The sequence below is a fragment of the Ambystoma mexicanum genome, chromosome 4p, assembly GCF_040938575.1.
Source record: "Ambystoma mexicanum isolate Mex_15411 chromosome 4p, UKY_AmexF1_1, whole genome shotgun sequence".
Lineage (NCBI taxonomy): Eukaryota > Metazoa > Chordata > Amphibia > Caudata > Ambystomatidae > Ambystoma > Ambystoma mexicanum.
The window spans coordinates 147078677-147150765 of NC_090927.1; positions in this window are offsets into that span (position 1 = coordinate 147078677).

Genomic DNA, 72089 nt, shown 5'->3' on the forward strand with positions numbered 1-72089 from the left:
ACACAAGTCCAAACTGACATGGTTAAACCCTTACAAGTTGATGCTTGCATACAGACGGCCCCTATTGATGTAACACATCCAATTTTCCGATACAGACTAAATCTGAGGTGGTCAATGCTTCAGGAGTCGATGCTTGCATGCAGATGGCTGCCATATCTGAATGCAATCCTGCTTTCTTAACGGATATTTGTCATTTGGAAAATAAGTGCTCACAAGGTTCAGGTAGAGTGCCCTTAGCCGTGTTCCCTACAAAGACTATTCAAACACTGGTGCCAGATGAGACGAATGATGTGCCTCCTCTAAAAATCACAACTCTTAATTTGACGTCACCAAATGGATGAGACACACTGAAAAACCAATATTCAGGTCCCTGTCCTGTCAGTTCTGCGAGAATTGTTGCTGAACAGTGAAAACACACACATGTGGGTGTGTTCTGGATAAACCTTATATCCAACAGAAAGAGCATCCTCTGCCATCTCTTTCTCTGCTAAAACCCCAAAGGGCGTTCTGTATTCCCCAATAAACCTCATGCCCTGCCAAACTTGTGCCTGTTCAAAGGCTGCTGCAGTGAATTCAAAGAATGGGGCCCATGGTGATTGTGACTTGCGTAATGAGATGATTAAACCATCCTACAGTAGGACTGAGTATCATAATTCCAAATCAATGTTACAGCCACTCTTAGCTGAGTCCGCCGGAGTAATATGTAATTTCAACTGTTCACCACATGAGTCCCAAAATGTCTTACTAATGTCAAGTCTTTTAGGGGACGTCATGCCAATTTGTCTGAATCGCATGACATTGCTATACTGACATTGATCGAGCTGCGTTTCCAGACAAAAGCAATGTGTCACAAGTGTTTCTTAACCTATGTTCTGAATTGGTACTTGAGGTGATCTTAGCAGAGAGCTCAATGTTACATGACCTGGGGTTTTCTATTGAGAAACAGGAGGAAGTGCCCTGGGGTTACCATATCCTCAATCTCAGAGGATTCTTATGTCAGCTATCTCAAAAGATACAATGGGGATAAAAGTCAGTGCCGTCACAAGGAAAATAGACCACATAAAATACTAGGCCTGAGTACCTCTGGGTTTGCTTAGCATCGATGATGAAGATGAGTTTACAAGTGGATCTGCGATTAATGGGGAATTGAAATTGTTATCTTGGCACTCCAGAGGGAACAGCCATTTAAAAACCAACAAGGCAGTTTTTAGATGAATTAAGACAGTCTAACTGCCTAATGATGCAAGAAACTCGGCTTAATGCCATCCCGGTTTTGACGGTTATTCTGTGTTTTTTCAAAGCGGCTAAATCTCACCGAATTGGCCGTCCCTGCGGTGGTTTAGTCATTGCTTTACGCTCTGAATTGCGGGATGTTTCCAGACATATTCCTAATCTTCTGTATGGTCTTTTAGCTGTTGGACTTCCTCTCCTATTCGCTGCATGTGCTCTTAAGTAACATCTATTGGCACAGTGGTGTTGGAGAATTGGATGAATTTCACAGTCCATCGTTGATTTGGTGTGAAAGTGGAAAGCAAGTCATGGTGTTCGACATGTTCTTTTAGCTGGTGATCTAAATGTCACAGGAAGATCTTTTGGTTGATTGTAAATTTTTCGAATGAAAGAAAATTCAAAAATGGTTTGCAATGGAGCGCCACACTTGCTTCTCTAAAGCTGTATCCCCTACGAGTCCAACTTGGGAATGGTGGCGATAACCATTACAAATGGTCTTGAGGAACTAGCAAAACCATGATTTATTATATTTTTGTTGATCTTCATTTGCTCAAATTGTGTCATAAACTTTCTAGTCAGCGTATCACATGGAGCAACCATTTCATTTTGAGAGTTACTATAAACTTCCCATTTTCATTCTTTGGTGACACCGACATTGGCCCTGTTGTGCTACAGGTCTCTGCTCGGGGTAATGTCATTAGTAGAACTACTCTGAATGTGGATAGGTTGGCTTGTGAGTTTAGAGAAAGTAGGAGTCGGTCTACTCTTGAATGGAAGCTTCATGTCTTTAACGTAGGGAACTTTGTGGGCACCATTGATGCTTTGGTCTCTCAGGCTACACATAAATCAAATCCAGCTAGGAATTTGGATCGCAAGAAACATTAACATCCGTATGTTGAGCAACTTGCTCAGAAAAGAAACTAAATGGGGTCCATGATCATGGGACCGAAATTGCACTATTAGACCTCGAAAACCAATTTGATGATTTCAGGGACGCAGGCAAACATGCCCTCCTTTTGCTCCTCGACTTATCCGCAGCTTTTGACTTGATGGACCATAATACCCTCTGCCACCACCTCTGCTCCGCTGCCAATTTCTCACCCAACGCTACAGCTTGGATCACATACTTTCTCCAAGAAAGAGTTGTGAATGTTTTCTCTGACCAAGCTTGCGCCAGCCCTAATCTGATCAAATGGGGAGTCCCACAAGGATCCTGCATTTCTCTCACCATCTACAACTTGTTCATGAGGCCACTAATCAACTTCCTGGACACACTAGGCATCACATATACGAACTATGCTGATGACACGCAGGTCCCCATTCCCCTCAACGGCGTCTATGAGTCCGACAGGGAAACTCTAAACTCCATTTACTCCACGATTCAAACCTGGATGGCAGAAAATTGGTTGTGCCTTAGCAGTTAAAAACCAAACTTCTACTTATTGGATCACCGGGAACCCTAAAGAAACTGGACGAAAAGTACAGATCTTTCACAATCGACAACACTCCAATCCCTGTCTCCCAGGCGGTCAAAACCCTGGGGGGGGGTCTACCTAGACTCTAACCTATCAATGGTCAGACAGGTTAATGACATAGCGTCTACTGCGGCCTACCACTCTAAATTGCTCACTGCCGTAAGACCTTTTTTGTCTACGCAATATCTAGAGCAATAATCGTGTCTCAGCTTGATTTCTCATAGCAGGCAATTCCGCTAAAAACATAAGAAAACTTCAGACTATCCAAAAAAATGCACTCAGGGCGGCCACTGGCATATCCAAAAGGGACCACATCTCAGCAACCAGGAACCTAGTCCACTGGCTCCCGAGGAATGCATCATTTTCAAAACTCTTGCCCTCACACACAAATGTCTCCATAACACTGCCGCCTTTACCTATCACAGAGAATTGCCAAACCTACTACAGACAGACCCACAAGAACCGCATACACAAACCGAATCACCATTCCTAAAACCCTGAGGTCTCACGCAGGAGGATATAGCTTCCCTGTCATTGCCGTGACCTACTGGAACTCCCTACCACCGCACCTGAGAAGCATTTACTCGCACAAAGCCTTCCGGAAAGCTATCAAACCTCTGTATGATCTGGGCCCGACTGGCCTTGTTGTCTTTTAGTGCTGTATGCTACCTCTACCCATGCTCTGTAACCCTCTCTGCTAATGTATGATTTATCTAACATCACAACTACCTATGTACTTGCTTCACTTCACTCTGTTAGGCTTTCACTCTGTAACTCTGAGCAAAGCCTTCTTACCTGTAACTAAGACACTTTCTTGGGCATTAGTGTGCTTTACAAATCCAAAAAATAGAAAATAAATATAGTAAAATTAATAATAAAGAGTTACAATATTCCCTTTTAGAGAAGCAGATCAAATGTAAATCATTAAAGAAAATGTATAACATCTATTGTAAAACTCGATGTGCAGTCTTATTGCAACAAGACTCTGAATGAATGCTAAAAACTTTAGATAAAAAAGATCTGGGCATGTTCTGGACGTTAATTAATTGCCAAGAGTTGTCATCCTGTACTGTCCAGCTCAAAGCTGTAGATGAGCTATCATTGGTAAAAGTTTTTTTCGAATCTATACGATCTTGGCAACGTCAAACCCATGACTCCCACTGTTAAACCTAATAATGTGACGGTTAAGGATATGCCCATTAAAATTGACTCAAACATGGTGTTTGACTTGATAACATATTGTACACCCTTGCATGCTGCTGAGCCCAATGGGTTGTCTAATGCTATATTAAAAAAACGACCCTAGAAACTGGGCTAATGCTTTAGTGATTTTATTTTAGAGTGTTATCTCTACCAAATCTTGTCCTGCTTCCTAGCATACAGCTTTTATTGTTCCAATCTTTAAAAAAGGCTGAAGGTCCAACCACATGAACTATAGACGTATATACTTTCTGGACGGTAATAGCAAGATTTTCACTTCCATTCTTCTCCAGCACTTGGAAAAATGGGCTGCTGATACGTCAAGACTTTCCAAATTCCAAACTGGTTTTTGTAGGGCACATTCTACCTCCTTAAATGGCCTTGTGCTTAGGCACATCCAAAAATCTTGGTCTACTGCCGACGACTGTACTTATATTGCCTCGAATGACCTATCCTCAGTCTTTGATCATGTTGATTGTGCTAGACTATGGAGCAAGTTAAAAAACTGTCTCCACGAAAATTATTCAATTAGGGTTAGGTGAAATAGCGAAGGGGGCATGTCTCAACTTATTCAAACATTGTCTGGACTCAGAGAGGGGTGCATCTTGGCTGCATGTCTGTTTAACCTTTATGTTTCAGATGCAGATGAATATTTGAGTCGGGCCGCTCTAATAGCACCTATGGTGGGGACTCAGATCTCTTGGCTTGCATGCGCAGATGATTTTCGTCTTTTTGATAAATCCTGTGTGGGGGTAATCAGACTTCTAAAATCCTTTTCAGCGTATGCAAGTGATAATGGCCTTAAGATCAATCTAAATAAAACTAAATGACATCTTACTGCAGGAGAAAGAGGTGTAAATTATGGTCTTAGCAAAACACGGATTACCTCAGCTCCCCGTTATATGATTTCTGCCACTCCTGGCTTCAGCAATGGGAGTCATATGCTAAACCAAAAGGTAACCATGCTGATGTTGCAGGCCTTGGTGGTAAACCGAAAATATGGATTGTTTTCTGTTATGCCAGTTCTGAAATTTTACATTGACAAAGCGGTCCCCAAATTAATCTATGGGCAAGAATGATTCTTTGACGAAGCTTTTAAGTCTTTGAATCTGTGGGAAGCAACGTTTTGGAGAAGAATTGTGGGAGTTCCAAATTGTAAACCATCAGCCACAATAAGGTTTGAACTGGGTCTCACCTCTATTTCTGCGCGGTTGCAATGGAGTCTTCTGAGACTGTTCAGGAAATCATTTTCGCCCATTCGTGAATCATTATATGTGAACCTTCAGGAGTCCATAAATTCGACTTCCAGTGGGAGCGCCATAATCTTTGCTAGTCTCATTGTGAGCGCCTTCTACACAAAATAAATATGTATACTGACACCTTAATATTAAATCCAATTAAGGTCAAAAACCAACAATTCGACCATAATTGGATTGAGACCTATGAAAAATGACTGGGCTATTCTTCCAGGTCACATCTTCATCACGAACATAAAGTGAGGGGTCAAACTGCATCATATCTTATTAAAGTTCCTGATCTTCACCACAGAAAAATATTTTTTAAGTTTGGATTGAATTTACTGCTGACTAAAGATATCCTCCTACATCATGGATTTTTTCCTCCTGAGGATACAGGGTGCAGATTCTGCGATATTAAGGGTACCGTCAAATCTATGATACATATGTTGACCTTTTGCAATGGGCTAAATGAGAAAAGGTCTCGTTACTTGAGTAAACTGTTCCCTGATAATCAATGGGTAAGAGAAATGCAGTTTTGGCGCAGATGTTTAAGTGGCAGTACTATTTCTTATACTATAGCAGTTGCTGCCTTTTTCAATCCCTAAAACTATGTGAACGATAGCCTTAGGCTGACAGGTATTGCATTGTCTGTGGCAACTATGCCCCTCTTTGAATTATGGTTCTGTTATTTTGCTTATAAATCAGTCTCCTTTTCTTTAATGAATTTTCCCTGTTTCAATAGCTAATGTTTTAATTGATTGTTTGATTGCATGATTTTGTTTTGTTGTTTGTACTTATCCGGTATTTGTATAAATTAGTGTATGAACTTTTCTGTCCGATTTTATGAATCTGTTCTTTGTAAGATATTTACTTGCTTATTTACGATTTTGTAATGATTATTCAAATCAGATACAACAATTTTTTTTAAAAACTCCCTGCTGTCCCTCTTGCACCCTCCATCATCCCTGACTGCCTATCTGCCATCCAGTCCTGATGCACCTCCAACGATCTCTGCCTCAACACCTGTAAAACTGACATCCTTCCCATTGACTCTGCTCCCTCCCTTTTTCCTTCACTCTGGCCTTCCTCCTTGGGCTCTCCCTAACTGTATGCAATGTTAATAATTATAAATTGTCCACATATGCGTTGCAAATACAATTACGTCAATTGATAAATGATACACCCTGTCACGATTCATATCAACATGCATGCATAATTCCATTCACCACACAACCCACTTGGAACTTCACCAGTGCCATATACCACACCCTTGACAAAGACCTTTTGGGTCAAAACACGTGTTGGCTTTGCTTATGGAACAATAGCCTATCCATACCAACAATACTAATAAAATTCCACTGCACAACCTCCATCAGTGGTATGACTCATCATTCTCATGCGCTTCACGCACAAAACACATGAGTATCACCTCTACCAATGCAGCGCCAGGACCGACAGGGTTCCCAAGAACCCCTCCTCATAAGAAATGTACAACATATGGTACCAAAGAGCATCGCCCTTTGGGAACCATCAATCAGGCAGCAGGAATAACGTCTAAAAAGAGACGACTAGATCAGCGCAGTTATCCAGCATCTCCTTTTGCTCTAGCCACTCCATACCCTACACAGTATCTATCCGCCTCTATCAAACTCTACAAGCCTTGTCGTACTCTGCCTTCTTGACTACCCTTGTGGCTTCTTGCCTTCCTTGTGCTTCCTCTCGCTTCCACCCCCTTCTCTGTTCTTCCTCCACTGGTATGGAATTCTCTTCCCCCGGACATCCGCGAAACAGTTCACATGGATATGTTCAAAACCCAACTAAAACCCTACCTCCTCGCCTCTGTGTTATCGTCTTAAAATACCTCTCATCTGCCTGCCAGCTAACATTTTTTCTCTAGCCTACCTCCGTCTCTCAATTCCTCTGCCTCTACACTCTAGCACTTCACCCATCATTGTCATATCCTGGACACAGCTGGCCATACCGCCTACTTGCACTGAAACATGTCCAATGTTTGATGCCCTTAATCTATGTATGTCCACTTATGTATTGTCCCTGATGACTGTTCCATTTACCCCTCTCCACAACCTGGTCCGAATGTCCCTCAAACTCACCCCATTGGAAGAAGCTCACAGCTTCCGATCAAATCTGATTTCTTGTAGTGTATGGTTCTTTTGTGATCAAATGAGCATTTTTCCTTTTGCATGTAAATACATTTAAAAAAGAAATTACATGAATTAACAAAGGCGACAGCTGTGGCACACCAGTTGAATTTGTAGTTGTGAACTATGGCTATCAGGGTTCTAATGATGTTCCTGCTCTTGAGCTGTGTGTTTTCAGGTGCTGCAAAGATGGCTACTCTCGCAGAGCCCTATATACTATAACTGTCCCCCACCCCAGTTTGCGGGCAGTGAAGTTTAGCCTGTTCATGAGCGGTAACACAGGATAGAGGATGATGGGTGGCATCAGAGATATCGGACTGGTATTTTAACTATTGGAACTGCTCCCAAAAACGGTGATGTTTGAATGCCTGCGTTTGCGTTATGCAAGTTGTTTGAGTAGCGAGTATGGTGGTTGTTTTCTGTTTAAATACAATTTCCGGAGACGTGCTTCCCTTTGGGGTTTTCCATTCCTTTGCTATTCCTCCATATCTACGCAAATTTGCGTTGCCATCTAAGATAAGTTTGTTTGAACTTTCAGTTTTATAGTACATTTTCTAGCAAGGTATTGTTCCATATTCAGAGGCTGTATCAAATCTACGGTACTGGCACTGCCGGATGACAATAACATGTTTAATTTTTACTTTCATTCCATTTCTTGCTTTTTGTTCTTCTATCTCAGTGGTCCTCCAGTGGACGGGCCTTTGTTTTCACGAAAGAGGTACACAATCTACCCTCTTTGCTGGCAGACACTCTACTGACCCATTTCCATATTGGCTGATATGGAATAAAAAAATAAAAAACTGCTTGCTAACACTCATTAAGACAACACATAAGCAGGAGGTGTCTGTTAGTAAGCTCTATGTAAAAAAAAAACCTGTTCATTCTATGCATTCTTTTCTCCTCTAAAGTGCGAGATAGCTCAAATGCATCGCTGTATTGACATTTTTCTGATTTTATCTGTGCATAAGTAAAGTAATCAGTGTCAGTTAAGCCATCTGCATTCAAATTCTTTCTTAATATGTGCAGGTATGCATGTTACACCTGTACGCAGCCCTCTTGGATTTGTTTAATCCCCTAGATCTTCCTTCATAAGTTAGCCTAGTAGGTTCAGCGCCTGCCACAGGGTCCATGTAGACATTGGCATTATGTCTGTTAGAAACTTTTGTTAGACACCAATTTGTGAGTGTACTGCACCATATAAAGACAGCAAACATGTGAACCCAACCCTTATACATTTATAAAAGGATTCCATATATGTCATTCTCTCTGGTAGACAGGGAGATCTCTGGCTGGAAAATACATTCATTTTAAGCCTACATGTCACCTTATTTTACACTTCTTACAGGGACAGAGCCACAAAACACCTCCACATCTCTTTCATTCAAGTGCCCACTTGCCCTTTGGCTCTGCATCGTAAGTGCTTACAGGGGTGAAAAGAGGAAGGGGGGAAATGTCATGCGATTAGCCAGCCTTACGTTGCTCGACAGCTGTCCGACACATGCACCGCACACCACTTCTTACCCACCAAGAGTCAATTATCACCAACGCCAACTTATTTTATTGCACAACTTCCTTTAGTGTCTCTCTTAAATGGTGAAAGTACAGGGGTGTTAAATATAGGATTTTTAGGGTGGCATTATTTAGCGTTCCAGACATTATTCCATTTGGCAGGTGGGAAATAAAGCCACAGTGAAGTTCTTTTAGGTTAACATGTGTCTAAGGATTTCCATGCCAGGTCGCTGCAAATGGTTTTGAAAGAATGCCGTATAAGTGAGAATTATTATTGGCCTTGTATTTCAAAATTTGAATAGTTGTGCCAAGTAAAGTTTGAACAACAGCTTCCACTGTGGCATCGGAGGACCTACACTGTATTTGGGGGTAGTTTATACTTATTTGCTTGCCTTCCTTAGCTGTTTCACTTCCTTGTTTCAACTGAAATAGACAGATGTAAACACCAGCCAGTGAGGCCACAGAGGAGAAAACTAACATGTGGAGTTTTTGAAGCACCACCCCGAGATGAATCAATACAGAAGGCAATATCGACAGTTCTCGGTTGTTGTATTAAAGTTGAATGGTAACCTGTGGAGCACAGCTTTTTCTAACTCCCTTTCATCATCCCGCTGAGCTTATCTCAATGTCTTGCTGGAATACTCCATCTAGGCTTCTCTCATAAGACATAGGACAAAAGATTGGGAGGTGAAGGAGATTCTTCAGATTAAAACGTTGCGTACTTCCATTTATCACACCTAAACTGATGGTTTTGTTGAACGGTTTAATAAGACTTTGAAACACATTCTAAAGAAATTAGTAGAAGTGGATGGAAAGAATTGGGATGTTATGACACCATGGGGCTTTTTGCCATTAGAAAAACACCACAATCTTCCACAGGGTTCTCTCTGTTTGAATTGTTATATGGGAGAGAACCAAGAGATGTTTTGGACATGTTGAGAGAAATATGGGAAGAGTGAGAAAAAGCTGTTCTACCATTATCCCAAACTGCTCAGTGGTTGAAATAACATAACACCTGTTTGGGCCATAGTACATACTAATATGACTAGAACCCAGGAAAAGTAGGAGTATCATGATAAAAAAAAGATCTTTTTCTGTTGGCCATAAGGTCTTAATTCTACTTCCATCCTCAGAATATAAAATGCTTTCTAGATGGTATGGACCCTATGAGATTATAGAGCAAACAGGACCCTCTAATTATCGAGTCACACAACCAGACAGGTACATTAAAACCCACATCTATCAAATCTTCTTAAAGAATGGAGAAAAGATCCCATCGAAGACACTTCTGTGATGCTAACAAGTCGGTTATCTGATGAAAATGACACCAATATGTTATAGCTCTCCAGATTTGGCCCGCAATCAAAAACAAGTTTTAATGGATCTCTTAGAACAGTTCCCTGACGTTTATAGAACAGAACCAGGAAGAGTGAAAGGGGTATATCATTAAATACATATCCCTCCATGGAAAGTTATTCATTTAAAACCCTATTGAATACCTGAGAGTAGAAAGAGAAGTTGCAAACCATGTTAAAGGCCGACATAATAGAACCTTCTCAAAGCCCACGGTCTTCCCTATACTGTTCGTCGCTAAACCACATCAATCATGGAGAATTTGCATTGATTTTTAGAAAAGTCAATTAAGTGTCCCAATTTGAAAGTTATCCCATGCCTAGGAGTGATGATCTTATTGACAGGTTGGGAGATGCAGTATACCTCTCAAAAATGGGTCTGCCAAGGGGATACTGGCAAGTCCCAGTTAAACCTGCAGATAAAACAGCTTTCTCTATTCCTACAGTTTTGTCTATAACTTCTCCTCCAACAGAAACACTCAGACATGCTGAACCTCAGAAAATCAAATGGCCTCCAGAAGGTCAAGAATGTTTCAATAATTGAAACCCATCTTGTGTATTGAAACTATATTGAAGGTGGAATATTTCAATAAGGAATTAATCCTACAAAATTATGCCTCACACAAAGGTTTAGGTGCAGTTCTTTCCCAGAGTCATGATGGTGTAAACAATCATATTCTATGTATATGTAGGAAGTTATTTCCATGAGAGAAAAAAGATGCAACTCGAACTTGAAGCCCTGGCTATTAAGTGGGCTATAACCTACCTTGAACATTATCTGACTGGTAGAAAGTTCTGACTTGTCACAGATCATGCCCCATTAAAATGGTTAAGCCTTCGCAAAGTAACTAACACAAGGGTCATGCGCTGGTTTCTTGAGTTACAGCCCTATTGTTTCACCATAGAACATCGAAAAGGAAAAGAACACAGTAATGTGAATTTTGTTTCCCGCTTTCCTATAGAGGCTGTAAAACCAGCGACATTAGTGCAAGGGTATATGATGAATCCTGTGGAGTCATCACTGAACCTCACCCTAAAGTATCCTCCTATGTGGCCAGGAAACTGGAGCCGCTACCTGATCCCAGGGGTGGTATTATGAGGGAGGATCACATGGGAGGAGATGGTTGTGGGGGTGGAGGGGTGTGATGACCCCATCTGGAGAGACGTAGTATTCTTTATTCATTTTGAAGATGACTGTATAATAACTAAATTCCTGACGCCATGTCATTTTACCAATCCTTCCAGTGGTAAAAATCCAAAAACCCTTCTGACTATACACACTTGGCAGGATAGCATTCACACTTCATACTTAGATAATAATCACTTAACATCTCTTGTTAATGTTGGTTTTGATGTTAACAAAAACAAAGCAAAATCGTTTTATATCATGGGTGCACAACATACAGCCCATGGGCTAAGTGTTGTCCGGCATGTTATTTTTTGCAGCCCGCTGCAATTAAGGACTCTTCTAATGGAGAGCAGCCAGCAATCAGCAACAGCCGCCCTCCGTTAGGAGAGTCTTTGTTTGACTTTCCTTGCTCATTTGAACTTAGCAGGGCTTCAAGAATGCAGGTTCTGCTCCCTGGAGCGAGGCGTTCCAGTTTGCTATAGGTTGCATTCCTTTGTGTGCCGAGAAAGACGCATGCAGAATGGGCGTTCCATGCACGCCTGCTACACACTGCTACAGTGTCTACATGTGGTGTGCCCATCACTCGTCATCAAGTATACATAGTTTCAGTGGGACGGCTCCAGTATTGAATAAATATTCCCCTGCAATAGACATGTACCCCCAGCTCTGGTGTATTACACACAATCCACGCACACACGCATAGTGCTTTCATTTTAAATGTCATGCACATATATATATATAACTGTGATATCTACCCAATAGAGGTAGCATTATCAAAGCATATTTTCTGCATAACAGACAAACCTGCTGAACAATAGACAGTGAATGGCACTGACAGCGGATATATGTACAAAAAGTAAACAATGTTTGAGGTCGAAGTGGGTGGGAACGGTGATCCCAAATTTTTCATTTTTTAACTTTCACTATTCCTATACTTTTATTTTAAAAAGAAACCTTTCTGGAATGGTTTAGTTTTAAAATAAAAAAGTGTAGGAAGAAGTTGAAGCTTGCACACCACTGCACATTCCCATAAATAGCAGGTGTGTTTGTTTGAGGGTTTGGATTGTGTGTGGGAGGGAGTGCAGGGATGGGGTTTGTGCAGTGCAGACCAGCAGAGAACATAGCTCCACTACTTCTTTTCATACACTCCGACCACTGAACATGCGTAGGTTGCACAGTGCAGAGATATTTTGATGCCAATGCCATTAGCTGACTCCCAAAGGAACAGCCATCTCTGCTTTTCCGATCTGCGTCCTTGAATTGTTTTTGCCCTAGTCCCCTCACCTCTCTTGTGTGCGCACAAATGGAAGAGTTCACGATATGCATGACCTGTTTCATAGCAGACCTCTCATAATCCACACGTGTGTTGAGGGCTGCCACCATTGCATTCTAAGCATCCTCCTCAGTAAGAGCACTAACTATCAAAGTCATGGCGATGATGTTTTTTGTGGGGGAGAGGAGGCATGGGGATGGTGTTTTGTTTGTGTGTGCATAGTGTTTATTTGGGGATGGTGGCCATGGGGCATAGCGTGGGGGTGGGGCCATGGTGAATAATATTTGGTTGTGCAGGGTCGTGGCCATTGGGGTGGTGGCCATGGGAGTTGTGGGGCATAGTGTTTTGTTTTGCTGGTTCGTGGCCATTGGGGTGGTGGCCATGGGGCATAGTGTTTGGTGGCCATGGGGCATAGTGTTTGGTTGGGGGTGGTGGCCATGGGGCATAGTGTTTGGTTGGGGGTGGAAGCCATGGGGCATAGTGTTTGGTTGGGGGTGGTGGCCATGGGGCATAGTGTTTGGTTGGGGCCATGGGGCATAGTATTTGGTTGGGGATGGTGGCCATGGGGCATAGAGTGGGGGTGGGGCCATGGGGCATAGCGTTTGGTTGGGGGTGGTGGGCATGGGGCATAGTGTTTGGCTGGGGCTGGGGGAAATGGGGCATAGTGTTTGTTTCAGGGGTGTTTATTTATGTTTATTAGGTTAATATAGCTAAGAAGTGTACCTCCTTTGCTTTCTTGGGAATCTGACTCAACGAAGGCCATACTCCCAAGAGTATGGCCAACTCAAATAGCAAAGTATAGCAGTAAAAAATAATGGACTGTCCAGCCAAGGGTCAATAAAATAAATATACTTTAAACAGACCATATGCAATAGCTAAACAGATAAAATGACAGAAACCCACTCCTATTGAAAGAACACCTAATATGCAAATCAGTAAGATGAAACACTCTCTGTGTTGAGACAAGGGGTGAAAAGGGCCAAAAATGTTTACTGCAAAATTTAAGTTTGAAATACAAATAAAGACCGGTACACCTCAATGTATTCCTTTTCCATGTGTTTAATAAAAATTGGGGGTTGAAAAACCCTCCTGTCACGCCCCCATCCTGCCTCCCGGCCCGCCCACATTACTCTTCGGCCCACTGTAGGCAGCATGTAAGGCACATTCGGCCCTTTGGCAAAATCAGTTGTGCACCCCTGCTTTAATTGGTCCAAAACTCCTTTGGACTCCAACACCCATAAAACCTTCAGTACTGGGAGGAAGAAGAGGAGAAAGGAGTTAATGTGGAACAGAAGGAACACCAATGTGCAGGCTAGCTGCTGTAATGTCCATCAGCTGTGGGGGATATTTAAAATTGGTGTGCCTTTTCATGCAAGCAGTGAAGGAGGAGAAGAGATGCCGAGCGGACACAGCGGGAAGCAGAACCGAAGGCAGGCGCACAGGAGAGAACTCTGTGGAGGAAAGCAGGCACTTCCCTCCGTGAAGGCAATAGACTGGGAGAAGCAGAGCAGGAGCCACAGAAGAACCGTTGACAAGTTGGCAGCAGTGGAGAGGCTGTGGAGGACGCAGTCACAGTGAAAAGCAGAAGTTCCACTGGCAGAGGATGAAAAGCCAACAGGAGAACCGTGAAATGGTCTGCAAAGCAGGGAACGCCTCCCTGAGGCACAAACATCGCTGCAACCATACGCCATGGGTTGGGCATGCCAGCAAACACAGGTGAGTCTTCCCAAGAGCAGTGGGAGCCCCAGGGCGTGCCAACAGGCTTAAAAACAATTGGGAACCCACTTTAAATATCAAGCAAGTGACACAGAAAGACTGAATTTACATATGTCTCCATATTTCAAATGTCCATATGGAGAAAACTGGAGTAAATGTTATGAGCAAATGAACTATAATGAAGCAATTGAAAGGCAAGATCTGTATAAATCTTCATATATGAGAAGTCAACATAGGGAAGTATTGCCACACACCAATGAGTGCTAACAATGAAAGCTAACAATCCAAACTTGAGCAAGTCTCCATATAAGGATTGCCAATATGGGGGAAGTTGGAACAAGTAATATCTAAGCCAATCTTCTTTATATATAAAGCTGAATGTATGTATGTGTGTATGTTTGTCCAGCTATACAAATCCACACCGTCAACCCACTGCTACCAAATTTTCCATGGATTCCTCTTGTGTCTTGGGGGAGGATCGTAGTCTATGTTTGGATGCAAAAATCTTACATGCAAAAACAAGTGTGTGTGTGTGTGTGTGTGTGTGTATATGTATGTTTGTCAGGCTACACAAATCCACACCGTCAACCCACTGCTACCAGATTTTCCATGGATTCCTCTTGTGTCTGGAGCAAGACTGTAGTCAATTTTTGGATGCAAAAAAAATAACTCTGGTGACACCGTCCTTTACTGATGCTCACCCCGATTCACAACAGTAGGTACTAGAAGGAGGCACCATTTGGAAAAGTGTCTGACGCAAAATGGACGATGTGTTGGTTATTTCTTTGAAATTTGTTACTAGTGTATACAGTTAGAAAGTGTTCATTAAAGCATTATTAAAAAGGGATTTTTGTTTTATTGTGTTTTAGAACTTTTCACAAATTTATTTCATAGACAATTACATTCATAAAATTACAGAATTACATAGGATTACAATTACATAAAATTATAGAATTACAATTAAAATCATCAGAATAGGCATACCGTCATATACTAGAATAAAACAAGATAGCAATTAATTATAAATTAGAGCTAAACACAGATTAAACCATAAGACATATCATGCATAGACACTGCATGCTTACATAGCAGCATATAGATGAGTATTCAGTGCATATATAAGGAAAATATCAAGGCAAATAATGGTCTTATTAACAGATGGTATACATAATGATGAGGACATGCTAGCAAAAGGCCTGGATCCAATAGCCCATAGCATCAATATCAGATTGCCTGCACCTCTTCCAGCATCAGAGCAGGGCGACTTATCCAGTCTAGGTCCATTAACAGTTAGAGCTCATCCTCAAATTTTCCTAAGTGATCAATAAACACCTTCCAAATCTGTGTGATGGCAATGATCAAATGTTTATTAAACCCAGCAAGGCATCACAGCCAAAAGCATTCCCTTTTAATATTCTCCTGCTCAAACTCAAATTTAATAAAGTTTTTATCATAAGTCGCTCTCATCATCAGACAGCAGGTTAGTACATGTTTAGCAGTTTCAGCCATTGTATCAGCAAGGCAAAGTCTACAGGTCCTTCCTTCGGCAAGGATACCCATCCAGGCTCCTCTGACCCCTAAGACATTTAGGCGATTAAGTCTAATATCTAGGAAAATTCTACGAGTCGCCTTAGAAGGTATCAGTTTCAGATAATTTTGTAACTTTTTATATGAGAAAGGCATTTTAGCAAACATGCTTAAAGAATTCATAGTTGATACCTGGTCATGGCTGGCCGACCAGTCCCATTTTTCTATTGAGTCTTTCAGTGATTTTAGCACAGCTTCTCACCATATTCCCATTTTGGACATCATCCAATTTTATCAAACAATTGATTGTTTTTAATCCTGGAATTTAATCAGGGCATCCATTTTACCTCCTTCCAGCCCTTCCCGAAGGATAAACAGAGTTTCAGGGCATGTACATTTTATTTTCACAAAGAGTTTAGCTCTATTATGTTCAATTCAAACGGATAGGGAAATAAGCCGTTAAACCATTGTCCACAGCATATTTACAAATTAATGTTTTTATCACACCACTCCAAATATGGAAAAAGGCAAGGTTACAGTTTACTTAAGTTCATTCCAAAGAAGAGAGCACAATCAATCAATATTTCTTGGACATTTCCTCAAATGTGCTGAAGCCATTGAGTGACTGAAACAATCCTCACACAAAACAAACATCACTTGGAAAAGCTCCATCTGATTGTTACGCTCACCTGGTCTCTGCGGAGACGTTGGGGCATGGTTGCAGCCCTCCCTGAACTTGACTCATCCCCTTTCAGGCCTCTCCCTCAATAGGAAAGCGGTGAGCGGTAGTACGTGGTGATACTGCTCCTGCGTGGAGATAAGAGTGTGTGAGTGTGCCAATCTGTAATTGTTGTACCTCTCGAACCCTTCTCCGCAACGTACAGTTTCTGTGAGCATACGCCGGCCCATAAAGCTCACCTGTGATTTATGGAAGTTAAGCTCTCCGTCCTGCTACTTCTGGCAGGGGCACATTGAATGGGATCTAGTTGCTTCATTGATCCCTGATATGGATTCGTCCAGTCCAGCTGCAACTATGTTTCTCCTTATGATTGGTAAGTGTCTCTTGAGCTCTTGTGATTCTGTTCATTCTGCTTAATATCTTTATATGTTGCTCCTTATGCCAGCAATAATGTCTCTCTTCTGTTTTCTTCCGTTGGATGGAATTGCGGTCTTAATGTAGCTCTGAGACGCGGCCAGATGGAAGATTGATGCTACCGCAACGTTCAACAGCAGATAAGTAATGGTTTAAAGAAAAACGCGAAGTATGGTGAAGCGCGTCCTTAAACTGACTTTTTTCTGATGTCTAACCTTGTCTACTGTTTTTCCTTGCAGGCGCTGCTGTCGACGATGGAGCATGTCATGCTGCGGTGCCAAGATGAAGATTTCAGTGTTCCGGAAAGTGTAAAGATGAATGCTCGGTTCGCCGAAGAGATGTACAGGTAAGAACAGCTTCCCTCAATTGGTAAGTATGCTGGCAGGAAGCAGGATGTCCAGGAAGCAGAGTCTTCAAAGGTTAGCAGGTCTGACCTCAGGCGACAGTGAGCGTTAAGCTGCTGGTAAGTGCAGAATAACGTCTGTTTGAGGATCAGGGCAGCTTATATAGCTGTGAATCCATTAGCAGCCACACCCACGAATACACTTGGGGCTGCTTAATGGATGGAATTTTCAAGGTTAATGCATCTGAAGTGATTAATGGATGAAATGTTGAAGGTTAATGCATCTGAAGTGCTATGTCCATAAATTAAAGCTTTTTGGTGTTAAATGTATGTTCTTCTTTACATTTGTTCATGAGCCTGGCGCCAAAGGCTTCCTGTGCATGCGACCCCTGCATGCCTGTGCCCCTGACTTCATGACCATGACACTGATGCAAAGCGAAAATCAATATCAAGAGCTTCTGAAACACAACAAGAAACAGCAGCACGACTTGCCAACTAGAGGACAACAGCAACATCCTCCAAGGCACATAAGATACCAGCGCAAACTGAAGCAAGCCTTGCTGACAAGAGGACAAGAGCAACATCCAGGGCACATGAAACACCACTTTATCAGGACACGGGCAACGCCGGGTACCCCAGCCGGTTGTTTATAAAGCTGAATTTATGTATGTGTGTGTGCATGTTTTTACGGCTATACAAATCCACACGGTTGAACCCACACCACCAAATTTTCCATGGATTCCTCTCTTGTCTGGGGGAATATTGTAATCTATGTTTGGATGCAAAAATCTTACATGCAAAAATAAATTTGTATGTGTGTGTGTATGTTTGTCCGGCTATACAAATCCACACTGTTGAGCCCGCTGCTACCAGATTTTGCATGGATTTCTCATTTGTCTGGGGCAAGATTGTAGTCTAGGTTTGGATGCAAAAAATGTACTTCGTAGATAACCTCATTTACTGATGCTCACCCCGATTCACTACAGTAGGTACTACAAGTATGGTAGAAAATATAGGGCGCCTGGCGGAGTCCTGATTTACCCAGGTGGGTATATGTACAAAAAAAGGAATAATCAGGATGAAGAAGATCCTACAAGTAAGCCAGTTGTGCCGTGCATGTATGTTTATTTTACATTGACACAGTCCTTTTTTAGTTCATTCAACAATTTATTTTACAGGTCTTTCGATAAGCACGAAAGTTTTTTGGCATCAAACGGACAAAAGTGATTGTGAACGGTGGTAACACGGGTTAAGTGTCAGCCTCTGATGTATTGAGGTTAAAACTCCACACTGAAGTACATTCCCTGTATAGATATGATAGAGAAAGAGCTATCAAGCAGGGAAAGTATACCTGAGGCTTGAAAATGGCCCCAGGGTTAGTTCACACAAGGTGTACACAACAGATATTTACGATCTTCAAAAAGGGGTGATTTAATTAATTTAGGATAGTATTTAATACTATCCTAAATTAATTAAATCACCCCTTTTTGAAGATCCTCACTGCCTCTCTTAAACCCACAGAATCAACGGACAGCACCACCAATGGTGCCTTTCCTGACGAAGGCCAGCATATAGACCGGCTTCAATCAAGCCATGTTTTGGCCGAAACACACCTGTGTCGATCCCCGTGACACAACTGTATCTTCCCCCCCTTGTGTATGTTGTGTAAATATCTGTTGTGTACACCTTGTGTGAACTAACCCTGGGGCCATTTTCAAGCCTCAGGTATACTTTCCCTGCTTGATAGCTCTTTCTCCATCACATCTATACAGGGAATGTACTTCAGTGTGGAGTTTTAACCTCAATACATCAGAGGCTGGTACTACAAGTAGACAACATTTTGAAAAGTGACTGAAGCAAAATTTTCAATGTGTTGGTTTAAATGTATTACTACTTTATACAATTTGAAACTGTTTATTAAAGAAGTTTTAAAGTGAATAAAACAAAATAACACTTTTCTTATCACGCCACTCCAAATATGGGAATTGGCAAGGTTACAGTTTACTTAAGTTCATTCACGAGAAGAGAGCACCATCAATCTTTCTTGGACATTTGTTCAAATGTGCTGAAGCCAATAAGTGACTGAAACATGCTGCACAAAAAAAACAACACTTGGAACAGCTCCATCTGATGCAAAGCGAAAATCAATATCAAGAGCTTCTGAAACACAACAACAAACAGCAGCACGACTTGCCGACCATAGGACAAGAGCAACTTTCTCCAGGATAAATGAGACACCACTCAATCAGGACAAGGGCAATGCCGGGTACCCCAGGTAGCAGAGTATAAACAGTGAAGGAATACAACTGTGTTATACTTAGAGAACTGAAAGATTGTTAGAAGACCTGGTGGAAGTGGTGCATCAGGCAGTCAACCTTGGGGGAAAGATTCCTGGCATAACAGAGGATCTACCAAGCCCAGAGGGGGATTCCAGGCAGGGAAGTACATTGGGTAATCCATCTAGAGTTTGTGAATAGAAATGCATTGTGAAGAGGGTTCCTGGCAGGAGAGTACACCAGGAAGCCTTCCTTAATACACTGTTGAGTAAAATAGACACGCGTGTCATTCTTAAAAGTACCATTGTTTGGAAAAGGCACTTTTCATCATCTTAAGGGAGTGTTATGTGAAAATAGACATTTCTATCACACTTAAGGAACTATTGTTTGAACTGAACACTGTCAATATTCTACCTGGAATAGTTCAGTGGAAGAGGATCATAACCTGGATACAAGGCTGGTTTTGTAGGATTTACATATTTGGTTGCTACTGAATTCAAAGCAGAGACATGTACCTTGCACATTGTGTTGTTCATTTTTAGTGTGAGGATCAGATAGGTTTTAAACACAAGGACAGTTTGACTACTTTTGATGACGAGACACAATCATCTTCAGTTTTGTTAATACTCCTCAGTGGATGGGAGTTGAGGAGACAGAGGCCTACGACTTTCAATTTCATCCTGCTCACCCCTACAATAATAATATATAATAAGTGCAACCTCTATTGAAAGCATGGGTGCAATACCTGTGCATGTACTTGTACTGCATCAACTTCAGAAGGACTTTTGGGGGTTGGGATGCAGTGCTGCATTGACTTCAGAAGGACTTTTGGGGGTTGGGGTGCAGTGTGTAATAACCTCAAATTGGTCTTGTGAAATTCTGGCATCACTAGTGCACTCAGCAAGCATGACAGCTTGTATAAAGAGACCACAAGCAGTATGCCTCACCCGACCTCCCAGAATGTCTGTATATTTCTGCCATCGCAAGTGTTATGTCACTGTCTAAACACACATTAGTGCAAGCTGCCCTTAGGGAATCCATGCTCCTCCCTGCACCAGCACACCACCCCCAGAAATGTTAGCTTGTGTCATTGTGACTCCCTGAATTGAATTACCTGAGTGCCGACGTAGTGTATGTTTGCTGTGGTTTTGTTTGCCTCTATACTCTGTATGTCTTACCTCCCTGAGGTCTATCACTTTACCCTGCCAAGTGTCACTTATGTTTACAGACCTCAGAAATGCTCGTAAAAAAGACAGCCTTGTGGGGTATCCCACAGAGACACTCAACCTGATCTCTCTCATGGATTCCCTCCCCCTACAATGATGCCACATATATAAATGACTTCCCTTTTATAATACAAAATATTTTACAAAGACAAGAATATGCTGAAACGATTCCAAGCTTGCCGCGGGCAGCTGATAGATATGTCAGCATAGCTGTGTGCACTCCCCAGTGAATACAAGGCTTTCACACCACCCCAGAAGCCTTGGATTACCCGTGTCGGCCCCCTAATCTTGGGGAGAAGGCTCTGGTGCCCTGCAAGAACACCAGTGGCTCATCCGCCCCAACCAATGTGCTGAGGGCCGCCATAATTAATGTGAATGCTAAAATGTACATGAAAACTTTGCCAATAGACTAGAAAATGTCCTTCCCACCTTGATTCACCCAGACCAATCAGTGTTTATTCAGCCTCACCAAACTTTTGATAATATTTGCAGAATAGCCCATTTAGCATAAACAGCACATACATTATGGATTCCTGCCATCCTCTCAGAAAAAAGTTTCAGACCGGGTGGAATGGTCCTTCATGTTTAATGTAATGGATAGGATGGGTCTGGATGAAGGATTCAGTGAGATGTTTCAGGCTTATTACAGAATCCCCTCGGCCAGACCTTTCGCTAAAGGATCCCTATCCAGGGTTTTTCACTTGACGAAGGGAGGCTGGGGGGGGTGTTTGGAGCTTGATGTTTCATGTTCAAATGCAATGTATGTATACTCTATTCTCCTTGAAACTGAACAGAATAAAAGAAATAAAGAAATATGCTGAATGACAGAGCAGCAATGTGCTCTAAATAGTGCCCTTGAGTAAGCCATGTGCTCATTTATTTTATACTTGAATAAATAAAAGTGCCACACAGAGATGGTGACCCATATCAGATCTTGCTCTAGAGGTAACAATATTGGATATTCAAACTTCAAACAAACAAAATGGGTCTGAACGAGGATATCCCCTGGCAGCAGCTATCTGTGCTATAAAACGCACTGGCCATCTCAAAATAGCAGCTTCAGAACAAAATGTCAATGGCTGCACCAGTTATCCAGACACATCGTGAAGCTCTGCTATGTCTATAAACAGTTACTTTGTGGCCCAAGACTTGCAGACCAGGTTCAGATTCTGGATGAATTAAACTGAGATGAATAATGACATTTCTCTGGTAGTATATATGTGCTCCACAAAACACATTGGGTATTTAGAATATCAGCCTAAGAATGCAATCTGTGAGTTAGGGCTGTTAACATTTTAAAAAGTCTAGAATTAGTCACTCTTGCATAAAAACGTAAAATCTTAATACATGGAACAAATCCACACTAAGATGGTGCTCTTGTGAAAGGGCCTAAGTATGCCCAACACTGGGCATGTACAAATGTAATTAACTGTTGATGAACGTTGCGTACATTCAATACCATAATGAGTAAGTAGAACATGATATGCAGACCCAGTAAAGCACAAAACTACTGTTGAAACATTCAGGTATACACTTAAGTACCAACAGCACAAAATGGATCAGGTTTCCATATACAGAAAACAAAACACCAAGATGGTACTCATGTTTGCAGAAGAGAGTACCTAACTACTAAAATCATACTACATTTCCCAGAAGCACCAGCACCACACTTATTTTGTTAGCAGACACACAAGCACCGACACACCTGGGACGAAGACAGTCTTCGCCAGTCCTCGGCATACATGGCGCTGCAGCAAGTTACTCTGCCCGTTTCCTGGTAAGCTGAAGCACTGCCATCGTCCTTTGCTGTTACATTACAATAGTCCTATCTTGTCTAACCGGTCGAGACTTGGGCTTCCTTGCAGGGGAAGCTCTAGCACTAGCACAGTGCGTTTACATAGGGTGGCATTCATAAATGAGTTAAAAACACTAAAATGGATGCTTCAGTAGGTATCGCACATCCTTTTGAAGATAAAATTGTCCTTAATAGTATTGATACACTTAGGGCACCCACAATTGATACTGCAGTGGAAGTGGAAACCAAGCTTCAGGTGGCTAGTACCATCTCAGATCCACTGCCCCCTATGATAACGATAGATAACTGAATGGCCGATAGCTGCGTCACGGTCGCACAATGTACTTGGAAGAATGACCTTATTACTGTTCAAAATACTGGCGCCATAATCCGCAGTAGACAACCAAATCCCACCAACAGTTGCTCAACAACTGTGACACTGTAGAATCCAAATTCGACAGTTATAGGGAAAACACCAAAAACGGCTCTTTTGAACACAAGATCTTTAAACAAACACGCTTGTGAGATACATGATCTGGTGACAAACAACAAAATTGATATACTGTTTCTCACAGAAACTTGGATCAAAGACACTAGTAGCCCAGTGAGAAACCTGGCAGTACAGCCAGGTTATGTTATTTTCTGTAAAAACAGAGAACATGGCACTGGGGGAGGAGTGGCAATGATTGAAAATAAAACATTGGGACTGTTCATGTCACCTATATCTTGACAGGGCTGTGAAATACCCATATATGTAAACATTTGGTTCTACTCTACCGATCGCCAGTAGAAATGCATGAATTCAATGAAGAAATTGCTCAGATCCTAACAACCTTAGAGGGCCCGAGTCGACTTACCCTGTTATTGGGAGATAAAAATCGGTGGAAAGGTGACGAATTGGAAAAAGGAGCCCTCGATTTAGGGAAAGTTCTACATAACATTAATTTTCAAGTAATGAATAATGAACCCACAATAGACAAAAATCATTTGTTAGATTGGGCGACAACCAGAAAGTTAAAGGCCGTGTATTTGGTCCGATCATTACATGGTAGAATTTCAGATCCTGCCACTGCGAGGATACTCCAAACCAGATAACCATCCTAAAACAGTTACTAGCCGTAACCTTAAAAGAGTTGGCTCGAGGGAAACAGCATCTTGTATTAATGCCATCATGCCATCACTGCTAGAATATGAAAACTCTGTTAACCAGCATAAAAGTGGTACATTGGGGGTTCAGGAAGTTAATATCACAACCTCAAATTGTTATGATTTTGCTGGGCTCAACGCTCCTAATGAGGGACCCATTAGGAGACAATTGTAACCCGCATTGCCAAACCCCCAGAAGGGTGATACCAAGGCAGACAGGGTGCAACCCTCCATATAAGGGTTACCAATTGCGAGATAATTGTATCCCACATTGTCAGCAGCAAAGAGGTGGCCTAAGTATAAAACAGAGGCTGCAGGAGCAAAGCCATCCTTGCAGAGATCAAACAGAGAACTGAAACCTGCAATGCTTACAGCCAAAAGGCAGTAAAAGAATGGTACAGAGACAGCAGGGGAGTAACTTCCCTTTTTTGGAGTATCCATTTGGGAAGAGCTATAACCCACTTTGTCAAGGGTCAAGAGACTATAGAGAAGCAGTTGTTGTTCAAACCTCTATAGAATCCTGGTGTGGAGAGTTTTGGAACATGTATTACCAGATAGTACAATTGTAGTAGTAGGAGTTTTATCCTGGCAGGCGAGTGAACCAGGAAAGGGACGAATAGTAGTTAGTCCTTGAAGGCGAGTATACCAGGAAAGAAGACGATGATTTAAAGTACTGTGTTTGTGCTGTGTTGGAAAAGAAGTATTAACTCCATCACCTTGTCTTGATGAACTGTTGCATTTCAGAAAGTGTTACTTTTGATGAAGTATGATTATTAAGCTATCCTAACTGAAGAGTTTCTTTTGAAGAAGGGTGCTGTCCTAAAAATTGCTAGACCTTTGAGAAATTAACATTTGTCCTTGGTTTGGAACTAGTGTTTTGAGGAAAAGTCTTGTGTTTCCAAGCAAGAGACTGTGGAACAATAACAGTTGTTTTGATTTATGTACCAGCCTTTGGAAGAGAGATAGCCACTTGGCCAAGTGGTAGGATATATTGGATGAAAAAAGCCTTTTGTGCTGCATTGAATGGAACTTTGTTATTGCACAGACTTTCTTGAATCTGAACTTTGCTCAAGGTGTTCCTGAATTGATCCAGGGGAAGGGAGTCAAAGCAAGGCTGGAAATCCCAATTGTATTCAGAGTCCATAGGCCATAGGCATAAATGTGCCAAAAATGGGTTGAAACTCGGCATATTTACCTCTAGCTGAAAGCTGCAGGTGAATCTCCCAACTTTCCTCCCAAACCCAGCGGTAATGTGGCAGTAATAGCGGTATCGCCACATTCTACCGATTCACCCAACCATTCAGGCCAACTGAGCGACTTTGACGCTATATTTAGTGATTATTCAGGGCCCTCTAGCGTCAATTTTCCAAAAAAGTGACTAGCGACAAATCTAGCCACTTTTTTCTGTTGGTTTGGAGACTTTTGAGACTAGTCTGACGTGTGTGAAAGGCAAATAGCAAGCACCATGTTAGTTACAGGCGCAGGGTCAGGTGCATGCTGCAGTGCAGCCGGCCGGCCGGCCAGCCCGCCAGCCACAGTCCTCCATAGTGCATTACGCAGACCACAAATGGCCGTGGGGGAGGGAGGCAATCGGCCTGACGCGTAACTTTGTTACATTTTGTACCCTATGGTGCTGTGCAACAAAGCTCCTCCAGAACCGAACAGTCCGGGGATACTCTCTCTGCACCAACCCACACCACTGTTACTTCACTGTTACTTCAGTCCAGTCCAGCCGTCTGCTGCTGCTCATAAAATCCACTCCACCGGTGGGCGGTGGTTAAGGGCAAGATGCTGCGCAGCTACACGTCTCCAGGATCACATTACTCTGTATTGCTGTGATGTTCGTACGTCCAAGGGCCTTTGTTTATTATGCTTGTGCAGGTCTTATTTCAATGGCCTGCTGCCAGCAGCCGCAGGGATGGGTTGTGGAGCATGAGAACCAGTGGGCCATGAGTATCACAGATGTATGATGGTTGGGCATCACTGTTGGAATACATGCTGGGCACACTATTATGTGCATTTACACGTTCATGGGGGGAAAAAAGTAATTTGCAAACTCGGAAATGATGCTTGCATTCAGTAGTTAATTAGTTTTCTTTGAAATGTGTTTTTTTTTTTGTTGGACTACCACGCAAATACCCTGTGATCTGTGTGCCTCGGCCCCTTTCTTTGTGTTTTATCACATATCATATATATATATATATATATATATATATATATATATATATATATAAAGATGTTATGTTATGTTATGCTTGTCAAGCTGGTTAATCACAAATACTGCTGTGGGTTCATGGGTGCCAACCTTTGATTTTCACTACAGCGGCAGAACATTTCCTTTGAGCGGAGTCCAACTGACAGTGCCAGCTATGCCCCCTCCAAACTCCACCCCGCCCCGGCCCGTGTGGGATCCCCCTTTACACATTTGTTCCATTTCCACCACTGGGTAGCACCTCAATCTGGCCAGACTATGTATTTCATAAACAGGATGTTTATTGGCTCTTGTTACACCATGGACTTGCCCAATCACGCCGTGCCCGCACGTCTTCTCGGTTCCCAGGATGTACATCTTCCATCAACCCCTCATTTTCATAGACCGTGCCTGCCTATGTGGGCAAAGGTTGCTTGTGTAAAGGTGCTGAATGATGGGGGACAGTTAGATACTGTACCACTATGGCAGCCTAGTTATGGCATAACCTTTTGCCCTCCCTTTTCATGTAGCTCCTATCGGGCTCCAGAGTTTCTTGATGTTCCTTCTGGTCTGTCTCGAACCTTAGTGACGGAGACCACTCATGCTAGGCGGTACCAACAGTCCCTCCTAGTCCCAGCAGCACTGCAGTCAATCATAAGAGCAGGAGATGTCAGTGTTCATCCTGTTGCCGGCCACCGTATTCCCAAGACAGGTCCCGCCCACTACGGGGCGGGCGTGATGACATGAGTGTTGGGGGGAGGTTGAGGAAGAGAGGTGCGGTTGGCGCCAGTTAGGTCAGTTAGGACTTGAATAAAGGAAGTTGAGTGAATCACCCTCCGAGCGTGTGCGTGTTTTCTTCCTCCCGATCCCGGGCTACACACCCCTCGTCCAGAGTATCAAGCATGTGGGTAGCACAGCCACTCAGCTGGCTGATCCCAGCCCTAGCTTACATTCAATGTAAATGTAAAATGTTATTTTTTTTTTTTTTTTTTTTTTTGATGCTGTAGTTTATTTGAAAACTTTTTCATCATTTGGTTAAGTTGGATTGGCTTTTTTTTTTTTTTTTTTTTTTAATTTTGTTTGTCTAGTTCGAGTATAGAAGATAGAAAGAGAGCAATTGTGCAAGTGTACTTGTTGTTGTGGCCGCTGAGGAGAGCGGTCCATCTTTCTTGCGTACACATTTGTATCGATGAGAGTTGGTAAAAGGCACCAAATTATTTGCGTTGTGACGCGAGTTCGTTACATTCCATGACGAGGTGGAATATGGTTTCCTCGATTTTTTGGTCTTTACAGAACCTGCAATAGTTGTCTTCCTGCTTGATCTGTCTTTTTGTAGCTAGGTATGCTTTTGTAGGAAGAATGTTTAGGCGAATTTTCAGAAATGTTGTTCAAATGGTTTGGTCTGGAAAGGTTTGCAGGTAGGCTGGTGGTTCGTGGATTCTCCTGTTGTCTTTTGTGCAGTGTAGATTCTGTTTGTAGGTATTTTTTTGTTGAATGGTCTTTATCCAGTCATTGTGCAGTAGTTTTGTTTTTGCGTGTTGTGGACGAAGTACGAGTAGTTCTTCTGTGATATTTTCACTAACCATTTCTTTTCTCATTGTGTCTTTCCATTTTTGCAATATTGTCGTGTTGAAGGTGTTTTCTTTATGTCGCAGTATTGGAATTGCTGGAGTTTTCCCGTCTGTCAATATTTTGCGAAAAATGTCTAGTCTTTTCCATTGTACGACTGATTCAATTGATTGAGTTGCCAATTCGTAGCGTATTCTTGGCATTGGAAATGTTTGCGGGAGGCGAAGGACTTTGCGCCAGAAAGCCGCTTCATATTTTGTCCAGTTGACTCTCTGAGCGTTCAGCATTGCTTCAGTACCATAGGTGAGAATCGGAATGTACTTGTGTCTGTAGTAGGAGATAATTGGCTTGAAGGAGAATTTGCCGTATTTTCTGTGAAGGAGGCAGCCTTGTCTTGATAGCGTTTGGGATGTTTGTTCGATTTTGTCTAGCCACTGCTCTTCTGATTTAGACTGGTTTATTGTGATCCCAAGGTATTTAAACGAAGTAACATTTTCTATTTCAACATTGTCGATCGTAAAGATGCGCTGGTTTGTTCTTTTTTTTAGTGGTTTGGTGAGAGTCATTGTCTTTGTTTTTTCTGTATTGATCGTTAATTCATTTTTTTTCATGTACTGGCTTAGGTCTGCCAGTGTTGTTTGTAACCCAGTCGGTGTTTTGTCTAGTAACACGATGTCATCGGCGTATGCCATGACTGGGACTGGGATCGAGTTGATTTTAGGGGGATTGGTTTTGTGTGATTTTAGATGGTCTTCAATATCAGCAGTGAACAAGTTGTAGGGTGTCGCTGCAAGTGGACAGCCTTGTTTGAGTCCGTTTTCTGTTGGTATGGCAGGTGTTGTAGTTCCTTGTCTCGACAATCTAACTTTTATCGTGGTTTTTGAATACAGTAGAATAATCGGTTCTAGGATGTCAGATGGACAGTTCCATGTTCTAAGTTTCGACCATAGTTTTTCGCGCGAGATTGCGTCAAAAGCCATTTTTAGGTCAATGAATGCTGCGTAAATTGTCGAGTTGGAGTTGATAGCTTCATGTTTAATTACTTGTAGTAATATCAGGTTGAGGTTTGTTCCAACATTGGCCGTAAATCCTGTTTGTCTGGTCGAGAATTTGTTGTTTTTTATGGCCCACGCAGTGAGTTGGTTTAGAAGTACTGTTGCAAATAGTTTTCCTAGCGGATCGAGCAGGGCAATCGGACGGAAGTTTTGGGGGTCTTCTCTAGGGCCTTGTTTATGGATTGGTATGATTACTGCTGTTCTCCAGGAGTTAGGTATTCTATGCAGTTTATTGATCAGGTTTGTGATGTGGCATAGGAGGCTTGCCCAAGCGTTTGGATCTTCTTTGATTATGGCATTAGATAGTCCATCTGGGCCTGGTGGTCTAGAAGTATTGAGTTTGTTAATCAGGAAGATGAAATCTTCAAATTCTGCGTGTACTTTCCATGTTGGGTCTGTTGTAGTCTGTGTATTCTGTTGAGCTGTTTCTCGTGGTGCGTAAATGGTGGTAAAGTGCGTTATCCATTTTTCTTGGGTTACATTAGCTGTAAGCTTATGCTGTTTTTGTTGATTGTCATTGAGTAGGTTCCAAAGTTCTTTTGTATTGTGGGATTTGTGGCTTTTCAGTATTTGTTCAGCATCTGCTTGTTGAATGAGACTTTTTTGTGATTTAGTCCAGTTTCGATGGTTGTTTTTCAGAATTTTGATCTGGTATGAAGTATCGATAGCTGGAGTTTTCTTTAACTGTTTTATTGTTCGGTTTAGGGCTTTTTTCCTTTCGGCAATTTCTTGGTTGTAGGAATGTCGATGGTCTTTCTGCGGGCGATTTTTACTGGTTTGTTGGAACGGAATTAGGATCCATTCGTAGTCGATTTTTATAGCATTTGTCAGTCTTGCCTGTAGGAATTTTTTCGGTAGTGAGGTTAAGGATGCTTGTGGGATTCTCAGTCTTGTTGTTGTTCCGTTTAGTTCTAATGGAGGAGGTGGTGGTGCTGTCACTGTTTTTTCTAGTGTCGCTTCAGAGTGTGCGGTAAGTTGGTTGTGGTCGCTCCTGTCCGTTAATATCGTCTGTACGTTTGTGACTGATTGGTGAAGTTTTTCAGATAGAAATATATAATCGATGATTGCATGGGACGAACCTCTGCTCCATGTTGGTGTATAGGATTTTGAAGTGTTCCCTTGACTTAGAAGGAGTAGGTTGCGTGTCGTGGTTTCTTTTATCCATCTCTTTGCATTTGGCGATAATTCTGAGTGCTTTAAGAGGCCACCGTTTTTATCGTATAACTTGATGTTCAGATCGCCACAGATTATTATTTCCGATATTGGGTATTTAGTTGTGGCCTCATCAATTGAGATGAACTCCGTCTAGGAACGTGTTTGTTGATATTGCTAGAGGGTTCCAATAGAGGTTTAGGATTAGGATTGTTGAGTTGTTTTTGTCTTCTCGATTTTGCTGGTTTTTTGTAGATGTTATTATGGTCAGTTGCGTCCAAGGGTTTATATTCTCGGAGAGTATTGCTGTGCTGTGAGGGTTTATCTTGATTAGGGTGAGTAAGCCTGAAGCAGGTCTTCCTTGTTTTTGTACGATAGCTGGGTTTAGGAATGTGATAAAACCATCGCATGCCGGTGGGTCGCTGAGCCAGGTTTCTTGGAGACATATGAAATGGTATTGCTCTAGTTCAGCGGCTGTGTCCGTGAATAGATGTAGATTACCTCTGGTGTTCCACGAGCACAATGACCAATTAAATCCATAGTTCATTAATTGTTATGAGTTTGAGTTCATTGAGTATTCTGTAGATTCTGTTTCTAAAAAGGTGTTTTCGAAGTCATAGATTCTTCTGATTGCATGGGCATCTCTGTCTGGTCGTTGGCTTCTTATTGAGTCTTCTGTAGATGCAATATCTGATGAGGGAGTTTCAAAGCTAGTTCTGTTGGGTTTGTTAATTCTGTTTGAGTCTGCTTCTTCTGAGGCACGATTTGAGTATCTATCGTCAGTTGCCTGTTTTTGTTTCCTTTGTTTAATGTATTTTCCTTCGTAACTTGCGGTTGCTTTATATTTTGGTTTGCTTGGTATTCTTGAGGATGTTGATGCCCAGCATGAGAAGCCTAATTTGTGTAATTGTCTTCTTGTTGATATGAGTTCTTGGTTATTTGGGTCTGGGAGCTCTATGACGATCTTGTCCAGGTTCCGATCGTCTTTAAAGGTTATCAGGGCAATATCTTTTGTTGTGAGTTTGTTCAGGCGAGGTATTACGCCAAAAAGGCGTAGTAGGTTTGTTCTATTTAGAATTACCGGTTCCTGGTTTTTATTTGCATTTTCAATGTGGATTTCATATGTTTCATTTTGTCGTAGTGGATTGACGAATGTTGGTCGGATCTGGCTGTGTTGACTGTGGTCTTGTGGTGTTGTTGTTATCGAGATCGACGAGATGGGCTCATAGGGCTCATCTCTGGTTGTGAGTGTTGAGATGTTTTCCATTGAGATCATTGAGATTTCTTCTAGGGAGATTTCAGTAGAGTTGTCTTGATTTTGATTCGATTGTTGGTCGAGTATTGAGGCGTATTCGTCGATTATTATGTAACTCGTCTGGATTAATGGTTGTGGAGAGTGTTGATTGTTTTCTAATGGTTGTTCTTCATGGGTGGTCATGTCGAGCAATTCCTCGTCGATCGGCGATTGTGGCAGGGTAGGTTGCGCTAGTTTGGGTTTTGTCTGGGCTAGCTGAACTTGAATGCTTTGTGTGTTGGCAGCTGGTAGTTTCTTCTTCGATTGTTGAGCAGTTTGGGTGTTCTGGGTTATATTTCTTAGAAACGCTCGCGAGCCCGTTTGTCGTTTTTTGTTATTTTTCTGTTGGGTGCCTTTTAGTTTGTTGTTTTTTCTTTTTCGAAAATCTGAAAGTTTTCCTTTGGATTCTTTGTTATGTTGCTTGAGATAATGGTTTCTGTTTTTTTGTTAGTAATATTTTGACTTGGTTCTTTCAGTATTTGTTGGGCAAGATCTGTGATTGTTTCAGGTAGTGGTTGTGTCTGAATTGGACATTGTGGTGATTTTGGAAACAGCGAGGTTTGTAGCTGTTGGTCGTTTGGACTGGTTGCTTGTTGCTGATGGTGTTCTTTGAGCATCTGTAGTAGTTCTCCTGTAAGTTTTGTTTTCTCTTGTCGGTCTCCTCTTGCGATCTCAGCTAATCTTTGTTGCCACCGGTGTGTCTCGTCTGCTTCTATTGTCAGTCTTGATTCCACTGTCGAGACAAAATGTTCGATGTGTATCTGTTTTGAATGGATTAGTGCTAGAAGGGTCGCTTGATCTTTTATTGAATCTTTCAAGTCTTCTTGTAATTTCAAGAAGGGGATCATTGACTGGGAGAGTGTTGCGATGAGCATATTTTGCAAGTCTAACATTGTTGTTGGGATTCTTGGGTGTGTATCTTCTTCATCTTGTTCATGGTTGTCGTTTTTCTGTTGGGGGTCTTTTGGTTTTTGGTTCTTGATTATTGGGTCTGGGGTATAGTAGGATTCATCCGAGTCATAGTTGAATCGTGATGGGACAGTTTTACGTTCATCCAGTTCTGGTTGTCGTTCCTTTTTCATCTGCTTGTTTTGGTTTCCATAGGGGATACATGGGGTTGAGGTTGATTGCATTTGATTTGCTTCTGTTCGTTCTCCAAATACTTCTTTTCTTTTTTCTGCAGTAGTCATGATTGACTCGATTTCGGTAATGCCCAGTGATAGTTTTGCCAATTTGTTTCTTGTTTTGGATGTTGTTGGTTCCACTGTGCTGGTGGATTTAACGGAGTTGTGGGTTTTAAGCCACGCAAGCCGTGCTAATCTTGCTTTTTCTTTTTGCTTCAGTTGGTCTGGTGTTGGAACTGCTAGTTTTGTAGTTAGGTCTTGTGTTCGTTCAGTTTGTTGGCAGGTTGAGGTTGGCTTGAAGACGACAGGGTCAGCTGTGAGTTTTGGTTCTTGATTATTAGCCATTTCCTGAGGATTGCTATCTATTTTGTGTAGTTTCTTCGATTTCATGGATTGCTGATTTCGGATTTGTTTGTCCGGTGTTAAGTCCTGTTTTGTGGTCGTCTGCATCTGTAAGTTCCATGGGTTCTTTGTTGCTGGTTGTAAGGTTTGTCAAGGTGTCTTGTATCACGTTGTTTAGAGGATCTTGTTTTGTGGGCTGGTGGTTTGTGTTCAGAGCAAATGAAGGACTGATCAGTTGTTCAAATTCGAGTTGGAGAGGCGGTAATGATGGCACGGACATAATGGGTTGTCCAGGTTTTGTAGTTGGTTTCTGAGCTTGAGGTTTGGTGTCCGGGCTGTTTACCTCAAATGAGATTATTTGCTGATTTTCTACTGTACTGTGTGACTCCACTGATAGTTGGGGGGATGTCACAGTGGAATTAACAGTTTCTAGAATTTGGTCTCTGGCGTCTTCTGAGTTCTGTTTAGAATCTGAACACTGTGTCAGGGACTTTGGAATTTCTTTGTACAATGTCACTTTCTTGAAGGATTGTTCCAATGTTAGCTGTAGTGAATCTTGCTCCGTGGTGTTAGCGATCGCGGTCTTGGTTGTTTGTCTTGTTTTTGGGCGTTGAGTTGGGTTTTGTTTATTGGTGCAACTTGTAGCCATTGTTTCCCGATTGTAGATTGCTAAACTTAAGTTTTGCGAGGTTTCTGTTTGGTTTCTCAGAGTACTGGCCCCCTGGTTAGGGCTTGCTGCTGTTGTCTTTGTCTGATTCAAACGTTTTGGTATTTGATGGGGTCAAGTTGTTTCAGGGCAGAGAGTAAGGTTGTAGGCAGCTTACTGTACTAGATTGAGCTGGGTTAGATGGTGTGTCGTTTGGGAATCAAGGGTCTCCCGCTCGATGAAGGTACGCAGATGTATGTTCGTTGCAGTCTTCCGTGTTTTTTTTTTTTTTGAAGTTCGCTTTTAGGATCCAAGGGTCGAACCCTTTCGGTCTCCTGGTCAGCGGTGGCTGCGTAGGTGTATCTTTGTTTCGCTCTTCTGTAGTGGATCAGGTTGCGCTTTCAGGATCCAAGGGTCGAACCCTTTCAGTCTCCTGATCAGCTAGGCTGCGCAGGTGTATCTTCGTTTCGCTCTTCTGTAGTGGCTCGAGTTGCGCTTTCAGGATCCAAGGGCCGGACCCTTTCGGTCTCCTGGTCAGCGAGGCTGCACTGGTGTATCTTCGTTTCGGTCTTCTGTAGAGGATCAAGTGCGCTTTCAGGATCCAAGGGCGGGCCCCTTTCGGTTTCCTGATCAGCGAATGGTACGAGGTTGTATGATCGTTTTGTTTCTCTGGAGCGGTTAGGGTTGAGGTTTCAGGATCCAAGGGGCAAACCCTTTCGGTCTCCTGATCAACAAGGGTAGCTGGGGATGCCGGGAGTTAGCACGTTAAGTGGCAGGGGCGAGGCCGCAAAAGCACGAGCAGCAGAGGATTCTGTTCGGTGTCAGGTGGAGTGGAGGCACGTGTACGCTAGGCACAGGCAGGCTCCGGCGTCAGAGGTGAGTCGCGCAGCTCCAGGCCAGCCGATGCGCGCACACGAGGGGACAGCGCAGCTGTCAGCAGTCGCGACTGGGCTCAAGTCGATCAGCAAGTTCGGCGTCAGTGATGCAGAGCGTGGGTAGGTGGGAGACGAGGAGCCTGTCACGGGTTGAAGATCCCGCGGGGCGGGCAGCGGTGCTTTGGGTGTATGTAACGTGATGAGAAGCAGGTCACCTGCGCGGTTTTGCATGTCTTTGAATGATTCAGTGGGTGGATTTTCTGGGGGGGCGCCGCGGAGCCTGCAGAGCCTAAAGACCAAAAGACTCTGCAGCAGACTCCGCGGCCGCTCCGCGGTCTTCTGGGTATTTTAAAGTCACCAGGTGGAAGCAGGTGAAACAAAGGTAGGACAAGAAGCAGGTCCTCACAGGGTTCAGGAGCAAAAGCTGTAGAGTCCTCTCGCAACCGCAACCAAAAGACTCTGCAGCAGACTCCGCGGACGCTCCGCGGTCTTCTGGGTATTTTAAAGTCACCAGGTGAAGCAAAGGTAGGGCAAGAAGCAGGTCCTCACAGGGTTCAGGAGCAAAAGCTGTAGAGTCCTCTCGCAACCGCAACCAAAAAACTTATTTGTGTCGAAGATAATCACTGCATTTTACTCACTCAAGCTCAGTCACTTACTTACCTCGTCTACTGTGTGTGCGCGCCTCTCTGTGACATAAGCTAAACATCTAGCTGGCAAGCTCATCATGTCTCAGTCTAAACTGTACACTCAAAAATACAGAAAGGAGGGGGAATCAAACCCTGCATTCAAAGGCTGATTGAAGCAGTTTATTGTAGGCCTACTACCTGTATTGTAAGGCTGATTTCTTCGCCAAACCTAGTGATGTGAAAAACAACATGACAACTCATAAGCATACTCAAAAGGCAAAACCTTATAGTTCCACCCAAAACAAGCTGCCATTTACGGTTAAAAGAAATGGACTCTGCAGAAAAGCCTGAGGCCACCATGGCATTAGCTATAGCTGAACACTGTTCCATGCTGTCATGTAAGCACATTGGAGAAGCATGTAGAGCTGCTTTTTCATGTACCCACTTCGAAATGCACAGTGCAAAGTGCACAGAAATGATTCATGGTATTCTAGCACCACACTTTCTGAAAAATGTGGTTGCATTTCTGCCTCCTCCTCCTCGATGAGTCCATGGATGTAAGTGTTTCCAAGTACCTTGGGTTTGTGATAAGGTACTTTAGCGAAACCAAGCAGACAATTGTATCAACATTTCTGGGGCTTGTTGAGTTGGAGGGAGGGGATGCCAGATCTATAGCCTGTGGTGTTTTGGCTCAAAGCCTCTGTTATGACAGGGATTACCAATGGGGTCCATAAAGTTCTGAAGGAGGAGTATGGCCTCAAGGATCTGGTTCTTATTCAGTGTGTGTGTCACTCTATGCAACTTGCTGTAAGTCTTGCTTCCAATAACACCATCCCCCGTAGTGTGGAGCACCTGAGGATGAAAACAATGTCCGAAAGCGGTGTGTTTCCTTCACCATCTCCCTCACTAATGAGTTGAGAGTGAGACTGCCAGACAACATCAAAGCATTGCAGAACATGTCAGTGTTCAATGTGCAGGAAACTCTAAAGCACAAAAGAGCACTGGAGAAATAGAAAAAATAGCCAAGCTCCTTGGCTACTCCCCTGCAGAGATAGACAAGATTGTTCAGCAATGGCGTGCCATCCATCTTAGTAAATGAGTGAGACAAGAAACACACTTAGCTTCTGGAGTGAGATTTGGAAGTTCAGGGTTGCAGCTGATATCAACCCGTTTAAAGAACTTGCCATGGCTGCTGTATCTGTGTTTTCCTTGCCACACACGAATGCTGAAGTCGAGAGAGTATTCAGCCAAATGAGTGTGGTAAAAAGCAAACTTAGAAATCGGATGTCCTTGCAGACGCTTAACTCCATCCTGTACATCCGATATTGACTGAAGATGTCTGGCGAGGCTTGCTATGAGCACTAGCTGCCCGATATTGTTTAGCAGACTTTTGGCACATGAGCTGCTTACTCATTTAGGTCAGCTCCCTCAGTTGCTGAACCTGCCATAGAGAGTCTTGACCAAAATGACGATGGCCCACTCTTTCTGTCAGCCACCATAGCCTGTGTGTGGAGTGGGAGAAAAAAAAACAATGAACCTGAATTAAGGCCAGACTGTTTAAAGTTACCATCATTTTCTCACATTGCCATTGCCAGTCCATTTAGATTGTTGCAAAAGAATGTTATGGTTAAACATGCTCATGTTTTACTGTGACTTGTTGAGGGCTCCTAATGTTAAAAACCAAACCAAACTTAAGAAAACTAAACTAAAAAAAAAAACGTTGCCACTGTCTCTCTTTTGCCGGTCCCAAGCCGGAAAAGGAGCAGGGTTGAAAATTGTGACATTAAAATCGACAGAATGAAGTTCATTTGTTGTTCTAAACTTATCTATGGTGTTTTGTACTCACTTTTTGTCTCTCCTGCAACATTATTCCTCTCTCCTACAGCTTCTATCACACAACATGCGCGGCAATTTATGCAAATTAGATAATGATGTCATTTATCTACTTCTAGCGTCATTTAGGACAGGCAATAGCTACTTTCCTTACTGAAGAGATGGCAACACTGCGCCCAACCTGTGATGAGGCCCATAGTTTGTTAGGCAGGGTCCTCCTTGTGAGGCTAGGTAAAGATAGGCGTTTGTCTCACCCCTTTTTATTTAATGAAATGGCACCTTGTGGGAGAAAACTATTCCTTTGTGTCCGTCTCGCAATTCTGACAGAGTGCACTAGTATAAGGCTTTTGCACGCCGTAACTCAGCAGTGCAGTGTTTTGTTTACGGCGACCAGCGTGTATTCGCAGCCATAGTCTCTCCTTGCTGTCTATAGGCAGCATCACAGGGACACGTTATTTTGTGGCTTTATCCTCCGGTTCTGCTGGTAATCAACCGATACTCCAGTTAGACGTCAGCCCCCAGGTTCTTTTATTTTCTGTTATTATAATTTCGTTCTTGGATGCAATTTGCTTTTATTTCCTTTTAGGTTCCAGTGACATAAACCGGGCCATGGCGGTTGAGTGGACACCATACTTGCACTATTATTTGATTTAATTATTTCCTGAGTTCCTTGTAGCCATTAGGGCTGAAGGTGCCTGGCCTCTTTTGCACGCCGTAGTCGAACTTAGCAGTACAGTGTTTTTCTACAGAGACCAGCGTGTATTCACAGCCGTAGTCTCTCTTTGCTGTCTATAGGCAGCATCACAGGGACAGCCCTCGTCTATACCATGTGTATACCTAATCAGACTCAGACTAGGAATCACAGCGGACAAGCACAGTGGTGGTGTACTGGCCGCGCTGGATGGGCACAGCGGGAGCGTAGTTGCTGCACCAAAGTTAAACCCGTCTGTACGCCGTCCAGGCTGTGGGCCACTTCCCCCTGTCCTGCCAATATTTTAAATAAGAAATGGTCCCATGAGGACTTGTATTTAGCACTACAGCACACTCTGCTGCCCCCTCTGACACCTTTCTCCCCAGTAGTAGTGAAGGGAGAAGGCATGTATAAAGTACTACTTGCTAATGCACGGACACTGGTGTCTCGTGCAGCTTCATGTAATGATCTTATTGCAGACCTGAGCCTGGACCTAGTTTATATCACCGAGACCTGGCTAAGGGATTCATCTGGGCTTTTGCCGCTAGTTCATTATATGAAGCTGGAGGCTCTTCGGGCTCATATTGTCGTATCTCCTACAGTTACCATCCATATTTTAATGGTGCACCACCCACCTGGAACGGACCCCTTCTTTCTGTAACCAATTTGTTGAGCTTGCTGCTAATTTATGTTTGGAATTTCCAAATCTCTTGATCGGGAAGATTTTAATTAGAAAAATTAAACCCTCTGCTCTCACTAGTAGCAATACACGTTTTTTAATCTATGATTGATTTGGCTTTGAGCAGTTGGTTTGTGGCCCAACTCACTCATTGGGAATACCCTGGATCTGGTGTTCGCGGCCAGACCTTTGGTTATTGTCTTTCCCTCTTTTCCCATTTTATGGTCAGACCACACAGTGGTTCCTTTTTAAGTTCAGACCCAGGCCCCTCGCATGGCGTCTGTCGTCCAACAGGTTTTGAAACACAGTTAGCACAGGGTAGCCAAGTAAGATACATCAAATATTCAAAATGAGTGTAACGCTGCCCAATTGGTGGACTTCTCCACTATAACACATCACTACAGTCGCAGACTCACTGGCCCATTTAAGTGGCGGAGGGTGACCTTGAAATCATGCCTCAATTGCCCCCCGAGTTTCTCATGCGGTTAATCTGTCCTGTTCTTCTGGTTCTATTCCTCCTGTGAGAAAGCAGTCATGCATTATCCTTCTTTTAAAGGAACCTTCCCTTGCTTTTACTAACTTCCGCCCTATTTCTTTGCACCTTTTCACTATGAAACTTTTGGAATCTTTCGGTTCCCCTCTTCTTGAGCATTCTACATTGCTGGATCCTTTCCAATCGCACGGAAAGTGTACTTGTCTCTGTTCTGGATGACCTGACCCGAATGGTAGATCAAGGGTCTCCGGGTGCACTCGTTCTTTTAGATCTTTCAGCCGTGTTTGACACAATGCACCATCTTTTGCTGCTGCACTGTCTCTCCCTGGCCGGCCTCTGTGGACATGTCTTATCCTGGTTTTCATCCTTCCTGATGGACAGGACCCAGATTCTCTCTCAAACTAGCACACTTTCATGTGGTGTTCCCCAGGGCATGCCTTGTCCCCAGCTTTATTTAACATCCCTCACTCTCCCAAAAACCAGAGGCAAGCTGCAGCATCGGGGGCTTGAGAAGTAGATTTCCTAAATGGCACGAGGCCCCAGGGAAATCAGGAGCCTGCCTTGACACCAAATGGCACCAGGCAAGCCCCACTGGGCTTGGGGATTATGCAACGGATGCCAGGATTGCCATGAGGGATGCCGTAAATATTTTAATTTGTGCTCTAACGCTGTGCGCTGTCCGTGGCACAAATTTCACTGGGCCTACTGCATATTATTGGCCTTTGTAAAAATAGCCACCGTGATCGAAAGCACAGGGCCACCTTCTGCTTTCCTGATTCCGCAGACGTGATTGGTGCAACAATACTGTTAGCCGGCAAGCAAATGCTGTCTCCCAACTTTAAGGGCCATTCAAAGGCCCTGTGTGTGCCTGTCCGGGCTTCGAGGGCTCTGAAGCGCCCCCCAGCCTATGCTCCATCCCCACTTTGCCTTATTGCACAGACAAACACCACATGCCGCCAACCACCCTATGACCTTACGCCTCAGAAGTGTTGCTCTCAAACCCAGAATACTGAGAGTCATGTCCTGCACATTGCTATGCTATTTCACTAACTCCCAACACGGGTGATCATAGGTGTGCCTATGCTATTCTTCCCTTCTATGCCTTATTGTATCCCTTCTCTCTAAAGCATTCCTGTGCTGTTTTGACGATTTCTGTGCTTAGAGTGCCTTGTTAAAAGAAAATAAATATTCAATTTAGATGGGTTTACAGCTCTGGAGCCTTATTCGTTTTTTGAGCTGAGAGTGCCTTCAGAGTATCCTCTATGTGGGTAAGACCATCTATATGCTCACTGCTTATTATTCACTTACCTACAGAGTCCTTACTGTGTGGCAGCCTGATTGATATTGCCCCAAACTCCATGAGGTGTGGCTCTGCCAGTCAGTAATCATACCTATTTGACTCATATTCTGCCTGATGTAGCCCACTGTAACATGAGGTTGAGGCTTTGTCTGTGCGCACACACCATTTTATGTCCGTAACCATTTGCTTATTCTCACACTTCACTAATGTACCATGCACTTTCTGTAACTAGCGCCTAGATGCCTCAGGACTTTGTGCGCTGAAATAAATGCTAATATAAATAAATATATCTGTATTCAGCCTCTTTTGCCGCTCATCCACTCCCACGGCTTCCGCTGCTACTCCTATGCAGATGACACTCAAATCATCGTCTCAGTTTAGGAGTGCCTAGCGGCCGTGGGTAGTTGGATGGGCAGCAACTGGCTTAAGCTGAATGGGGACAGGATGGAGGTTGTGGTGGTGGGCTCCTCTTCTTGCCTTAGCTCTGGTCCTTTACTTGCCTCTTCACTGTGGTCAGCTACTTGGTGGCCTCTGGAGCTTGGCCCATGCCCCTCACCCGTGTCTCAGGTGAGGAACTTAGGGTTTATGTTCTTCAAGTCACTGTCGGCTGTATCCCAGGCCAGCTCTATCTGTAAAGCTGGCCATTTTCAGTTAAGGGTTCTCCGGAAGGTTCTTACTTTCCTTCTTGATCGGTTTGCCCTCTTGTGGGTTCTTCTCTTATCTTGAGCCACTTGGATTACTGCAACTTGCTGTTTTTGGCTCACCCTCTCTATCTTCATCGCCTTCAGCTATTGCAGAATCTTGCGGCTCGTATTGCTACTAACACTCCCTATGGTGTTCAGATCTCGCCTGTTCTGCGCGCCCTTCATTGCCTGCCTGTACAAATGTGGGTAATCCCTTTGCATTGTTCACCGAGCCTATTAGCTTGGGAGCAGAGTCTTTACAGGAGATGTTGCAGCCCTATGTGCCGGCCCGCTCTCTTCACTCGAGTGACGCTTGTCTTCTTGCAATTCCCAGATTCCGACTTGTTCATATCGGTGGCTGTTCTGTTTCCATTATAGCAGCCAAAATGTGGAATGCCCTCCCTTAGAAATCTTAGCACTCAGCGATTTTTAAAAACCCATTTATTTTCGGCTCGATCCTGTTGTGTCCTTAGCGCCATGATGCCTCTGGCGACCATGCGCTTTATAAAAATCTATAACAACATTTCTTTTTACGCAATCTTTTATTCAGAAAAGTAACAACATTTCGTTTTATTGAACAGAGACTCCAATGGACTGTTCTCAAACATCCTTGGCAATAGACACGCTGCAGGAAGCAACCCACAAGTTAAAAGGTTACAACTAAAAGGCCCATTTGGTAACTAAGGCTAGTTTGCTATTGTATCAAAAATAATACCAGCTAGTTAGGCTGCAACGTATGCTTATAACGTCAGCGCAAGACTTACTAATACTGCAGAATGGACCACAGTCATCCTCGAGTAAGCCAAATCCCAGAAACCGATAAGGTAGGAATATACCAACCATATAGCTAAGATAGTTCCAGAACCAGGAAAAAGACTCCCAGCAGGGCAAGTTATTGTATTCTGTAATCTCTGCACTATTTTGGATTGCACTTCTGTTTCTGTTCCATTTTGGTTTTGTTTTGTATTGCACGAGTTGATATTGTGTGAAACAGAAAACCCAGGTTGTAAAGAAATGTACGAGATATATGTATGTCCACTCACTAGAGTGTGTGTGTATATATATATATATATATATATATATATATATATATATATATATATATATATATAAACATATAAACACACACACATCATTTATGTTGTCCCAGGTATTCTATTTGAGCTGTATGGCTGCATTAATCTTCATTGCCACCCTAGGCCTTGTGCCGCCCCTTTGTATACAGCTAGCATTGTGCTACTTCTGACCTTGAGCTAGTTGATCATGTTTAATTGCTACCATAGGCCTAGCACTGCTCTTCCACATCGGTTTGGCATCATAATATTGACATTTTCAGGCCGCGATGATGTCATCGCGCAATGGGCACGTAAATAGAAGCCATTTTGTTTGCGGAAATGCTCCTGCAAATTACCTCACAAACATACCCAACATTACATACAGTACTTCTTCCTCATCTCTCACATGACACTTTACCTACCTATCCTGCACCACATTGGCACACCAGCCAAAACAAAACAGATACATAAGTATATGTCTTGCACCACTCATATCAACGAAGGACTTAGCTCACACAAGGATAACAAATATTACTTTCTCCACTGCGGCACTTCGCAGTATCAATTAACACCCTTTTCCTCACCTTCTCCATGATATCCCACTAACCTATTTAGCACCACACCAGTACACTAGCCCAAAAATAATATAGATAAGCATATCATATTTATACATTATAGATATACACACATATGTCCAAAATCATTAACAATGATGAAGGATACAGTTTGCACAAGATAAGCACACCATACCGCAGCGTGACTCACAATATTCACCAACAGTATCTCTCCTTTGCTGTCAAGCTACTATCATTGTTGCGCATTACGGCATCATATTCCATTAAGCATCTCCAAGAGAGCTAGACATCGTGGAATACACTTTGGGCATATGAATTCAGTTCTGTGCAGTATCATAATGAAAGCCATCTTCATGAATTTCTTGTTCCAAGTTGGAAGTTGTAACAAGTAAACACTGAGATACGGACCATTTGAAGATGGCGGTCAGAAATTGGGTGGATGACGTCATGACATACTAATGTGGTGACGCATGACGTCATCGCGCCTATGCCATTTTCGTGCACTTTTCTCACTATTTAAAGACAGCCCTCACACACATCTATTGAGAATAAGGGCCTCATTACACGTTATGCGGTAAACAATGGTGCTATGAGCACCATGGTTGCCGCCGATACCATACTGGTACCCCCATGGAGAAAAGGGGAATTACCACCCCATTCCAAGGTTGGCGGGGCGGTAATTCCCCCTTTCTCCATGGCCCTTCCCCATTCCCATTTTAGTCCCATAGGGCTCAATGGGAATGGGGAAGGAGCTAATTACGGAAACTATCGAATGGGTGTTATTCATAAGCTATCTGGGTTACCAGTTATCCAACACTGGGTCTAACAAAACATGGACATGAGCACTAAAGGGGATGTTAGCTTCGCTACCATCTCATATGACGTGCATTTTCTGGAAATTATGCAGGTTCTCTCTCCTGCCTGTTCTTAAATACTACTTGGGCAAGATAGAGCCGGTACTGCGCTATGGGCTAGACATGGCATCCGTAGAGCTTGGCGCCTGTGTGAAAGTTATGCAAGGGACCATCTGGGAAAAGGTGTTTGGGCTAGCCCCATCAGTGCCGAATGGTATCATCCGGCATGAACTCAGCCTAATCTCATTGCAGGCTAGATTCCAATGGAGGCAGTTCTTGTCCTAGCTCTCAAGTTTCTGTGCCCTCCGAGTAACTCACTGTATATTGACTTGACTCAGATCATGCTGCAAGGTTCTGTTCAGTCTGTGAAAGCCTATCGGGGCAATATAGACAAAGTACTGGAAAAAATAGGCTTGAATGTGCTGGAGCTCAAATGCAATCCTGATGCAGTTAAGGTCAAGCTATTCAGAGATTATTGTAGAATTACGATGTAATCAATGAATAAGTACTCCACGTACTGGGAATGTGCTAGGTTCCCCCTACCGGAGACACTGGGTTCTAGACTGTTCGATCAGAACAAAGTGCTTTGAGAAAGAACTGTAGTGCTTTGCCACGGAATTTCCAAAGAATGACTATTGTCACGCCATATGTGGGGTAATAACGTATCCCTTATTAATTTACTTGTTCGATTCCTAAATGAAATTGAATTGATGTGTCAAGAAACAAAGGTTTCAGGCATATAATGATTCAAATGAATGAATTAATCCAATGAAAGTGTTTGTACTACAATGTTAATGTATTGTGAGTTATGTTTTGAACTCTAAATTAGGTTTCTTCTTTTGTACTTTGTGTAAGGTTTTCTTTAGGTAAACCAAATCACAAATACAAAAATAAAAAATGCAGCAGCTGTTCAAGAAGCCAGGGGATCAATGATTTCTCATCTCCGAAATGGAAGAATCTATAAGTATGAAACACTTGGAGGGCTGTTGGATGATGAAAACTGAAGGAAGGTTATTCCTTTGCTAGAAATGCATGGACCTTAACGTAACGTAAGTTTAATGAACCTTTATTAACTATTTGATCATTAAATGTGCCTGGCAATTAGACGTCTTTGGGTGACCATTTATTCCATCTATTGGTCTATGTGTCATTTTTCTTTTACTTTATATGCCATTTGTAGTGGCTCGAAGCAAAGTGGATACATCCAATCTGGACATGAACACAATGTCCTTAGACGTTCCATGATCATTCCTCAATTAATGCTTTAATTATTGTATGTCTCCATTTCAGACCAGTGCAACATTCTGGCACAATAATGCACACAGGAAATCTTGAATAAGAAGAAGACACCAAGGACCTTGACGATTTGTATGTACAGTAAGTTATCACATGTGGTAGGCATCCACGTTTTCTTACTTTCTGTCCGATTCATGCATACTAACCAAATAGTGTGTCATTATTAAATTCAACACACCAAGTAGGCAGAAATGGCGGAGCACCATTCAGAAAAGGGTTGCAGAAGCTGGGATTTATAACACACATCCATTGGACTGTGATCTTATTGGAAGCCGGATATACTTAAAGGAGGATCTGGGTGTCAACAATTGTAAGCAAGAGGTGATGCAACATTTTATTGAACTTTCACAATTAGAATAAAATCCCCACAGAAGCAGAACAATGTATAAATCAATTTTAAAAGAAAATACGAATACACATGGCGAAACATTTTGTAAATTCTTACAGTTAGGTGATATCCCCTCTCAAAGACCTGGCAGTGAAATGATATACGGAAGCCAGACTAATCACAAAAGAATGGGTGGAAGTGTTATTTGTCCAGCTTTGTCACAGCATAGTGTAAGACATCTTATGGAGGGGTTAGTTATAAACATTCATGACCCCTCCCCAGATAATCCAAATAACTATCTTTTGCTAAGCATTTCCTATCAATCTGAATACCTCCATAAACGTAGCACAGGCGTTCCAGAAAATCTAATCATGATACTAACAATCAAATACAAATGACATTACTAGTAACACTGGTTTCCTTTCTAAAGGTGGAAAATGATCCCAGATTCTTATTTTTTTATGATCCTTCTGAAGAAACATTTAATATTGTGATGAACACTCCTCGTGCCTTTACAACTTGCTCAGAGATGGTTATCAAAACAGAGCGTCAAACATCATGATAAATATCCAGCGGTTTGTGCATTACCACATCATGGCTACAGATTTGAAGGAAAGAGACGTGCATGTTTTCAATTCAGCGCAATAGGAAGTCAGTAAAGGCGTTTCAAATGAAGTCACTCAAAGGAGGTAAGAAGGCAGAAATAATGTGAAAGCAGCATATCAGAAAAAGAGTTTCAAAATATAAAAGTTTATTCCTGAAAAGATGACCTGTTGTAACCTTGAAATCCTTAAATATTCACGTTTGTTAGCAAAGTTGATGCTGATTCTATGTTCAGATTAATGTTTCTTTGAACAAATTCACTGTTTCATAACATTTTTAAATATTTGTTAGGTATAACGAATTTAGAGAGGAGAAGACGACCTCCCCGGTGATTGCCTCACATTTTAGGATAAAGTAAAGGACGACTTACTGGGTCTGATGGAAAAGATCTCCAACAACGTGGGCTGGACTTATCAGGAGCAGTTCTTGGTATTGTAGAGACCAGCTGTTGTAAAGAACCGCTCGGTAAATGTGTATGTTGTATATGTTTAAAAGAAGTGATGCAAGAGGATCAAAAAGTTCGTAAGTTTGAAAATGTAATGCCTTACTCTCATCTGGACTCGCAAGTAGAGAACATACATGTGTCTCAAAGAACAAGGTGCACACAGTAATGAAACAATGCATGTACACTTTATACATATCTGACTTTTACAGGCTAAAGAATCGATGGAACGAAGAGATCATCACAATGAAGATGGCACATAGTTTGCAAGTGTTGCTGTGAAGGAGCACAAAACGGCAACACAACAGATGGCATCATTTTGTTTAAGTTCAGAAAAAGAGCATGTACGTATAAACTAACGTGTGTTTGCACATCCACCATAAACACAGCATAAGCTCTTACAGCTTTAAAGAGCTGGCCACCAGGCAGTTCAAGGGCCTCTGAACATTGTTAGAAATTGTTGATGGCAATTGAAAAGGAAATAAAAAGCTTTCATCATTTCCTCTTTTTTCAGTGGTTTCAGGAATATTTCCTAAAAGTAAGACCAAGCATGATGAAGAGAAAAAAAGCAGCATTAGATTGTGTTTCAAGAGAGACGTTTTTCATTTCGTCAACGGGTGAAGCAGTCTACAATCCATCAAATGATCTCTGCAGGTTTCATGAGTGGTAATTACCAATATCAGGATCTCTTATATCTGAATACCACCAGTTCAGGCATGTGAGCTCTGTCTATGTAAAATATATGTATGTATGTAAGTGGTCAATATGTGGCAGATAGACAAGCATCGTCCAGTATATATCCTAATGTTTGTATCTGACATTTTGCTTGGAGTGACAGGCAAACATATAAGTTCTTGATTGACTTCTGAAAACGGTTGCATGAGGAAGGAGTCGAACCCATATATTGTGGTCGCCACCAAGCCTCCACATGTCACCTTGATATCTGGTTAAAATGGGGTGTGCTCACATCCCGTTTCCATCAGGATCTCTAACACTTTGTGTGGCCCTGTTTGGCTGTCTACTGTATCTTTAAGTTTGGCAATAAAGGAATGATTCAAATATGATATTACAGCATGATTTATTAGTCAAAGTATGAGAAAGTAATTTAAGTGTGATAACAATTCTTGTAAGCACAATTTACCATGTGTAAAGAGCCAACATTACAGGAAAGTGTATGAAACAGCAACAAAAAATAGTGTTGTTGCCGACTACCTCACACACTCCACTCCAACTGCAGAGAAACATTATTGAATGCTAAAAAAGGTGAATATATGTGCTGCAGCAAATATCTTGGCTAAGATATCAAGAGCTGAGCCAAGTTAAGAAACATTGTTGGTTTTTGCAACAATAATTGCTAAACAATAAGCAACAATTAACATTTATTTTATGTAAACACTAACGTTGTTATTTATTTGTAGCATTGACAATCAAGTCCTTCATAGTAAGGGAAAAAACATCTGATGATGGACATAAATGGCATGTTATTTAGTTCATGCTGCATTATCAATGGTTTCAAATTCCCTTGTTCTAAGCAACATTTCTGACTCTAGAAAATGCAAAAACTCCAATGTATTACTAAACAGCTCATAATTAGCATTTGTATTTTTCATGACCTGCCAATCGGTCAATGAGTACATGCCCTAAAACTGACTATTTGTTTTTTACAGGGCATCTGATCAGCAATCAACGCCCAGCGATCGCTTACTTGAACATTTTTAATAGGCATTCCCAGTGACCGCCAGAGGGAACCCGCCAAACAAGAAGCAGAGTGGCACACTGGCTGGGCAGCATGGCCGTCATTTTTTAGATCCATGGAGGGTCAAGCAGCAACTCTTGAGAAAGGAGATAACATTGAGTAAGCATAGGAACTGGACGCCCACGACAACCCAAGCAATGGACCCAGTGGATGCCAACATGATATCACTGGTAGAACGTCATCAATATCATGGTATTTTCCACTCACAGTTTTTTACACATGCTTTCAGTTAAATGGGTCTGGAATGTTGCACATTGACAAGACATTTTGTTCTCGTCTTTTCTTTTTTCCCCTGCTCTACATCATGTTGTGACATTTGGTAAGTATCTGCACAATTTACAATGTACTCCATGATTTCAAAACCATGCTTCTCAATTCATGTAATTCGGTGTAATTTACTGTATTTGTTCTATTTAATATTCTGTAGGGTTCTGCCCTGAAGGAGGAGTCCTTACTCCGAACTGCATTCGCGTTAGAGCTCTACTCTAGATGAGCCAACAGCTGGCCTCCCTCACTGCTGGACCTGACATTCCTAATGTATTTAACTAAAGAATTCTCAGGATCTTCTGTCTGAAACAACTTTAATTTAAGCACTTATTCTTGAGAATTATACTGAGAGGACATTAATGATCTTATAACCTACGAGTAACTACGCTGGGAGTACATCTCGAGAGCGACTGGCTAGCTGTGTGGTAGCTTTTTCAGTTTGGATCTTCTTAACCAGTCTGCTCCTGGAAATCGTTATTAACTTGCATTTGAGATACAAATATACCTATTACTTCAGTCAACTAGTAGTGCCCGCCTCACTTTTGCATGAGAACCAACTTAAAAACACATACAGAGTTTCTATAAAAGAATGGACTGGACCATAAATGTTCCCGATGTGTCCAATATTAGGAACTGGGAGCCCACTACAACCCAAGCAATAGACCCAGCTGATGCAAACATGATATCGCTGGTACAACTTCAAACATGGAAGGGGCTTGCTGTTGTTGATTTTACAAAATGCACCTTCCAGAAAATTGATTTCCACAGGGTGCTAATGTCCGTAAAAGAAAGACTAAGCAAGGTTGATCATCTTAAATCCAAAGAGTTGAATTGTTTGATTTTCCAGGATTCCTCTGGAACCCTGTGGTGCATCAATGCCCCACATTTGCCATGCACATGCCATGATGGAAACACCTGGTTGATTGGTATTTACATAAAAAAAACACTACAATGTACAACCAGTTGTACAGACGCTGAACACCTCCCAAGGCTCACAGTCTTTACCATTGGATAGCACAAACAACCTCTATCCGTGGTCCTCTGGTGATCCATGCCATGAATTTTTAGAGGCGTGGCCCAGCATCCTCCAGAGAGGCACCATCTCTCCAATGTCAATTGTTTGTTTGTGTATTTATTTGTATGGCGCACCCAACCCGGAGATAACTGGTTACATGTATACTTTCAGCTTAGTTACAGTAGATGAAAATATAGAACAGATACAGTGAATTATACAAGGTACACAAATATACAATGGTTACAGTGAATAATACAAGATAAGGTGAGAGGATATATACAAATGTGACGGGTATCGTAAAGAATAGATGGGTGGTCAGGGAGAGATTGCTGGACAGAGTCGATAGGACGGAACTTCTGCTCTGTCTCGGACTAGAACTATCCAAATGTGTCATTAGTAACCAACCATCTTATAGTAGTACGCCTGAACATGAAGAAGGGTTGGTTGGCTCTCAATAAGTGAGGTAAGGTGTTCCATGCAAATGTGAGATGTGTTCTCTCCTAGGTATGCCCTGAGCAGCTCAGAGCGTTTTGCACAATTTGGATTTTGTTAGTGATGTGTTTGTTCGCCCCCAAGTACAGAGCGTTGCAATAATCCATCTTGGAGAGGATAAGAGCTCTAGCGAGGATTGTGCAACTTTATTTGGACAAGAATGGTTTGCAGCCTCTGATCAACTTACAAGTGTAGGCTGTGGAGGACACCAAGGTGTTGACTTGTTTGTTAAAAGTAAAGGCAGAGTCGAGGTAAAAACCTGACGTTTTTACTTCTTTTACCACTTTGATGGTGTTACCATCGATATTGAAGGCAGAATAGTTTGAGCTCAGTTTGTAAAGTTTGCCTGTGGTTCCAAGTATTAAGAGCTCAGTCACATCCATCCATCCAGGCTAGGATGATAAGGTAGATTTTATTCACCAAGGCCAAGTCTGTGTCATACTCTCCTGTGAGAGGTATGAGGACCTGGGTGTCATCTGCATAGTTAGTGTAGGTGACACCCAGATGGTCTCGGTTGTCGAACAATGGCTTAGTGAATATATTATACATTGTGGGAGATGCGCAAGAACCTTGTGGCACACCACACCACAGGTTATTGCTATCAGATCCGCAGCTGCTAGTGGAGAGAAGACTCATAGTCCTGTTATCTAGAAAGTATCTTGTGAGAAATGCACCACTGTGGCAAGGTGTTTGCAAAGTACTTGGTGATCCGCGAGGTCGAAGGCAGCCGAGAGATCAAGAAGTTGTAGCAATACCGTTTTTCCCTTAGCCTTAAGTGTGTCAATCAGTGTTTTTAGATCTATGAGAGCTGTCTTGGTGCTGTGGCGTGGTCTAAAGCTGGATTGGCAGGCACCAAGGAGGTGGTTGTTCTCTAGGTACTCCTGTATTTGGATGTAGGCTACTTTGTCAAAGATCTTGAGTAAGAATGGTACGATATTAATCGGCATATAGTTGGTAAGGATTGAGGGGTCCAGTGATTGTTTTTTCAAGAGGGGTAAGACCCAAGACTCCTTTAAGTTACTGGGAATAATGCCAGAAGTGAATGAGGAGTTAATTAATTTAGTTATGACTGGCGCAAGGTCTTTGGTGGCATCTTTGGTTATCTGGGCCGGGCAGCTGTCTCCTTGACACCTTGATGGTTTAAGGGATGATTTTTTCAAACTCATAGGTGGAGACTTGAGAGAAGCTGAAGTGATGTGGGGGTTTTCTGGAAGAAGCTGTGGCTGTGTTATGTTTGCCTATGTTCGGTAGGTTCGCTTTTTTATTTGCAATCTTCCTTTGGAGGAGAGAAATGTTGTTCACTAGGGTATTCTGGATATTCATGCACCAGAGCTGGTCTTTCAGACACTCGTCTGTCTGGGGAATGGGCGATTCTATTTCCCTTAGAATGGTGAACAATTCCTTGGTGCTTGATCTGGCTTTATTAATCCTCTCATTATAGGATTCTTGTTTGGTGCGTATTGTTTACTTTTTGTAGCTGGTGGCTAGATCTGGTGGCTAGATTGATCAGATTGGTTTGGTTTTAAGAGAGAGTTTCCATATGGTTTCTAGTTTTCTTTTTTGAATTCTCATAGATTTTAAGTGGGGCGTGAACCATGTGTTCAGATGAGCTTTAGGTTTACTTTTCTGCCACTTGAGTCAAGCAATAGTGTCTAGTGCTTTGGTCAAGGTGGCATTATAAGCATTTATTAGGTTATCTGGACTGGTTGAGTCCGGCAATCAATTAAGAGTGGGCATGATAAGTGGTATAAGCTTATCTGCGGTGATGTTCCTTTTATTCCTCGTAGGGAGGGAGGGGACGGTATGTATCGATTCTCAAGAGAGGACCCAGTCTCTTCTGCAAAAAATTAAATGCTAAGACACATCCACCTGAGGTGGCTGCACCTTCCGATTGCAGTGTGTTGTGAGTCCCAGGAGGTATCAAGTTGGCTTAAAGCAACATGGCACTACAATTTAGAGCTCCCCAAATGCAAAAAAAGAGACCCAGGGAAAAGTGTAGGTGGGAAACCCCTGGATTGTAATACTGTATAAACAAAAAACCCACTTGTGTGTGACATACCACAAAGTTAGTAAGTACATCTTCATTATTAAACATACAAAGAAATACATATTCAACTCTGAAACATCTCCTCTCACTACTCACAAATCACATTTCACACAAATTGTCTAGTGCTCACAATTTGAAATGAACTCTTTGGTATAATATGTACCAAGTAGCAATGTTATACTGTGGACTATACTTAAAACTTACTTTGTTAGAAATATAGGGACTCAAATGGCCTCCAGGATTGAGCCAAAGATGCACATTCTAACACCTTCTCCCAGGTCCCCTAGGCTGAGCCAAATCTGCAAATTGTGACACCTCCTCCCAGGTATGACTCACCTGCCAGGGATTAAGAATCTGCATAATTAACAGCTACCCCCCTCTGGCGGAGCCAAAACTGCACATTCTAACACCTCACCCCAGTATGCCTAAACTGGCCAGCTAACCCTTTAGACATCAGGTGCACAGCAGAGTTTGCACCTGGCTGTAGGGAGTTTCAATTATTTCATAATAGTTGAATATATATTTATTTAGGCCCGATTTCTACATTAATGTAAACAATGTCCTGGGAATGATGTCCACTGTGAGCTGTTTAATGTTAGTGGTACGTACTTGCCACTCTTTCCTATCCACACTCCGATCCTACCACTAACGAATGACACTGAACATGAGTGAGGCCTCTGCTAGTACACCAAGCATGTCTCCAGCCCTCCACATCCTGGTGACGCTCATTATTCCACCCAGAATGTGCCTCGCAGGTAAGCGCAGTTTCCCGCAGGTGGCACCTAGCATGCTCACCTCTCATAACTCTGCATTACTGACCAGATTGAAGCTTTAGGGACACCCACTACAGCCCTACAACTGTCTTTGCCAGTCTGGGATGATGTAGTATCCATACCACCAACTACTAACTTACTCACCGGCGTATGCTCACACTGTATACAAATCTTCACTTTTGCTTTTTGTAAGCTGGTGGCTAGCCCCCGATCCCTGTATTCCCATCAGTGCATCGACATATTTGAGTGCTCCGGAAACTCTGCGCTTACCAACTCTTAAGAGCTCACAGTTGCATTTCCAGTTTAGCCCCTTATGCCAGGAGGGGAGGTTTTCACTGGAATGTGCACCCACATACATTTTGTCTTTCATGCTTATTGGCAAACCTGCCGTTGTCCCCCGCTGCATGAGGTGAGGCATTACCACAATATACCCTTATGATGTAACTTGTTTGCATGGTACCGCACTTTATGGACAGTGCTGTTCCCAATTGTAACTAGTGACTACATGTCTCAGGACTTTGTGCGCTGCTATAAATGTAAAAATAAATACATGTATAACGCTGTGAACTATTATTATTCAATGTTATTATTTTGTGCACAGTACTAGTAATAGGAAATACGTGCGTCAGGAGTGTCAGGGCAATTGGGCAGTTGGGCAGTGCACTCGGTCCCTGTGAACAGTGCATCCTTATTGATAAGGAAACTGTATGATGAGACGTTTACCTGTACCTGCACAAAAGCAGATGCATTCATATCCAAAGTGCTGGCGCCTTTAGCTATGGCATGATTTGGGTAACGTTACCCGTCTATTAGTTTCAGTTGATTCTTCGAACAGAAAAGAGGTGAAGCTCATCCCAATTTTATTCTCATATTTCCAGGACCTTGAGGAGGTGAAAGTTAAGATTTTAGAGTTCCTCAGTCCGTGGGGAAACCTCCTTAATATTATTTGGGGAACTGCTTCAGGCTCTGGAGAAAAATAATATAAGGGAAAAGGTAATTGCCTTTTGTGCAGATAACACAAACACAAACTTTGTTTTTCCCAGCTCTTGCTTTCCCACCAATGTTTATTGTAAGTTGAAGGAGGCAATCTCGGAAAATAAACTAATTGGTGTGGGGTGTGCAGCACACATTGTGATTAATGCAGTGCAAACACATGGATTGTACATAGAATCCTTCATATTAAAAATGTGTAAATACTTCCACATCTATACTGTTAGAACAGAAGTGAAGGAATTTTGGGAATTTGTGGAGATAGAATAGCAGATGCTCCTTGGTACCAGTAAAATACGCTGGATGTCCCTATTGCCAGCTCTTGAGAGGATGCTTCATCTGTATCCGGCACTACTGAAGTCTTGCTTATTCTCACAAGAAATAGCCCCTACAGCAATTATCAAGTTTTTGGAGAACCCTATTGGTGAGGCGTGGCTCTGTTTTCTGCAGAATTTTGTCATTTTTAATTATACGATTAAGGTTTTAGAAAAGCAAAATTCAAATGCTATTGATTTTGGCCAAAGGTTGATGAGACTGAAAGAAAAAATGAAAGGGCGGCGTGATGCATGTTTTTGGGCAGCACGACGCATGTTTTTTTTATCAATGAAGTGAAAGGACAACTAATGGAAGCCCAGTCCAATGAATATGTGTGTTCATTTTATGACTGCTGTGTGAATTACCTTGAAGAATGGGGGACACATTTCTCAGAACTGAACACTTTCCTGGGTTCTCCTAAACAGTATCCCTGTTTGGGGAGATGTGGAGGGCTCCCTACAATGTGTGCTGTCTGCACCGGGAAGATTCAAACTGGATGATCAGCTTTTTGATGAGCCGAGTACAGAATTACACAGCTTGCAGACTGGCCCAGTAGAATGAGCAGAAAAGGCTGCAGATTAACAGTGGGTGGAGGTTTTCACCTATTTTTCAAAGCACAATATTAAAATAAAAAACTTGAGCATAATGGTTCATTTTTCCTGACACAACTGCACCAGTGGAAATAATCTTTCCATAGTGAACAATACATGGACAGATGAAAGAAACCGAATGAACATTGAAACCCCTGTTGGTTAGTAAGGTCATTTTCAGCCTGAGCTGCTCTGTGTTTCATAGTGGTCTACAGAAGGACAAAATGGTGCTACACAGAATTAATTTATCTGCAAAGTACTCCGAGTAGAAATAAAACATGTACAGCAATTATCTCTTGCATTTAATCTTCACTGGTTTTTTTCTTTGCAATAAATGCATAGTTCTTTTGATCACTAAAAGCCTTGTCGGGAGAAATAATTCCACACACTAAAGGTTGCCATACACCTGTGGGGTGCATTACTTTTGTGCCATTCAATGATGCAAGGGGGTCAGCAGTTCTTAAAGTGTGTACAGTTGTATTCATTGTGAAAAGGCTTGCTTTAATTTCACATTGAAATATTGTTGGGTTGACAATAACCCAAGTCCACTGTAGTGCTCTACCGTAATATAGACATGCCCTGTACAGGTGGATCCCCAAGAATTCACTCTAAAAACACAAAACAGTGCCACATAGTGGTTTCACAGGCATCTGTACATTAATCCAGCATTTGATAGGAATTATCTGCTGCAGCTGCCCCCAAACTCATTCATGTTGGTCACTACTGTCATAAGTCATGTGTGTAGTCCCTCTTTTGTGTTTATAGCTACTGATTTGTATTCCTACTTGTGTGTCTCTGACCACAGTCTCATTGAAGTCCTACTTCTATGTCGGTGGCCTGTCCCGTTTTTTTTATTTAGAAACTCTAGTCACCCTACCCTTGTGGGATTAGCTGTTTTGAGACCAGCGGATGTATCTACATGACATCTACTCCCGAAGAATATGCGCAAGCAGGAGAAAGCCTGCAGGAAATATATAGGGCATGGATGCCAATAAAGGGAACTGCACCATGTGATGCTGCAGTGAGGAGAGCAAATGAACGCAGTAATGCAAGGGGATAATGTTGGGCAGGAAATTAACCTTTCCCATCCCCTTAGGCACTTTAGAGTGAGGCGAGTCCCATAGATAGACGTGCAATGTGCCAGGGGCGAAGAGGACCGTGCTAAGAAACCCTGCACGAACCGAATATTGCATGAAATACAGATGTATAGACTTAGTGCGCACATATAAGCAGGCACCAGTTTTTGTAGTTATGATAGATACATTCAGTCCTGCATGGCCGCACGGTTAACACAGGCCCGATGAAGAAACATGAACAGGCCTCGCCCTGCTGGTAGGAAGACCCAAGCTACTGATTGCCATAGAAACCTCTTTGTTCCCCAACTGTTGCAAATACTTGTTATCCCAAAAAGGAATGCGCCCTGCAAGGCCACAAGACAGCACCAGGCGCCCCACTGAGCACATTCATCACAGCCAGGCCAAAAGAAGACCTCCAACCCCCACCCAGCCCACCAAGAGTTATGACACCCATTACTGACCCAGTCCAAGACCCCTGAATTCCACATTAGTAGGTGACCTCAGACCACCTACCATAAAGCCAGTGGTCATGAAAGATCTGAAAGAACACTACCATTTCACATTATTTCATAATGACACTTTATAATACAAGGTACAGGGAGGAATACATTATATTCCAAAACGAGGGTGGAAACCTTGGGTGCAGACAGTGCGACAGGAAACAAGTGAAAAATGTGTGGGTCAGCATGATCTTGAGCCTCCCTCTGTGCCAGTTCCTGAGTTTTCCATGTGCACGCCATAATGATAGAGTAGCTTTGTCTTAAAATAATAACTAATGAGGAACGCAACCTTCAGTCCCTGGAGAGATGAGAGCAGCTGACCCCGCGTGATGGAAGATGGACAGACGAGGCTGGGGCCAATCGCAGCCTGGCATCCCCTATGGAACAGACATATGTATAGGGTCTCACCAACCAGCCACGCAGGTCTTTACTGTTTGTATGACATAGTTATGACGATGTGCTGCCTTATAACGTTCTGCTTGCACCATTCGTTCTCACACAGCAGAGTTCTTTGCTGGCATCCTTATTTTTGTGCTATTAAAACTTGTTATCCTTGCAACAAATCTCTTGGGCTTTTTCCCCTAGCAGGTTGCATTTTTCTGGCGTGAGGGTTCAGGGGCATGCCTTCAAAAGCAATTAGAACCAGAAATCTATACTGCAGTTGTGGCCTTGGCACAGGCCTTCGATGGTGTCAGCAGGGAGAGGTTTGTGGGACAAGATGCACACTTGGGGATGCCCACCAGGTCTGCTGGAAGCAATCAAGGCCCTTTATACAGACACTTCCACCAAAGTGAGGCTGTCAAAAGGTGGGACATTTAATCAGCACCTTTAGGGGCCTTAAGCAAGGCTGCCCACTGGCCTCTGCACTATTCAACATCTATTTGTCAGACATGGGTGACAGCCAAACCACAGTTAGAGCATTCCCTCCCAAAATTAGTGGAATTGAACTACCATGGGTCCTATATCCCGATGATCTTGTTATCCTGGATCAGACAGCAGTAGGACTACAGTGGAAAACCAATTAGCTTATTACATATATGGAAACCCATGAATTGAGAGTAAACATCGAGAATAAAACAATAATGGTGCTAATGAATGACCATTATAAAAGCAAACCACGTGAGAGATGGCGTATTGGTATTGAAAATCTGGAGAAAGTCCAGTCCATCATTTATTTGGGAATGCCCATTAGTTGTAATATCAATGGAAGTAAATGGATGTCTGTATTAAAATGCAAGAGCTCTTCATCACAAGCATGGTTGATGAAGAAGATATACTGTAAATTTACCATGTCACATTTTTTTAGAAACAGAAAGTCATCCCCGTTTTTACGTACTAATCTATCGTGGCAATGCTGGGACACCTTAGAGGGTTCCTTTTGGTAAGAGTTCTCAACCTTCCTAAAAGTGTCCCGATTGCAATGGTGAGATATGACTGGGGCTTGCAATCTCTTCAATCCATTATATTATGGAAATCTTCAGCATTATATCAAATGTATTATGCAGGATGATCATCCTCCATTCAAACTCTTACGAACCAATCCACAGGAGGGAACTTAATGGCTACTTGATACATGGAAAGTCACTTGCTGAAATTGGGTAGTTTCACTAGACCTAATGGTAGAGATGCTTATCACAAATCCAGAGAAGTTGAAAGCTACCATGCATGTACATGATTGGATAAAGACCCAAGATAGAAGATCCACATATAGACTTTCACTCTTGATGAACCAGGAACAGTGATCGGGTGGGCAACTTCCTTTGTTATTTGACCACATTTTCCTGCCCAAAGTTGAGAGATTCCTTTATGCGATTACTACCAACAAGACAAGTGAAGAGCATGCAGGGAAAACTCCCCAAGTCTCAAGCACACTGTCGATTTTTGTCAAAATCAAGAGATTGTTGTATCAGTGAAACATTTACCTTTGGAATGTAAAGCCCTAACCCAGACGAGGACTACCTTCTTGGCCGAACAATAAGAACCTAGAAACCGTATCAGCGGATGAGTGGTGGTCGTTATTCCCAACTGGAGAAAAGTTCCCAATGATAATGGCAGGAATGGCACTTTTGAAAGCTCTTTTTAAATCATGCAAATACTCAAATGACTGAGAAGTCGTTATTTTTGAATGGGGAGCATTTTTCATATTACTAGTGAACATGACTTTTTTAAAGCTATTTTTAATTCATGAAAAGATCCAAAAGGCTAAGAAGCTATATCATGTGGAATTAGAACAATATTTCATGGATATTTTACAGATTTCACTTATAGAAGTATTATGAAAAGTGTGTAATAAACTAAATCCTAAAATATACATGTTTTTAAATTGTTATTTGAAATTATTACAACAGTAGATCTGCCCATTTTTCTTGGACGGTCGACCTGTCAGCACTAACATGTTTTCTAAGTTTAGTATTCACATGCTAATGCATGTTCATTAGATTCACAAAACTTAATCTACATACAAGCCTGACAAGCACTCCCCTGAACAGAGTTATGTGTTCCAATTCCTAAGGTGTATACCCTGAATGACTTTCAAGGCACCAAACCATTAAGTAGCTCCTCCCAGAGAAAAATAGAATGAACTTCTGTTAGGTGAACACCTGCTGCTCAAACGCAATCCTTCCCCAAATATTTTAACACACTTTGAGTTTGATAAACTATTGTTGAGGAATCATACATTTATAATTCAACTCATAATGCTTCTGGTACCTTTTTAAGCTTTCAAGATGAGCAACATTTTCAATTCATTCCCATCATGCCTTCACTTTTGTTTGTAAATTCTTTCAGTTTGCAAAAATCTAGTGTTAAAATAGGGGACCAATGAATGCATTAAAAAAATAAGGATAATTTCAACCAATGCTGATAAATTGTTTCCCAATTCAGTTTGCATCTGCTGACCCAAAATGACGAGCAGCGGACATTGTGGGTTCTTACATGCCTTTAGTAAGAGCAATCCTATTCTCTTGTACATTTCAGACCTTAACAGAGACAGTCCCAATTCTAGTTGGATATGCTCAATAGGTGCAGAGCTGGGAAGGCCAAGAAGAATAGGCCAGAATCTCGTTTCTATCTTATTAACCAACTGCAAATCACGCATTAGAATCACCTCAAGACCATACAATACTGCTGGGCAAATACGTTGTTTATAGAGCTTCAATATTCCGGCATAGCTGTACCCAGCAGTGTTCGATGCTAATCACTTTATGAGGTGGGTTTGGATCCTGGTTTTATGTTTTTTCCCCCCTCCCTTATTGCCTTTTTGCAAATGTCCATTTTAAGTCCTAGATATTTATAAATCAGGACTTGTTTGATAGTTCCCCCTGTTATTCTTAAAGACTGAATCGCTCCACACTTGCCATACCTCATGAACTTGGTCTTCTCATACATTCTTTTCTAGATATTGTGGGATGTATTTACCCATGCATCCGAGCCCTACCTCAAAACTGTGCAGTACTGACATGAAAACATAATGATGGCCAGAGCTTCCCAGAAAATGCACAGGGAAATGCAGGAAGAATAGGCTGCCACCCATTTTTGCCGATGTTATGGGCACAGAAGGACACTGCCTAAAACCACCATTGGACTACCCGCACAGTAGTCTGAAACCATTGGGAATGGCAATGCTGATTGCCAAATGCAACCTAGAATTGTGGGGAATTCATTCTTAAATCCCAAAAATGGGTGCAGTACCAGTACTCACCACTATCCAAAAGCCGGCGTTTTAAAACCACCCTGTGTTCCTCTGAAGGCAAGCCAAAGTGTCTATTTTAAACATTGCAACATGTGCAAAATATTCACTGAACACCAGCAGACATTTGGCAGAATGAGGTTTTGTGTGCTTACAAAATCTGGGAAATGAAGAGCCCAAAACAGTGCTTATAACAAAACTGCTATGGAGTCAGCAGTTTAAGTTGCACTGGATTTAAAGACACTAAAATCGAAAATGTTTAGATGAAATGAGTGACCTATGTTTGGTGTCACATGCCTTTGTAACTGTTGAAATGCCATAGTTTTGCACTTAGAATCAGCATTCTAGCTGCATATGTAAAAATGTTTAGTTTTATTTGAATGCAGGAACTGGGGAACAAAAAGTGACATTTTATCTGAAACTGGCTTAAAGAGATTCCAATTCTGCCTGGCAACTACCCCCATCAGTGTTCCCAGGCCCATCTGCCTTTTTGCTGCTCACACTAAGGATATGCCATCTATCTGATAATTGAATTACCTGTGCTCTGCAGGAAAGTGAACAAAGCCCTGTCCTGGCTCAGGCAAAGGTTTTATTGGCAGGAGTCGTAAATGGTCGTAAAAAGTGGCTTCCTCCTGAGGAAAGGGGAGGAGCACTGCCTGTGAGAGCAAGCTGGCTTGGCAGAACTGGAAAAACCAGTATTTCTACCTTGTGCTGAGAGGAAACCACACCCCTTTGGAGCCAGAACATAACTCTAAAAAGATGAATAACTCATAGAGCGGACATGTGAAAATTTTATAAATGATACCATAACTCTTGTGATTTTTCTGCCCACATTTTAAGAGGTTTTTCGACCCGGTGGCATGTTCAGGGGGGTGTCAGCGGAAAAGTGGATATTACTCTAAATGTATGCATGTTAAAAATCTGAAACTTCATCAGTTAATGTCCGTACTCCCTGCACACATGTATGTAAAGTTGGGTCAATGTCAGAAAGTGAAAAATCAGTTAAAAAAGTCAATTATGTGCCATTTCTGAATGCAAGCTCTTAGAAACAGCAGATTTGGACAGAGACATGGCTAAATTCAGCCACACCATGTATATGTAATTTCAAGCAACTGTGTAACTGTGAAATATGTCTTTTATTATCAAATATAGAATGTGTGCAATCTGACAGAGGAGTGTCCTATCTGCAAGCCATAAAATGACATCCCTCTGACTCACAGTTCATTCCCCAATCAAATGATAAATGGAAGTTTGACCAATTAGAAGCTGAGAGAGAGGTAGGGTCAGTGATGCTAGAACACACCCACATTCTAAACACATAAAAGCAGACAGACAGGACAGATAGAGACCTTCAATTCCATCTGCAGCGGGACGCTCTGCCGGAAAAATCCATACTTACCTCCATCAACCTCCAGAAAGCCAAACTAGAGACTTCAATCTATCCAGAACTAAGAGACCAGACCAGAGAGAAAGCAGTGCTGTACCCAGAGAGACCCAGACCAGCAGAGAGAGCTGACCCAGATCACTGTGAAGTGCAGAGGCCAGACCAGACCAGAGTCCAGCTTAAAACCCTGACCAGATCCGTGACGAGGCCCATTTAATTCAAGAATATAGTGTGAGTACCCAGCAGAACTGTGTAGAACCAATCTCTTAGTTTAAATTCATCTAATTCAATCTATTTAACCTAAGTAGAACTGCCTCCTAGCTGTCACCTGTCATTTGCATAGCTGTCACTTGTCATTTTCTAGTTGCAAGCTGCACTTGTCTTTTTGAACTTTAAAATTTCAAATCTGAAAAACGACCTTTATTTAATCGCTCATATCTCCGCAACCGTTTGTGCTAGAGACTTGCAGTAACTTTCATTTGGAAGATGAGATCCTAGGCTTTCCTAGGACCCCAAAACGATAGAGATAGTTCTTGTGGTTCCTCTGTAATAGCGCTCGGCGCATCCGCGAATTTTGCCGCGATTTGCAAATTTCTTCACATGTAAAAACTGCTGCTGCTTGCCTTCCATTTGCCAGAAATTCGTTTAACCTGCTAACTATCCCTGCATCCCTGCATCATTGCTAGTGTGAACCTGGACTAATATTAACTAGATACCACTCACCCTGAACCTCTGAAAGGGAATTAAAAGCATTTCCAGCATATTTCTCATCCATTGCTAGCACATATCAAAGCATTTTGCCTGTGTTTTCAAAACTCCTATCTGTTTTCTGTAGTGTAAGCTTGCTGGGGTGAACTGATTTACATTGATTGCATTTCTGAGAACTGTGTGTTTTCCTTCCATTTCCTTGCCTTGCATCCTTGCATCAAGGGGGGGAGGGGATTGCCAGAGAAAAGTGATTACATTGTTTGGTTGAAATCATATTGAGTATTTTCTGTACTGCATTCATTGAATATTGCATCCACCTGAGCTTACATAAAGCATCCTCTACCACATTATACTTTTGTTCCTATTTACTCATTAGTGATTATAAGAAGTGTGCTAGTGCCAGATTCTCCGTTGTTAATATTTATCATATCAGATTAAGTGTGATATTCAATTATTAATTTACTATAAAGGGTGATATATATCTATTGTTTAAATTATCAAATAAACCTTTTAAACTTGCAAAGCAGAACTACTTCTTGGCTCAGTGGGGTCAGGGGGATTCCAAGAGAGGGGTGTTATATAGGGGTAGTCATCCAGAACGCATGAACTGGACATAAAGATATATCAATAAGGGTTTTCATTCAGTATTATAGACTAGGCGTTGACTTAGCTGTAGTGTTGAATTGAATCCTCTTACAATATGCAGCCAAGGCGATGGCCACCCTACGGAGATCAACCAAAGTATGAACAAATATTATATTATTGTATGCGTAGGCCAGCCAATCAACATGGGTATTCCCAAACTTTGGCGGATATCAATGGATCCCTGACAAGGTACCAGGCAGGTCAGATAAATAACGATTGACCAGGGGTGGGGTGAGAATGCAACCTTGTTTGACCCCACATCTAGTGGGGATAGGTAGCGTGCTGACACCTCTGCCAGCTAGCTGTACTGACACATAGTTTTGGTTGTGTAACTGTCTTCCGGGTGACAAAAGCCATGCAAAAATACCCAATAAGTGAAGCTTCTTCCATAACCGTGCTCAATCAACTGTATCGAATGCCACCCATAGATCTACAAATACTCTCTTCTGGCCAGATTATCAAACATCAACAAATTATGAGCCGTTGAAGAGCCGGCCCTAAACCCAGTTTGAAATGTTCCTAAGATAGTCTGTGCCCCCACCCATTCCTGCAGTGATTTTAATAGTAGTATTGGGAAAGTCTTTCCAGTGGCATCTAACATAAATAACAAGCGATAGTTAACAGGATTAGTATGACAACTCTTCTTCTATATTGGAATTAATATTGAATGACACCAAGATATTGGAATCTGCCTAGATGAACAAACCTTGTCGAACAATATCTTAAGCAAAGATGCCCACTGTGCAGGGTTTTCTTTTAAAACAATGTTGATGAGGCCGCTAGGACCTGCAGCTCGTGAGCGTTTAAGTTTGGCTATGCAATTTGTAAAGTCTTCCTCATCATAGATCATCCTAAAAATAATAGGGTGCATTTCCTGAGTTGAAGCCTGATCTACCTTGCCTTTAAAAGGTCTTTTCAATATAGGTGGTCCAGTCAGTGGCAGAGATAGGATTTACAGCATGTCTTTTATTATTTCCTTAAGTGCACCTAGGGCTTCCTAAATCATCTTTATATTCCCTTGTGGCAGAGTTTTAAAGGTATGTTGCCATTGAGCGTTTTTTCAAAGAAAATTGATGCCTTCTAAGCAAATGGGTGTGTCTGTTTTTAGCTTATCTAATTAAGGTGCATCGTACCTTAGGTACGAATGCCATTTGGTGAAAGATGCTAATATTTAGTCTCAAAGACAGTTTGGCATTCCTGATGCTTATGTGAAAAAGCTGATCAAAATAGGCATTCTTGATTTGAAATGCCACAGATAAATTTACACTAGCAAACCTAGATGTTAGTTGTGCAATCCCCATTTCGATCTCATCAGGGCTTTTACAACTCAAGCCGCTTAGTTCTATGGCACCAATTTTCCGGTTATATTCATGCTTAAGCCACGTGTTTTTTTTCCGACCAACTGATTATTTTTAGAATTATTAACTTGCGCCCCTCCCACTGTTACTCACTCTAACCAAATCAAGTGAGAGCTTAATTACACAGTGATCACTTTACATTTGAAGAGAGGAATAAACCTCTTTCAGCATGGATTAATTCCTGTGAACAATACAGAATCAGTTGTCGCTCTCTTGGATCCGGAGTGCCAGGTATAACAGCCCAGCAAGTCCCCAAGATTACGACCATATTTTTACCCCCTGGGTGGTCATACATGTTTATAGCAAGAATTCTACGGTCACTGTTTAAGGCACTCAAACATATTTCAACTGCTAAAACATTGTTGTTAATCGTATCTCACTTGTGCAAATATTATTTCTAATGCCAATGACGAGAACTCCAGATGGCCTCCCCAAAGGAACTTTCTGTGCCTTATTTTGGAAAATAGAAACCTCTTTGACTACCAGATTTCCGGTCGTCCGGGTTTCTTGTAATAGGAAGATTGTTGAAGATTGCAACAGGGTCAATGAATCAGTATGGGCCATTAAATGAGTGAATCCAAGATCATAATTCGATTCACTTTTGGTTCATTAAGGCTTTCGGAAGAAATGTGTTAAGCCACTTCCAACCCTGGACATCGTTCCCAACCTCCACCTTTTCACTCAGTTGAACCTTTTAATTTTGGTTCAATTGAGAACCAGTTGCCACCCTATTAGGCTGTTTACATGTCTGAGACTTCAACTCAACATCCATTAATAGGAAGCCCAATTTCAGAAAAGGACTTTGTGGTCTCTAAACAAATCAGCCACCCCCTTGTACAATGAGCATGTGATGAACATTTTTCAAAATCTCAACAAACTCAAAATCCGCTGAACCAATGACACAGAAGGAATGTGTTACAGTATATTTAGGAGGACCAACCTGTTGATCATGTTCTCACTTTTGGTCAAATATACGCTAGTCAGAGATATTATCATATATTCAACGGAAGACAACTGGGCGATTTCAGTTTTGTGCACCATCATATTCTTCAAGCACCTATTCTTCCGTCTTTCATGCAGCTTTGCCAACAGTTCTTGTGTACAGCATCTGTCAATCACTGAGTCAGTGGTAATATCCAACTCTAAGGTCAGTATCAGAGGCCTCCATTACCTTTGTGCTCAAAGAGTTAGTGTGCTCTTGATCGTGCACCAACCATCCAGTGATTGAATCACGTTTATTTGCCTCCTCCCTCCTCTTATGATTGCTCTTTTTCCTAGCTCTGCGACTCCCACCACGCGGTGTGCAAGACTTAATAGTTGGATTTTCAGTATTGATTTTACTTTCCATTCTAACTTTCTGCTTTCTGGGCTTTTTATGAACAACACTGTTTGTGTGATGGAGATTTATCAGAGTTATTAGTGTCCATGATGTTAGATTGGGCTTTGCTTTCTTGCTGAATTTCCATAAGCTTGGTAATTGGAAACTGCAGGATCAGCTGCCCCTAATAGTTTAGCTTCAGTGGCAGCATAATGATCGGATTGGAGATTTAAGCTTGGTTGTGACAATTTAGATTCAATTTTTGCTTATGTGGCGCCTATCAGGGTCATTTCTTCATTGGGATTTTCAACGCAAATTGCATCGTAGAAATTGTCCACATCATTTCCAGGGAAGACTTGTAAACTCTATTTACACTCACGTTTTTGTACTGGCGACACACTTAATCTAGGCACTGTAGCCTCTTCCACAACAGTTAAGGCTTTGTTTGATAATGATGTCCGTCATATGGGGCACAGATACTTGAGCAGCAATTTCAGTCTGAAGCGAATAGCACAGATTAAGCAACAAGTTATTGTTTATGTCCAATGAATGTGCTGCATCTTGAGCATCTGGCCTTTCTGTATTGCCATGTTTTTCATGTGCACGCTTGTTGTTCGCACCTTTAGCCCCTGAGAAATAAGACGTGAGTTTCCCTTCACCTTTAGTCAGATTCACACTTTCAGACTTGCTATGCGTGCACAAAGTTCACTCAGCTAGCTTTTCGATGCTGGCAGCACCTGCTCCATTTAGCTGAATATCCTCGTTCCCGTTGATGCATAGGCTGTATTTTGCTTTCCTATTCTTCGATCTGGTCACCATTATTGGCTGATCCAAAAGTCTGAAATAAAAATATTCTGCGTTAAACCACTTCTTAATTAGCACACCACATAGTCACCAAATATAGTAGAGTTCTATAAGACACTGCTCACTGTCTCACCAAACCACCATACACTTCCAAAGCACTTATCACAAATGACCTTATTGGAGTCCAGAGATATTTAAAGGAAGATCTGGGTGTCAAATTTGTAGGCAAGAGGTAATGCAACATTGTTTTATTCATTTTACTGAACTTGAACTATTACAATAAAATCCCTGCAGAAGCAGAAAAATGTATACAGCATCAATGTAAAAAAAAAAAAATCAAACACGCTGGCCAAACGTTTGTAAGTTCTTGCAATTAGTGATATTCCCTCTCACACACCTGGCAGTCACATGATTCATGGAAGGGCAGAATAGTCACAAATGAATGGGTGGATGTATTTATGTATGTATCTTAGAGAGGGGTTAATTATAAACATTCATGACCCCTCCCCCCCAGATAATTATCTTTTGCAAAGCATTCCCCATCAACCTGAATACCTACATAAATATAGCACAGGCTTTCCAGAACATCTAATCATGATAATATTAACAATAATTCAATACAAATGATATTACTAGTAACAATTGGTTTCTTTCTAAAGGTGGAAAATGTTTCCAGATTCTTATTTTTTTGTGATCCTTCTGAAGCAACATTTAATTTTGTGATGAACGCACCTTGTGCCTTTTACAGCCTGCTCAGGGATACAGGGTTATCACAACAGACCATCATAAACTACATGAAAACTAAAAAGCGGTTTGTGCATTACCACATCGTGGCTACAGATTTGAAGGAAATAGACATATATTCAATTCAGCGCAACATTTCAAATGCATGATACAAGACATGCAAAAGAAAGTCAGTAAAGGAGTTTCAAAAGAAGTCACTCAAAAGGATGTTAGAGGGCAGAAATAATGGGAAAGAAGCTTATCTGAAAAATAATGTTAACAATATAAAGAGTGTAGGCCCAAGAGGATGACCTGTTGCAATCTTGAAATCCTCAAATCTTCAAATGCTTGATGGCAAAGTTGATGCTGATGCGATGTTTATATTATTTTCCTCTGGTGAATCTATCGCCATTTTGGATAAGAAAATGATGATTTACTGGGTGTGATGGAAAAGATCAACTACGTGGGCTTGTCTTATCAGGAGCAGTTCTTGGTATTAAGTTACTTGGAGGCAATGTTGCTTCTTGAGCATTCACAGATACCAGGTGTTGTGAAGAACCTCTCGGTAAATGCGTATGTTTAAAAGAAGTTATGCAACGAGAAGGCACAGGATCAAGTTTGGAAATGTAATGCCTTACTCTCACCTGGACTCTGAGTGGGGAACCTACAGAAACATGTCTCAAAGAACAAGGTGCACACAGTAATGAAACAATGCATGTAAAGTGTATACATATCTGACTTTTCCAGGCTGAAGAATGGATGAAGTGATGAGCTCATCAAGATGAAGATGGCACCTAGTTTGCTATTTTTGCTGTGAAGGAGCACAAAATGGCAACACAACAGATGGCATAATTTTGTCTAAATTCAGAAGAGCATGTACGTATAAACTAACGTGCATTTGCAAAAGCCACCATAAACACAGCATCAGCTCTTATAGATTTAGGGAGCTGTGCACCAGGCAGTTCAAGATGAAGATTAAAAAAAGCAGCATTAGAGTGTGTTTCGAGAGAGACATTTTTAAATTTCCTCAACGGGTGAAGCAGACCACAATCCATCAAATCATCTCTGCAGGTTTCATGAGTGTTAAGTACCAATATCAGGATCTCTTGTACTGGAGTACCCCCAGTTCAGGCATGTGAGATCTGTCTGTATGTTGTGAAGGCATCATGAATTAAGAGACAACAGACAACATTCAAACAAAAGGTATTTATTAACTTAAATGTCAGGATGGTAGAAGGTCTAACTTGCCCTATGCTAAATTGGGATTTCCATACCTGAACAAAACTAAGGAAAGTCTGAGTTCATCTTAAAATTCTGTGTGTGTCCAAAATATATCCTTACCCTCACAACTAAAGCTAAACAATGTGTAGGGATGTCAATAAAGAAATAAATAGTGATTAACACAGTTCTGAGCTTCTTCCAGCTCTTACCTTCTTCAGCACCCCTCCCCCAAGCTCCAAGCAACAAAGTTCAAAAGCAAAATGGTTTTGAGAGTGCATTCAAGACAAGACTCACAATTCCTCGAGTCTCAGGGTGCCCTTCCCCAAGACTTTAGATTACACAAAGTGTTTGGTTCTCACAGTTCCAGGCTCACTTGTCTAGGCACAGTTTCAGACCACGCTGTCCACCCATCGCAGGTCATGCAACCAGGATGTCTACGGCCCCCAGTCCACACAGGTCTGTTCAGGCTTGTCCGGTATTACAGAGTCACATTCTTTAAGTCTCTCTCTGTTGGCCTCTAGACTTATGTGCAGTATTTACACTTCTCTGGATTCTACTGGTTAGCCTCTTGGCTATACCACAAAATGACACACACCTCTTGCCAGTTATTGGCCTCGCCATACTGCAGTGATTTGTATGGTGGTCTCTCTGATGCCCCACCTTCCAGTAACACTCGTTTACACTTGCGCTCTCTCCTGTGCGCTGTTTTCACATGGGCACTTTCAATATGCAATCAGTCTGTTTTAAATTCAAGTTGTTCTTCAGTACAGTATACGTATTCATTGTGCTTACTTTCAACTGTCTGTGCAAATTAGTAATTAACAGGCATTCATTACCTACTCGCAGCACACAAGGGCCTACCTCTCACATGCGGTAGCTCCACTGCCCCAATGGGGATGCAGACAGTATCCTTCTTCCTTGCACGACACAGAGGCTCCTCTCTGGGCTGCTGGCCAGTGTCCTGGCTCCACCACAGGTCCCACCATGGCTGCCTCCTCCTGGAAAGGGTGCCCTGCTGGTCTCTCCCCCCATATGCCACCCTGTTTCTACTCCCTGTACCATTCTCTGGCTCATTTTATACAGCTGCAACCACCCAACAGATTGCAGGTGTAGACCCCTCATTAGATTTGCTGGACTATGATTAAGAGGATCTGCCTGACTCCTCATACTTTGCAGGCATTTTCCGCGCCCCAGCACCAGAGAGGTAAAATAGAGGTGTAGTGTTCATTACTCTTAGTCTCCTCTTCCTCATCGCAGTACTTTGAAAGGTTAAAATTGATTACTGCAGTGCTCTTTATCTTGGCACCAGCCAAGAGAACCTGAACAGACTTCAAACGACACAAAACAACGCCATTCGTGCCGCTTTAAACATTCCCCGACACCACCACATCACAGAAACCAGAAGTAAGTTAAATTGGCTACCTGTCAAACAGAGAATTTCACTCAAAACACTCGCCCTTACGCACAAATGCCTAGCCAACAAAGCCCCGATCTACCTTGGTAGTCTATTGTCGCGCCATTCTACCTCCCGACCTCTAAGAACAGCCCAATCCCACTGTCTAGCGATCCCCAGATTTAAATTGCAAAAAGCAGGGGGCTCAAGTTTCCCCGTCTTAGCTTCCAAGTTATGGAACTCCCTCCCTGTTTCAATTAGAGCGGAAGACTCTTTCAATACCTTCAAAGCCAATACTAGATCTTGGCTTTTCAACCAGCTTTAAGGCCGGCTTCGCGCTTCTTCCTGACCTACCCTGACTTGCCGACCGCTACTATCACCTATCGGCACTGAAACTACTGTACATATGTATATAAGATCCTCTTGTAAATGTATATAAGGATTCTGTGTTATACCTGCATATCGGATCCCATGTGTAAATGTTTAATGTTTCTCTGTTATACCTGCATATCTGTAACCTTGTACAAATTGCGCCCTGATGGCTCCGGGCCTGTTGGTTTGCGCGTTATAAATAAATAAAATACAAATAAAATACAAATACAAACTGTGGGGAATGAAGGGAGAAATCTTGCAATAGCCCATAAAAGATTGGTGGAGGGTTATGCTGGTCATCAATAGGAAAAGGGGATTACCATGACTCGCCTGCTCCTCTTAGCCTCTCTTCCCTTCCAGTCCCCCCTTCCTTCCTACCAGCATTTCTGCTCCTCTTACCCTCTCTTCTTCTAGTCACCCTTCCTTCCTGCCTGTTATTCTGCTCCTCTGAGCCTCTCTTCCAGTCACCCTTACTTCCTGGCTGCTTTCCTGCTCATCTTACCCTATCCCCCAGTCACCCTTTCTTCCTGCCTGCTCTTCTACTCCTCTTAGCCTCTAATCCAGTCACCTTTCCATCCTGGCTGCTTTTCTGCTCCTCTTACCCTATCCCCCAGTCACCCTTCCTTCCTGCCTGCTCTTCTGCTCCTCTTACCCTCTCCACCAGTCACCCTTCCTCCCTGCCTGCATTTCTGCTCCTCTTACCCTCTCTTCCTCCAGTCACCCTTCCTTCCTGCCTTTTTTTCTGCTCCTCTTTTTTTTTTAAACTTTGGTTTTATCAGCATTTTGTAAATATAACAAACGGGCTCCATACATGTTCAAAAGCTGTACATATGACCGGCCCAACAAACCCCACCCCGATGCACCCCCACCCCCTTAACCACTTGATCGAACCTGAACCGTAATATTGGGAGACCTGGACTTTTCTTTTGTGTCCAGTGATTGGTAATGAAAGTGAGCATCGACAATCTTTTATGGCTGTAATTCGACCGCCTACCCCCGGGCCGTGGGCGCACCATTATGTCTTTGGTACCTCCCAATCTTGTCCCACTGGGCCCTGCCTGGGACTCCACCGGGCATCAGTGCACGTCCCATCCCCAGGACTGCTGCACCCCATACCAGTTTTCAAGGAATGAACCAGAGTCACTGTTCACCATTGCCGTTAGCTTGTCCATCAAGAACATATTTTTTAACTTCTTTAGCCAGTCCTCCTTTGAGGGGGTCTCCGGGCTCTTCCATTTCTGCGCCAGTGCCTCCCTTCCCGCCCTCAGCATTGTTTCCCACATTCTGGGGTACCTGTAAACATCCGAGGCCTCTGGGGGGAGACCCAACAACACCGTCAGAGGGTTCTGGGGGAGCAATTCCTCGGTGACCTCAGCCATCCAGCCTCTGACCTTTTCCCAGTACGCCTGCACTTTTGGGCAATACCACCACATGTGGCCTCTCGAGCCAGTCTGACCACACCCCCTCGGACACATAGGGGACACTCCCGTAAACATTTTTGATAATTTCACTGGGTCGCTGTGCCACCCCTGCAAGATCTTGAAGTTGTGTTCCATGTCTGCTGTGAATAAGTTCACATGAAAAGCTATTCTGAATATCCGCGACCAGGCATCCTCCGAGATCACCTCACCTGCCAGGTCATTCCAAAATGTGCAGAAACCCCTTCTCTCCACTAACTTAGCAGTGTTAATGATTTTGTACATCCCGGAGACCGCTCCCTTCCTAGAGGTTGCTGTGTCAAGTAATTTCTCAAAGGGGGTTAGCTGCCTCTTCAGGTTCTCGCCCCATGACTGGTCGCACAGGATGCCCTTTAGGCGGAGATATTCGAATATGGAGAGGGACTCCTGCCCGATGGCATCCCTCAGATCCTCATATGGTAGGAATTCCCCCTCCCGGAACAACTGCCCCGCCCATTCCAGACCCGAGTCGGACCAGGCCTGTGCCTTGCTGAACCCCCCTGTTACCCAATCGGAGGGGGTGTCCACAGCGTGAGGACATCGGCGATGGCCACCACGTTAGGTGCGCTGTCTGGGGGCCCTCCCTCCAGATTGCCCAGAGAACTCCCAGGGTGGGGTGGGTTTTGAGTCTATTCAGGATAAAGCTACGTAGGGCCCAGAGGAGGTCTCAAACTTTGAGAGGGTGAGCATCCATATCCTCCAAGTGGGACCAATAAGTGCCCATCCCCTCCCTCATGTGCTCCAGGAGGACGCGCAGTTGGGCGGCGCGGAATAAAGTTGGAAGTCAGGCAAGCCAAACCCGCCTTCTTCTCGCGGCAGGGTAAGGACCGCCTTTGCGGTCCTCGGGGTTCTGCCCTGCCAAATAAACTCACGGACCGCATTCTGTAGAGTCCTAAAAGTGTGGTCGGGGATGTTGGTTGGAAGAGAGGTGAAGAGATACAGCAGACGCGGCAGCACGTTCATCTTCACTGCCGTCATGCGGCCATAACAGGACAAAATCATTGAGCCCCACCTCCTGAGGTCTGAGGTAATTCCTGCCAAGAAGGGGTCATAGTTGGTTGGGGCTAGGGGCTAGTTTGGATAGATCCCTAGTGAGGAGGACGCCCAGGTAACGGATAGAGACTTTTCCCACTGTTATCCCATGAAGTGTACCCATGGGGTCTAGGTCCGGGTCCCTTGTTCTCATGGGGAGTAGAACAGATTTGGATGCTTTGATCTTCAGCCCCGAGAAGTGCCCGAATGTGTGCACTAGGGACAGAAAGGGGGGGGGAGGGAGAAGCCGGGGTCCACCAGGTAAGCCAAGATATCATCGGCGAACAGGGAAAGCTTAAATTCCACTTCGCCCCTCTTAACCCCTTTGATGTCCAGGTATGATCGAACTGCTATGGCCAGGGGTTCCATTGTAAGGACATTTATCAAGGGGGACAGTGGGCATCCCTGTCTTGTGCCCCGTCCGACAACCTGCCATTTACTTGTACCCTTTCGGGGCTCTATATAGTGCAGCCACTCATCCCCTGATGTGTGCGCCAAAACCCATTTTCTGGAGGAGGAGTTCCATATATCTCCATTCGACCCTATCGAACGCCTTCTCCGAGTCCAGGGAGAGGACACTCGCGTCAAGGACCGACTCCTGAGCGTAGTGGATCAAATCTATGGTTTTACAGATGTTATCAGAGCCCTGCCTACCCCTTATAAACCCTACCTGGTCCCTGTGAATCAGTTTCGGTAGTATCTTCTCCATCCACCTCCCAATTACCTTGGCAAGGACCTTAACATCGATGTTTAGCAGGGATATCGGGTGGTA